Raw genomic sequence first — 72,089 nt, 5'->3', positions numbered from 1 at the left:
TACTCCTGACTCAATCAGCAACTTCAACAACCTAGCTGAGACGTTCGCCGTAGAGTTCGTCCACAACAGGAAGAAACAAGCTGACCTGGACTCTTTGTTTCAACTAAAGCAAGCACATGGCGAGACAATCCGCGAGTTCCTAGGATGTTTCAAGAAGGAGCTCCTCTCAATGGAGCTAGTCTTAAAGGATAGCTTTGCAACGTCTGCATTCACCAACGCTTTCCTAGATGACTCCGACCTAACAGGATCTCTGATATGCAACAAACCAGAATGCCTAGACGATCTGTATCACAGAATTGACAAGTACATCAAGTACAAAGAGTGGTGGGCCCAGCGCAAGGGCAAAGAAGTTCTCATAGTAAGCGATAAGCGAGAACCCAAAGAGAACAAGCACTACTCGGGTAACAACAACAATAACAACAACAACAAAAACAACAACAACAACAACAACAACAACAAGCCCACAAGCCCTCTTATACAAAAAGGGAATTCTCCAACTTCTCCAAGACGCCGAGCCAGATCCTGAAGAAGATCTATACAACACCATACTTCAAACCCAACATCAACAAGGTGATCGCCATACTAGAATGTCCATACTGCCATTTTCACAAACTTCACCACCATGACACCAATGAATGTTGGAGCCTCAAGCACTACCTCCAAGACTTAGTCGAGAAGGGCAAATTAAAAGAGTTCATGTTAGAAAGCGACCTCAGGCATAAGTTGGATGCCAAACGCCATAGAAGCAGGAGTCGTAGCCACGAACGTCCTACCAACAACAGAAGCAGGAGCAGCACGGTCTGACGATCTAGATCTCTAGGTCGGTCGAGAGACAACAGGAGACAACACTCCTCTGACAACGACGAAGAAAAGGTAATGAACATGATTACTAATACCTCCAACAACGAAACCTCAGGTCGGGAAAAGCGCAAAAGGGTAGGAGCGCTTCAGGAGATCTACCATCTCTCCCACAAAGCTGAGGTTATCACTCCTACCAGCTCTCAATCAATGACCTCCATAACATTCACGGAGGACAATCTAGACAAGGTGTGCCTACCCCACAATGATGCCCTGGTAGTGCAAGTCAAAATCAATGGGTGGACAGTCAAAAGAGTCCTCATCGATCTAGGCAGCTCGTGCGACATACTTTTCTATCAAACATACAAAGATATGCACCTGCCAGACTTGATGATGATAGAATCAAATGCACCGCTCTATGGTTTCAACAGAGATCGCACAGATACCATTGAAGACGTCATCCTACCAGTCTCCATTGGCAAAAAGGAGGACATGGTCAAAACTTCAACACGCTTCAGTGTGATCGATGTTAAGTTATCCTACACTGCCATCTAGGACGCCGATGGATTCACAAGATCCAAGCAATTCCATCAACCCTACACCAGGTCTTGTGATTCCCCAGACCCCGAGGCATCATGAAGCTTAGAAGCAACTAACTAGAAGCTCACCGATGCAATCACGTCAGCACAACAACCACACCAAAGCCTCAGGTCGTCGAAAGCTAGGATGTCCCAACGAAGCAAGATCCTCAAGCTTCCAGCCCTCCACCAGCAGCAACAGACAAGCTCAAAGGGAAACAAGCACAAATAGAACCTAGAGAAAAAGTCAATCTGGGCACAAATGATGACCCAAAGTTTGTCTATGTCAGGGCTAATTTAGACCCTAAGCTCAAGGAGCAACTTATCAAATTTTTATCTCTCAATAAAGATGTCTTTGCTTGGTCGTATATCGATATGCCTGGAATTGACCCACAGGTCGCTTGCCACAAATTAAATGTCAATCCAAATGTAAAGCCTATCAAACAATGACCTCGCAAACTGGCTCTCAAATTTTAGAAAGCCATCAATGAAGAGATAGAAAAGATAAAAAATGTGGGATTCATCAGAGAAATTGAGTACCCGACCTAGCTAGCTAACATCGTAGCCGTTCCCAAGAAGAACGGCCAGGTACAACTCTGCATAAACTTCACCAACGTCAACAAGCACTGCCCCAAGGACAGCTTCCCCTGCCAGGAATTGACATTCTGGTCGATCAAACATACGGTCACGAACTCCTTTCGTTCATGGACGCATATAGTGGATACAATCAAATACCACTGGCAGAGGAAGACTAGGAAAAGATGTCCTCATCACCGAACAGGGAACGTTCTACTACAATGTCCTACCATTCAATTTGAAGAATGCAGGCGCGACCTACCAAAGACTGGTCACAAAATTGTTCAAAGACTTGCTAGGCGACACTATGGAAGTTTACATAGACCATATGGTAGTCAAAAGCGAAAAAGTTAGAGATCACATTTCTCACCTACAAGAAGCCTTTGAAAGACTGCACCAAAACAAAATGAAGCTCAACCCAGCAAAATACGTATACGGGGTAGCTTCAAGGAAATTCCTAGGATACCTCGTCTCACAAAGGCGCATCAAAGCAAACCCAGAACAGATACGAGCTCTCCTCGAGATGCCAGAACCGACCTCCAAGCAACAAATCTACAAGTTATCTGGAATGGTCTCAACCATCAACAGATTCATCTCACGTGCATTTAACAAGTGCAGACCGTTCCTGCAAATACTGAAGAAGGGCGTAACATTCACATGGACAGACGAATTCCAAAAAGCTTTCAACGACCTGAAAACTTACCTATCAACTCCTCCCGTCCTATCCAAACCAATAGAAGGAGAGACATTGGGGCTTTACCTTGCGACTACCGACTTTGCTATCAGCTCGGTTCTCTTTTGCGAGCACAAAGGAATCGAAAAGCCAGTCTACTTCACAAGCAAGACATTGGCTGACTCAGAAAAACATTACTCCGCAATGGAGAGAACAATGTTAGCTTTGATGTACTCAGCTCGGAAGTTTCGACCTTACTTCCAAGCTCATAGCATCAAGGTCATCACAGATGTACCCATCAAACAGGTCTTGAGTTCTAGCAACAAAACAGCCTGCATGGCCAAATGGGCTAAAGAACTAGGATAACATCATATCGACTTCGTTCCCAGAACGTCTCGCAAAGGTCAGATTGTTGCTGATTTCTTGGCAGATTTCCCCGTCGAAGATGTCAACTGGGAACCCGAGCCAATTACTTCATTTCATCAACCATCCACCCCAGACACATGGCACCTCTATGTAGATGGAGCATGCAACAACAAATAGAAGGATGGGGTCGTGGTTAACTTCACTAGAAGGAACACAGCTACAAAAGTCAATCAAGATCGACTTCGCAACATCCAACAATGAAGCGGAGTACGAAGCATTAATCACAGCCCTCCACATGGCACAGCAACTATAAGTCCAGAAAATCAAAGCTCACAGTGACTCACATCTAATCGTCAAGCAGCTCACCAAAGAGTATGTAACAAACGGAGCAAACCTGACCAAATATGCCCAGGTCGTCAATGACATCATTAGCTCATTCAAAACATTCTCATTAGAACACATTCCTCGAGAGGACAACAGATATGCAGATAGCCTAGCTTTCCTATCCTCGAAGACCCAAGAGACATGTCTAACCACAGTCTACATTGACATCTTGGAGAGGCATGCATAGCAATAAAGTGTCAACAGCCTCACTGACTTTCAGCCCTCATCCGAAGAAGAGATCACTTAATCTTGGAAGGGCCCATTTCTGCAATTTATCATACATATGGAGCTCCCAGCATAAGCAAAGAACGCTTGTGCCATAAAATTCCAAGCTCCCAGATACACCGTAATCAACTGACGATTGTTCCGCAAATCCGCAGGTGGACCTCACTTAAGGTGCATAACTCCATGTAAAGGCCAACTCATCTTTGATGAGATTCACAAAGGCGAATGTAGCAACCATGCAGGAGTAAGATCTCTGGCTCACAAAGCAATCGCTCAAGGGTATTATTGGCCAGGCATGCACATCGAGGCAAAGACATACGTTCTCAAATGCCACCAATGTCAAACATTTGGATACAACCATCTGAGTCCAGCAAGAAAGTTGATCAACATAGCTAGCCCATGGCCCTTCCATATGTGGGGGCTAGACATCATGGGACCATTTATCCCATAAAAGAAAACATAACTCAAATACGTCCTAGTAGCCACAGATTACTTCACCAAATGGGTTGAAGCAATCCCACTAGTCTAAGTCAAAGAAATCCACGTCATTAACTTTATATTGACCAATATCATCAAAAGATTTGGGCTTTCCCACACCGTTGTCATGGACAACGGAACTCAATTTGCTGGCTTACAAGTCAAGACATTTCTGCAAAAATGGTGCATCATTCAAGCATTTTCTACACCTAGATATGCACAAAGCAATGGTCAAGCAGAGGCGACCAACAAAGCAATCAAGGAAAATCTCCAAAAAAGTTGGAGAGCAAGAAAAGCCAATGGCCAAAGCAACTCGAAAATATTCTATGGACTTACAGAACAACAACCAGAGCCAGTACCAATGAATCTCCTTTCACACTTTGCTTCGGAATAGAGTCGGTCATACCATCATAACTCACAATCACAATAACACGTTCTGACATCGTCTAAACAGGAGATAATGACACCATCTTAGCAAAAGAAGTCGATCTCCTAGAAGAGTGAAGGGAAACAACTGCAATATTCCTAACTCGGTACCACCAAACAATCCAACGATCTTACAACAAGAAGGTTGTCCTAAGATCTTTCCAAGCTAGTGACCTACTCCTCAAAAAGACTCTAGCTCCAGCCAAGCTTGACCCAACATGGGAAGGCCCCTACATCATTGACAAAGTCGTTGGAAATGGAGCATACTGGATCAAAACACAACTCGGTGATACGCTTCCCCGACCTTGGAATACAGCTCTCCTCAAGCGATTTTATAAATAATTTTTTTTTCTAGATGTATCAGTCAGCATGAATAAAATTTCATCAATATTTCAAGTACAAATGTCATCTTTTGCATTACATGAGTACCAGGCATCTCGCACTACCCAACCCGACGTAGGACATCACGATGTCAGGTCGTACATCAAAGATGGAGTCAAGAATGACTCAACTGTAGTTACCACGCAGTGGTAAATTATCAATTAATCCAACCCAAGGTCCCCCAAAAGGACCCTAAATCAACTTAACACCAACGCATGGCCAGGGTTAAGCATGATTCAAATATAAATTCCACGCAATTATCAGTCAAATTCAAACATATGAGACCCCCAAAAGGACCCACAGTCAACTTAAGGCCTTTGAACAGGGTTAAGCTTGGCTCAACTGTAACTACCAATCAAATGCTAGTTATCAGACAATCAGAGTTCCCCCAAAAAGAACGACCCAATCAAACGCACATAAGGCGACTCAGGTGACAACTACGATCATCTAACCAGGTCGTGCAAGATATTAGACGATCTAGCATAGTACAACAAGTTATCAGGACTACCACTATGCAGCACAAGTCTTCATACAACGAATCAAACAACAATAAAAGCAATCACATCTACGAAAAATTCAAAAACAACATCAAGGCAGAACAAGTAAGTAATTTAAAACTTTACTAGTTACAAAATTTGGTTGGATACTAAAGGCCCCCAGGTTATCCTGAGAAAATGACCTCAGCACCCCCATCATAAAAAATCAAAGTTATCAATATCAGTTATTAGTATCAACCAAAGCAAGTGAGAAAACATAGTCCATCATCATTCAAACAAATTTAATAGCAAAGAGAGAAAAGGCATAGTCAAAGGACACGGGGAAAATTCTCCAGATTTAAAGGCTCCAGTGGGCCACCCTCTTCACCAACAGGGCCCCCAGCTGAATCACCACTCACATTCACAACTTCTGTGGAGACCTCTTTAGTTGGCTGAACGTCTGGAGCATCAGCAAGGTCGGATGGTAGATCAGGTCGTCTACTAGCATCTACAACAGTACTTTCCACAACTACTGTTGTAGCCACACTTTTAACTGGCCTCTTTAGGGTTTTATACTTATGTTCCAGCTCCAAGAGGTCGTCCACCAGAACGTAAGTATCACCGCTCTCTACCAAGTCGACCAGGTCGTTATATTCCTTCTGAGCCCTTTCAGCAACAACCTGCGCATTCCTGCACTCACCAATCCAGTTCTTCACCTCCACCTTTGAAGCATCAAGAGACAGTTTCAGCAAGGCCACATTACCAACAAGATCTCCGACCTGCGAGCTCAGCCCAGACATTTCAGCTCGCTCCATCTCTTGAACGAGTAGCTTGTCATAAGCCTCCATGGCAACATCCAACTCCTTCTTGTATAGGTTGGAGATAAGAACCATCTCTTTCAGCTTCCTATACATAGCCAGAACCTGATAACAAACAAAGTAAATCACAAAGTAGTAAAAGTGAAAAACAAGACAATACCCAGGTCGAAGAGGCACTTGCAAAGCACAGGGAGCGATCCATATCTTTAATGTTCATCCCCAAGTCCTTCCCAGTCTCCAACTGATGCCTATCTCCATCCAGGGCAACGCTCTCCAGCAACCCTCCAGCAACTAAATAGTTCTTGAAACTACAGTCACCATTATTCACAAACTTACTCAACCCACTCGCGGGGTCGTCATAGGTGACAAGCCTATCCAGAACATTATCAACACTCTTGCCACGAGGGGCCATATTCCCCGACCCCTTCAAGTTTTGGGCAGCTGGCTCATTTTCACTAGCCTTCTTCTTACCCCGGGTATCAGCAACCCCCACATCAACAAGTTTTTTCAGATCCATCCTTTTCAATGGAGCTCGACCTGCAGAAGAGCGACCTCCACCAGTACTAGATTGTTCCTCAGACTCAGCTCGGGACTTCTTCGACCCCTCCGTCTCAACCACTTCAGAGCGCCTTTTCAAATTAGGCCTCCGAAACTGAGTGGGAGCATTACCACCACCAATAGCACTCCTACCACCATGACCAGAACGTTCACCATCACCTACTTCAGAGCGTTTGGATGCAAAATGTCACACCCCGAATTTCGACAGAATTCGAAAAAACATTATTTGTTTCCGACTCTTCGATCTCCGAGGTGCGACACACTCTCCATTCCCAAAAACCCATAAACAGTTTAAATATGCGGATAATTAAAACCAATAAAATTTTTAACTTAAACAACGGTCTATTCATTTTTAAAAATAATTTACAAATGAAAATGCAAATAACATTATCTCAACTGAAAATCTATATCACCTCAAAGGAAAACAAGACACATCCCGAGATGCAACGCTTAACGCAAAACCACAAGCCGCAACCAATCTTCTTCAACATTAAACACATGTCAAAACTTATCAACTATGTTCATTGAATGAACACCCGATAAGCAAACATGCAAATCGGTTGACATATAAACAATCTTTGGTGTGAGTAGCTCTAAAATATAACATATAATTATACATATATATACACAATCCCTACGGGCAGTTAGTTCCTCCACCGAGGCAACTTTCAACGACAAATACAACATCCTTAAGAATAATAATTAAAGGCGGTAGTTCCTCCACCGAGGCCTTTTAACTTCCCACTAACCACACAACAAACTATACACATAATAAATAAGGCATGTAGTTCCTCCATCGAGGCCTTTAGGTTCAACTAAACAAATAACCAACCAAACATATTATATACATTCATCTATTTAAAGATACATCATTAACCAAGATATTACCATAATTATATTATTTCGGGCTTTCTTTGCGTGTCCCTAAAATCATGTCGTATCTATGTCTTTACCTAGTTTCCTCGGCTACCACAATCGCAACCCACCCAAAACATGTACATCCACATGTCTCCCTTACATAATGAGCCACTCGTGCGTAACCACCGAAGCGAGATGCCGCACCAGGTAAATCCTCACACGGAAGCCAAATCTATGTAAGCATCGCCACTATTCGCATAAAATATTATGCATCATCGTTCTATTTTATGAACGGAATATATCAAGCCACTATTAGCTCACGATTGCCCAACACATGGGTCAATCACATCTTATATATACACCCAACACATGGGTCAATCATATCACATAAGCCCACACAAGGCAAATCTCATGAGTTGTGGTAGTCGTTTCTAGGATTTTCGTTCGTGTAATTTATTCGGTGTCATACGTTTATGACTCATAAGCATTTCTACTATACCACGTGCAGGTCAATTACCTTATTGAACTAAGCCACAATACATAGAAATATCTCAGTTACCTCATAACCATTTTCATTCTTTCACGTGCCAATATATTATTGCACAACGCCACACTCCCGTGGGCAAATATTCACCAGTGCTATACTAGCATCTCACATATAAAATAATGGAGTGTATATACATTTCTCCAAGATATTGCATCAATATATTATAACGTATTATATCATGTCATGTCACAATGCTTCCACGTATCGCATACATTATTTATTATAACGTATTATGAATATAATGTCTCCTAACATCTCAATATCGTCCGCGTGTCAAAAATACACAACATCATCAAAATCTTTCTTAAACAAAGGACTAACCAATTATCGCGGGGTTTCGTACCATTTTATTTTATGGCTTGTCCATACAATATACAACATAAAACGCGTAGCACAATTAGGCGGTCAAAAGTCTACAATCAAAGCCCAATATTTATATACTTTACACACTACTCACGTCAAATCTTAATTAGATAATGACCAACCAAGTTATACAATATCAACAATATTTTCTTACTATATATATCCATATGATCAAATATGTGAAAAACTGGAAAAGTCAACATTCACAGTCAACGGTCAAAGTCAACGGTCGACGGTCAAAGCCAAAGTCAACACATCATGGTCAAAGTCAAAGTCAACACATCATGGTCAAAATCAACACATCATGGTCAAAATCAAAGTCAACCCATCATGGTCAAAGTCAACACCTCATGGTCAAAGCCAAAGTCAACCCATCATGGTCAAAGTCAAAGTCAACACATCATGGTCAAAGTCAACACATCATGGTCAAAATCAAAGTCAACCCATCATGGTCAAAGTCAACACATCATGGTCAAAATCAAAGTCAACCCATCATGGTCAAAGTCAACACATCATGGTCAACATCAAAATCAACACGTCATGGTCGGAGTCAAACTGTCATTGTCAAAGTCAACGGTCGACGGTCAAAGCCAAAGTCAACACATCATGGTCAAAGTCAAAGTCAAACTGTCGTTTCCGTGTTCGACAAGTTCATAGTCATAACCATGGTTCATGGCTAAGGACAAAGGTGTATGGCTCATGGGCTCATGGCCAAGGTCATGGTTCGGACCCAACTGGCCAAGCCCAAACCTTAGAACCCGAAAGTCTAAACATTGAAGGATCCATTTAGATCTATTTTACGTCCTATGGACTGGCCCAACACTTTAATTTGGGTCTGCCCAAAGAAACAAAGGGAACTGGCCCAACAGAACTAATGTGGTCCGAAAATTAAACTGAAATTTCGGCCCAACTACCACTGAAATTTCGGCCTAGCCACTGAAATTTCGGCCTATCTAAAAATAGAAATGAATATGGCCCAACAACTTAAACATTTCGCCCGTAAGAACTAATCCAAATTGGTCCGCCCAAGCCCATGCGAATTAGAGTTAGACTATGTGAGGAGGGTGGGAACCTCGGATCCCTCTCACCGCCATCTTCCTCCGACCCAAAGAACCACCAAATCCGGCCACCACTCCTCCACACAACCACCCAATCCAACCTAGCGATTTTTATGTGGGTGAAAAACCCCACGACTTTAACTCACCAAGTAACCCCCGATTTCCAGTAAACAAATCACTTCCAAATTCTTAGATCTAAAATCGCACCACCATTAATGGCTTCTCTCCGAGCTCCAATCGACAAAATTTCAACCATCCCCACTACCACCATACATCAAACACCAACCCACAATACCACAAAACAGTTCAAACATAGAAAATAAATACACAAAAATCAAAGTCCTCAGTTTCACAGTAACGCCATGGTTGAACCGTGAAAGCTTCACAGTATATAACAAAAAACAGAGTTTAAACAAGACCATCAGGACGATTTGTCCCTGTGGCTTGGCGACGCCATTGACGTCTGTTGAGGTTCAACAGTTCCAAATACAAACTCTAAACATATCGACATAACTAAAAATTATATAAACACTGGTCGGAAACACTCAACAGTAAAAAAATACGTAAATACTAAACCGACGAAAATCATAGTTTTAGTAGTGGTGAGAGATAAAATCTACTCACCGGTATGAACAGCTCCTACGAATTTCTCCGAGTCCGAGCCGTCGCGCTCCACCCTCCAGAAATCCAGCTTTCATCTCTGCCTCCATTTTCATTCTTTTATTATTTCTCTGAACCCTATTTTCTAGAAAAATGTGTTTATATACTTGGGTCCGAAACCCAAGCCCAACCCAGACTCGGGCCCAAAAACCAGGCCCACGTATCCCGAGTCCAATCCGACGAATTTTGAAAATAAATAATTTAATTAATTAATTAAAATAGAAAAATACGTATTTAAAAATACGGGCGCTACACAAAACGTTCAACGTCACCCAATTCAGAGCGTTTGGATGCAAAACGTTCAACATCACCCACTTCAGAGCATTTGGATGCAGAACGGCTTTCTGCAGCTCCTCTATACGTCCTCACTGAAGCAGAACGGCTATTAGCAGCTCCTCCAATTGGTCTCACTCCAGAAATAGATCGTACTTTGTGGCTCTTTCTCTTTATCTCACCGTCCAAGCTAGAATCAGAGATGTCAAAAACGAGCTTACGAGCCCTCTTCTTTTGCTCCACCTTCTTCCGGTTGATCTTCTCCCCTCCACGCTTCTTAAAGTAGTGAGAAACCTCCCCCAAGATAGCTTGTTTCTCCTCCCAACTCAAACAAGCAAACTTCTCTACAACGTCAAGCTCAGGATGACCTCGAATGGAAATCTCTGCACAAAAGGAAACAAAAACATCATAACGTACAACATATCAAGTACAATACTTGCATACGACCTACAAAATAACTACCTACTAGCCCACTTTACAGAGTGGGTACTCAGCTCACACCCAGGGGGGGTGTAATTACCCACAACCAACAAAGGCCTACGCCCCCAGTCCTCCTTACTCACCCCCATAATTAAAGACGACTTCTCCCTTACGACCTGCAAACTAAAATTCAGTGCAACCGATCTTTTCACAGATAAATGCTCTAACACATCTCCTAAGCGGATATTATAACCCCGCTCATTCAACAATCTAACACATGGAAAACTCTCAAACTATTCCCTACGAACTGACATAGGGCTTTTCCACAATAGTTCAAAATCTCAACAGTAAGACGAGAAAATGGCAACCTCATCCCAGCCTTCAACTTCCCATAAAAAACCACCACTCTTCCATCCGGAGGAACATAGTCATCGTTATACAACCTCCCCTCTCCACCTAGGTCGTATATGACGAGGTCGGAATTCACCCAATCGAACTCTTCCTTCAGATCAGCATAAAGCGACCTAGGCCCCACCTCCTCAGCCCTCATCTCCACTGAAGAAGACAATGAAGCCCCATCTCCACTATGAACCCTAACTTCAACATCATCTCCACTTAAAGTTCTCTCTCTCCACTGATCAACCTAAACTTCCCCACTCAAACTATCACTGGTAATAGACATTACGAGTTTAAAAAATAAACAAAAGATCAAATTTTGCAAGATCAAAAGACGCACCTGATACCAAAGATTGGAAAAGTTTTTTTTTTTTTTCTTTCTTTCTTTCTTTCTTTCTTTCACTCTGCTTTTTCCTAGATTGAAGAAATGAGGAAGTGAAACACCTTAACACATCAAAACCCCTTAGCTGCTAAAACCTCAAGAGAATACAAAACATTTTGTGTTCCCACATAACACAATCATCACTCGCCTACAAATCAAAGTGATTTCGGACCAACGAATCCAGCCCAACAGTTCCTGCACATTTTTCAAAAGCTAATTAAACCTACCAGCTGTCTGACACGTGTTTTAAAAAGAAAACTTTATTTTACCCTTTCTTTTTACATTACAGCTGTCTAAAGAACGGATCAAATAAAGGGGGCTGTGTAAGTACCCTCCATTCTACACTACAGTACACGTGTCCATACACCAGGTCATTCTCCATCAGCTCGTACCACTCTATCAGAACGTACTAACAACCCGAACCCAGGTCGTCCCGAGCATCTGATACAGCCATATATGAAAGCAAATCATCTAGCACAATCCTGGAGCTCAGTCAACTCAACAATCAAGGAGTCATTTACTTTGTAACATCAGAGTAATGACGAATTATCAAGATAGCACACAAGGTGGATCTACACTTCATAACGACCTAGGGCAAATAAGGAAAATCCGCCCAAACATCTATAAGTAGAGAGAGATGAACTATGTAAGGCTTGATTCTAGTTTACTCTAAGAAACTAGATACGTAGGCAACTCTTATCCCAAGAAGAGTGTAGTCATTCCCTATCACACAAATCATCAGGTCGTTGTCCAGTAAACACCAAACCTCTACAAACCCTAAACTCAATATCATCTTTTCTCCTTCTTCACATCTTCGTTTTCGTAGTCTTGCATCACACACGCTGCCATTGTTGGAGAAAGTACCATCATACCATAATATTGAAGTAAATTGTAGCTCTAGTTTGATCAACCCTTGAAGGAGGTCCTCGACCTGGCAAGATATTGAATTGATCTAAGTAGTATATGTTGTCGATCACTTGAAGATTACAATTTGGAGATCGCAATTTTATTTAGAGATCGCAGTTAATAGCTAGCCTTGAATTGGCGTGACTATAGTTGATAGTTAGACTTTTGGGATGTTTTACTATGTTTGTATTTGATTTGTATATGCCAAATTGGTTGGCTGATATTAAGCCCCAGTTTTTTAGAGTTTAATTTACCTGCAAAAATGTGAGTGAATTGAACATGTGCAATTGACAATAGCTAGCTAGCCCTAGTTCGAAAAAGCTTGTACATAGCTGGCCCCAGTTTTAGAGCTGTATAGATATAGAAATTAGTAGTATAATTAAGGTTCATAGTTTAATCAAACACTTGCACATTTGGAGGTCGAAATGTGCACGACCTAGAAGAGGTTATTCTTTTTGACATTCTCAAGGCATCCTTGCATGGATACCACAACTCTCATAGCCCCAAATTTGGATTGTTATTTACCTGTAATAGATATTTAGTCGTTCTTGACTCCATTCAAGGCCAAAATTTCCAAGTTTCGACTTTGTGAGAGTTTACGTTTCTACTAGTATTGATATAAATGCAAGTGTATGCCCAACAAGAAACTTAATTCCTTACTATTATAGTGACAGAGAAAAATAAAAAGTCAAGACTATAATAATAGTGTTCAGAAGTGTTTCCTTATGAACTGAAAATCCCGCTAAGGCTTGCTCCAATGCAATTCATTCATTTTGCAACTTGTGGACTTCAATGCCTCATGTAAAGTCTTGGAATGTCCAAGGTTTCATCGATTTATTTGGAGTCGTGTAAGCTCTTAAATCATTAGTTCTCAACGACTCAACATATGAGAAGTGTTGATTCAGAGACTTGAAACTTGAGTTGGTATACTGAAGTATATATATCTGCTGCAGTATTATATATGGTAGCACCAGTTCAGTATATATAGGCGACCTGCCAAGGAGGAAACTACACTAGAACAAGATACACAGATAGTTGCTAGCCCCAGTTCGAAGTGTAACCAACTTGTGATGGAGTATTTCAAACTTAGAAGCGCCAAATGAAAGCCCCAACAGGATTCTTCATGTGAACTGATTTCACCCTGTTGCCACCATCAACTTTAAACATTAGGTAAACAAGCTACAAGTGTGAAGTCGCAACCATTCTCACGTAGATAGGTCCAAAGTGAACTGAAAGCGAGCTTTAAGTTGATGTCCATGGGAATGATTTCCTCTGAATCTGATCACGTATCATGGGTTGAGCAAGTCGCATTCATTGGTAGTGTAGTACTCCAACGGATCAATTTCAGAGTGCGTTCAAACTTCTAAACTTAAGGCTCTCACTGTTATATCTGTTGGTGGATTTATGTCATGATGTCTGATCAAGGCTTTCATGGTTGTGCGTATTATGGTAATGGTTGTCCAATTCTTTTACATTCGATCTACAACATAAATTAGTAGATCGTGCTGAAATAAAATAATCTTGTAACTATGGTTAATTCATAAATATTTGCATAGTAGATGAGGTGAAACTCTGAAATTGAAGTCGAAGAATTGAATCGTAGATCGCCTTAATGATTTCATGATTATATTCTCGTGCTAGTTTACTCCGTCTGTTTGCAACAAAACGTTGAGTTATTTGCAAACAAAACATTAAGTGAATTATCGTCATACCAATTCTAGAATCGATTGAAACAAAGTCTCAACTAATGAATTCAAATTAACTCTAACAAAGGCTCAACTAAGGGTCACCAGGTCGAATACTATGCTCAGGTCGGCATGCAAAATAATCAAGTTTAAAATTAGTGGTGGGTCGTCTCTAGCACAAGGCATAGAGATGACTAACATGGCATCTTCAGTTGTTCATATCAAATGATCGATATTGGACGCAAGTAATTACTGCATGTACACAAGATTACACAAGATTAGCAAAGGCATCAAACTCCCTGTTAAGAGCTTGAACGTCTTGGAATGTTCTTTCCTCCATTAGATAGAAGGCGAGCGAGTAGCTTTAACATAATGTACGTCCTGCACAAGGAATGATTTGTAGCAAGGCAATTTTTTTGGTTCTTGAACCATTAATCATGTGAATGTAAACCAGTAGCAATCTGAGTGCTCTTAAATGAACTACTAATCGAATAAGATCAAACGTCATTATAATTAATTAAGTGGCTGCAAGCCAAGTTTAATCAATGAGTAATATTGCTTATGATTAGGTCGCACAAAACAAGAAATGCAACAAAATAAGTTGTAAAATTTGCAGCAGTCATCTAATTGTGTGTGGACTAAGAGTGGCGACAACAAATATATTTAGTGTGTCTTGCCTACTGTAAGAGGGAGTAATACTCTCATTGAGGAATATTAAGCACGCGTTAAGCATAAGCTGAGATCGTAGCGAACTCATATCATCGACCTCCGAGATCGATTCGTGAGCAACTCGCTCTATGTAGGTGGTACACTTCAGCTCGCACCAGAATACATCGAATCGGATGGACGACCTCAAGCAGAACGCTTCGAGTGATGACAACATCCCTTATCCAAGTGCAATCATCACCATAGCCTTACATGTACTTCCAATCACCATGATATATGAACTACTGCACCCACTACCAATCATCACACAATTCCTACCAAAACCAATCTAACACTCATACTCAATCTCCACCCTACATATGTACATGTCAGTACACGTGTCTTGGAGATCTAGACCTTCCAATGCCTATAAATACCACCTATATGAACTACGTGAGACCTGATTCTTCTCGCCCCCCAGAATCAAGAGAATATATGTAGGCAGTTCGCTTAATAACGAACTCGGTCTAAACCCTTTCCCACATCCAATTCCAATTCCATTCTCCTTCCTCCCTTGTATGTGAAGGAAACTAAAACGCTCTTTTACATTGGCACTGTCTGTGGTCTCGATTACTTGAGAAACCACTTTCACACAAATCAAAAACCAAAAACCAAAAATCTCAAGCCCACGAAGCATGACAAGCCTCGAAGCTCAAGTTCAAAGCCTCGCAAACCAACTAGGTTTAACGAATGAGAGCATTTCCTTGCTCAGGTAGGAAAATGCTGCTCTACGTGCTACAAGTAGACGCACAACAACAACCAGTTGGGAACGTCGCTGAGAATGGCATCAACGAAGTCAATCAGCAGATTAACGAACTGTCGCAAAGGATCGGCTAGAGTTCAGTAAGAAAAGACGCAACCTAGATCGTTCAGAAAATGCTCAAGACGTACCGCGCATCCCCGTTCACCACTGAGGTACTCAGTAAACCCTCTCCTCAAGATTTCGTTCAACCACGTTTTCCGATGTACGATGGCAGCACGTGCCCTAGTCAGCACGTGGCTCGCTACATTCAAAGCCTTGCACTTTACAGTTCACCAGAGTTCGATCACCTCCACTGTCGTTTGTTTTCCGCCAGTCTCAAAGATGGTGCACTCGATTGATTTTTCTCACTCGAGCCAGACTCGATAAAAACCTTCGAGCAGCTCACCAATTCATTTTCTAGTCAGTACATCCATAACAGGCGTAAAAAAACTGATCTTGATTCGCTGTTCCAACTCTCCCTTGGCGAAGACGAAACACTTCGTGAATTTCTAGGTCGGTTCAAAGCCGAACTACTGTGCATGGAAACAGGTCTGAAAGAGTCCTTCGCCACCCTGGCATTCTCCAACGCCTGCCGTGTGCGCAACACGGCACTCGCTAGATCATTGATGAAGGAATTCCCTGAGACCTTATCTGAGCTATATGCTCGAGTCGACAAGTACATTAAACTACAGGAAGGTTAGAAACGCCAAGGCCTACCAGAAGAAGAAAAGGTCGCAGCAATATCTGACGACCCCCCAGCCTCTAAAAAGCGACCACGACAGCAAGAGCGGAAGTCGGGAAACAGAATGAACAATGACCGTGAGTTCGCTGTTCTCACACGATCTCCCAGTTACATACTGGAGAAGATCAAGAAAGCTACCTATTACCAACCTATTGTATGACAACCAGAAGATTGATCAGGCAGGCCTTATTGTGCCTTTCACCGAGCCAAATGTCACGAGACCGATGTGTGTTGGGGGCTAAAGCATTACCTTTAGGACCTCATTGAAGCAGGACATATCAAGCACTACACCAACATTGCTGATGGCAATTTGCGCCATAAGCTCATGGCTCACAGAGTGCGCAGTCGATCTCCACCTAGCCATGAACGTCACAATGTCCAAGCTTGCTTTCGTAGCAGAGGACGACCAAGAGATCGCTCCTGCCACGAGCATTGTCAGCATTCGTCAGACCGAGACAACAACAGAACCATTCACATGATAACATTTCCAGATGATTCAGTAACATCGTCCAGGGAGAAAAGACGGCGTGTTGGCGCCCTTCAAGAAGTTTACCATTTTTCTTCCCAGGCTGCACCTGCCCCACGTAGTTTCGGTTGTAGTTCAGGTGATATCACTTTTACGGAGGCCGACCTCAACAAGGTTTGCCTCCCACACAATGATGCACTTGTAGTCCACATCAAAATCAGTGACTGGACAGTCAAGCGTGTCTTGATAGATCCGATAGTTCATGTGACATTCTGTTCTACCATACTATTCAAGGGATGAATCTGCCCAAGTCGGTCTTCATAGACCCCATCGCTCCTCTCTACAGGTTCAACGGTTCCAGAGCCGACCCAATCGGTGACATCATACTCCCAGTTTCGGTGGGATCTAGAGAAGACAAAGTCAGCTTCAATACGCGCTTCAGCGTCCTAGACATCAAGTCGTCCTACAATGCTATTCTAGGACGACGTTGGATTCATCAAATGCAAGCTATACCATCAACGTTGCACCAAGTTCTCTGCTTCCCAGGCCCAAGGGGCATGATGGAGCTTCGAAGCAATCAGCTTGAAGCTTATCATTGTAATCAAATCCTCTCAGCGAATAAGACCGCCGACCTACCTTCCCACACAGGAAATGAGCCCACCAGCTACACAATGGCCAAAGACTTAGTCGCCGAGGTCAAAGTCAAAGCACCAAAACAGAACACTGGGGGCTCCAGCAAGAAGGTCTATTCATCCGTCCAGATCCCATAAGTCACTCAAGCCGTTGTTGCTTGATAACACGAAAAAACAGTAAAATCCTACCGTTCTTACGTTTAAATCAATTCTTCTTACTCTCAAAACATAATCATGCAATATAATGAGTAAGGAATTCGTTCCACTCTTAATTCTCAAGACTTAAACAAATTCAATTGATCCAACACAAGGAACAATGGTGAGAGTGATGTGTTTGGTGTATAAACTAAAACTAATTATAAATTTAAGACAACTAAATCTAAAGATTCTAACTTTATGAAATTTAACAAATAATAATTAAAATCTAACATCAATAACTACGAAATGACTAACAACCAAGAAATGAAATTAGATCTAAGCAATAGATAAATGATAAAATCGAATTTGATCAATAATAAACTACTTGATTTATCTAATGAAGCAATAACAATATTTTAATACTTTAAATTAAAACAAGGGAAATGAAAACTAATTAAAATGAATATTTAATTCTAGATCTAACTTTTTCTAACCCTAAACTCCATTAACATTAGCTTCCTAACCTAACTACCATTAACAAAGAGTCAAGCTTTTGTTTTTATACTTCTAGATCCAAAAATCGTGCATGGGCTTGGAGCCATGTTTTGGGCCGGAAAATCGGGCCCAAAACCCAATTTCTTTAGTCCAAAATGGGCTCTTCAGCTGCAGTTGGCTTCGACAGATGTTTCGTCCACTTCTGCTCCTCTAATTGGGCCAAGGCTTGGATCATTGCAAAGATCTTTCCGAGCCGGTCGTTTTGACGTAAGGTAGGCCTAATTCCGAGGTCTGAGTCCAAAGATATGGCACTCGGAAGTTCTGCTGACTTTTGCTCCTTTATCTCGTTAAAAGTGGCACATTTACGCATTATAATGGACTTTGAAGCCCGAAATGTATAAAAACACGTAATCGGTATTAACTCTTACTTATTATTCACATAATTGGTCTAACAAGATGATTGTTAAGGGTTAAAACTACAGTTTTGGGCTCTTATCAAACCACCCCCAAAACAAACATTTTGCTTGTCCTCAAGCAAAGATGAGAAATTAGAATAAGTGACCAAAAATGGAGTTCTATCTACTCTCTTTTCTTTGAGTCGCGATTGCATTGACCATATGCAACAAGGCCTTAAACCACTAGGAATTCCCTAGTGGACGAGTTATAGCCTCGTGAGAGTTTTCTAGTGAAGGTACTCACAAACTTCATCTATACTACAACGACTAAGAAATAAAACTATTGTTTCCTCATTCATGTCTCCACTATCTATACATCTCACTAGCAATTGAATACAGAATAATCATGTCGAAACCTAAGCTAATATATGCATAATAATCAATCATCTACGAATAAACATATAACAATGAGTAATACTATGAAATGTAATAGCAGGTCCGTTTCTGAAAACTCGGAATAGCGTCCTTAAGTAGGTCCTCACATAAATGTCAAGACAAAAACCACTCTGATTTTTCCACTCAAGTTTCGCTACTCCAGTGTGCAGTGGGCACACTTTACCTTACAATCTCAATGACACACAAGGAAGCCGGAGTTGATCAAACACATCTGCCACTTACTATCACACTAACCTATTCCTAATTGAGCTAGAGGTCTTTATTAGGTGTTTGCAAGGGATTAGGAGATGGTTTAAGAAGGAAGGAAATGGATATACAAAAGGACAAGTCTGAGATAATAGAGTCTTTCATATTATATAACTTAGAAAACCTTGTTATTTTCTTTTGCTTCTATACTTTGTTTCCATCATTAGCCATATTTTTCTTTTTCTTTTCTTTGGCTTTTGACTCCCTTTTATTCTATTTTTGGAGTTTTTATTTATTTCTATTTTTCTTTTTCTTTTCTTTTCTTTGGATGGAAACTTCTTTTCTTTTCCTGAAGCAACTAACTAATTTTTGTTTACACAGGTTTTTCTCTGCTTCTTTCTTCACTCATTCTATTCTCAGACTTATTCTAGGTTGGGTAAGTTGATTTTTTTTTATTTTGTTTTGTTTTTGTAACAGGGTAAAGGAATTGTGGTTTATGGAAGGCTAAAGAAAGGCTCAGAGGGGCGACTAGCGGAAAATAATTCATAGGTTTGAATTTTTGGCTATATCGATCCAAAGAGGGCCTAAATTCTCGCTTAGGATATGGCATAGTGATCAAGCAAGTGGACGTGTGATTTCTCTATCCGGATTTTATTTCTCCCTTGTGTCATTTCTCAAATATTTCGCTCATATAAGGCTTTAGGCTATATTCTCACAGGATTTGTAGAATAAGTATTCTAGCCTAGATTTCAGAAACTTACTACTAACAATCATAGATACTCATGTAATATATTTATAGATAGATGCAAAGATTATTACCTACATATTAACCTAAGTTTCTAACAATTATTCTGATGCAAAAGCTACGTGAGACTTCTAGATTGTTAAGAGCATAGAGAAAGAAAACAACACCAATATTCCTAAGTGTATAGCATAAACTTATTTATTTATATTTTTGAAATTTTTAACTTGAAAACAAATGCATATTATACATATCTATATCCTAACAGATGTCTTAATTACACGTGTTTCTATGCCCCCAAACAAGAAGCATGCTTTGTCCTCAAAGCATTTAAATAAAGAGGGTAGGAAAAATACCATTGAAGCGTGTGAAATTCGGAACATCCGCAAAACAAGGTTAAAACATACAAATATAGTAATATAAAAAAAGCGACGCGAACTCTATAAAGAGTTCCACCCATTATGGGGTTAACAGAATTAAATTGCTTGGGACATAAGCGCACAATTAACTGAAACTAAAAACTTACCTCCACTCCAAATAAGCGTTTACTCGTCATCCTCCTCTTCTATAAAGAAGTGAGGTTCCTTTGCATCCTGCCATGCCATGATAATTTGCCATGCTTCACGCCATTTATCATCTATGATTGCTAACCTATTAAGCGCCACTTGGTCGGATGGGGTGTAAGGTGCAACCTAATGAGGTTGTATCCTCCATCCTTGCCAAGTCATTGCACGAAAAGATCTGATAATATAATTGGTGGGTCTCACAAATGTCGACCCCAACCCAATCCGTGAAACGGGCACAAAAAATAGGAAAGAAACATAGCATAATACGGGAAACTAATATAGGCATAAGAAGATACTTATGCCTCATGCTATGGGCTCGTGCTAAACTAGACATTAAGGTCTTAGGAAGGTCATATAGCGGGCGTTCCTCGCCTAAAGCAAGGAAAACATCGCAAGTGGCATCATTCGCGCAGAAGAAAAATGCCACTCCCCTAATATGTTTAGCATGATAAAGAACATTACCGTATCACATTAAGGGACAAGCTACCAAGGGCTACGTTATATGTCCCTTGGTCCTCTACACGGAAAATGCCGGACCCATAAGCCTCATGCAAAAGTCATAAGTGTAGACATGCATATTATCTACCCAATAGCATCATGGGTCTTGTATTTCAGCCGGGGCATGGCAAGTCCAAGAACAAATGCTAGCAAGAACCATAAGCGGTTCCCGGCTACGTGTGTGATCACTCTGAAAACCAAGCACTATAAGTAGTGCTTTGAAACAAATCTTTGAAAGACTGTTCGGTATTATTATAGGAGATGTCATCTCGAACTACGCTCTGAACAATTGCGAATGAACCGGGAACAACCCGCGGAAAACTGGAATTTTTGTGGTCGGTGGAAGTCGTTGGCGCCGAAAGGCTCAACTAGGCGCGCTGAAGTCGCGCGTATTTGAATTACAGTGTTTGGCGCGAAGTCGCGCTCTGCTTGGGCGCTGGCGAGAGATTTTCGATTTTACAGAGTGTATTTTTCGCTTCCAAGATGTTGTAGGTCGAGGTCCGATGGTATGGTCGCGCTCGGATATGAGGGCGGTCGCGCTCGACAAAATTCTTCAAAAAAAAAGTAAAAGCAGCGCCGCTTTTGACAAAGCCTTGCGCAGCGCTTCGTAAAAAAACCGGAGTTTAGAGCAAAAAGAAGGTAAAACTTGGAGTGGAAAACGCGTTTTTTTTTTTTTAAGGGAGCGAGGTGGGGGTAAGAATAGGAAGTTTAGTGATCAAGCATGGAAAAAACAAACACCCCACCCCCAAACAAATTTTTGAAAACAGGTTTGTAAAATTTGTTTTAAAACGGGTTTTTAAAGTCGATTCCCTAGACTTAAAGTGATATATATGTATTTACATGCAGGTTTCCATATATCAATAATCTAAAAAGTTGTGGGTCTTTCCACAAATAATTAACATGGAATGCACCATCAAACATAATTAAGCACCAAGATTTCCTATGATGTAGCTTAGTGGAATGAGAGTAAAGCCTTATAGATCTAAAACCTAATCGAAAGCATACAGTTTTCTTCTTTGTCCTCCTGGGGGGATGCCAAGGAAATGAACGTGAGAAAATTGATGGTTGTGGAAGATAATGGGATCCGGATAATTTTGAAAAGGAAAAATGGAAAAATGGAAAATTGTCAGGTGGCTTGTCCTTGGGTGTTACTTCTTCACCAATTGGTTTTAGATAGTTATGAAGCATAGGAGAAACACCAAGGTCAAGTACAAACTCAATGGTTCTTTGAAAAGGTAGAGGGCGAGGAACATTCGTGATGGAAGGTGAATGAGTGACATGAGGATGTGAGGTGGGTGAATGGTGTTCAACTAGTGTTCTTAGGTCTATATCATCAGAGGCCTTGAGATATGCAAGACATTCCTCAATAGGTGGGTAAGAAGAATCACTGGGATAAAGGGCGAAAAATTCTTCTTCCGTCATGGCGTCAAGAGATGAATGGATGTCAATAGGAGAGAACTCAAGGAGTCGAAGGAAATCTTCCTCGATGTTATCTACGCCTAGGGGAGTAGAAATTGTGATCCTTGTCTTCTTCCATAAGAGGGTATCTACTAGTGTGGGGACTAAAGTGTCACCGCGACTAATGTGAGGTACAAAACTCTCAATGGACTTCACTTCTCCTTCTATAGGCAAACCTAGTTGTCCCTGTTTTTGTCTAAACATGTTAACTTCTACGTAAAAGATTTCCAAAAGAAAGAGTCATTGAGCCATCCCGACAATTGATTTGGGCATTGGCGGTTGCCAAGAAAGGACGCCCTAAGATGATGGGAATGGAATCATGAGCAACTTCTGTGTCGAGAATAACAAAGTCGGCAGGATAGTAAAAATCCTGAACTTTAACAAGAATATTTTCAACTACACCCTTGGGATACTTAATAGAACGATCGGCTAACTGCAAAGTCATTTTGGTTGGTTGAAGTTTTGTTAGACCTAATTGTTGATATAAATAAAAAGGGAGTAAGTTAACACTCGCCCCCAGGTCTAATAAAGCAGTTGTTATGAAGGTATCACCTAAGGTGCATTGTACAAGATAGGGCGACCGAGTGGTCCTTGTACTTAACAATTCCGTTATGTTCGATAAAGAGGATATTGTTCGATTAAGAATGCTTCGTGGGGTATGTTGGTTTTCCTCTTCTTGGTGCACAACTCTTTTAGAAACTTAGCGTGTCCAGGTAGACTTTTTATAGCTTCTAGAAAAGGTAGGTTTATAGTCAAATTTTTAAACACTTCCCTAATCTCATCAAAATTCTTGTCATTTTTAAACACAACTAGTCTTTGGGGATATGGTGCTTTATCGCTATTTTTAGTAGAAGGGATAAAAGTTTTATTAGTCTTTGCTTTATCTCTAGCCGTTTTCCAACTAGGTGTCCATATTGGAACCTTTACAGGTGTAGGGTCTTCACTTTCTATTATTGGGTCTTGTAATGTTTTCCCTTTTGGTTGTGGTTTAACTGGTACTTCTACAGTTGTAGGGTCTTCAATTTCTATTATAGTATTTGGTATGGTATCATTTTTAGTTTGCGGGTAATCTTTAGGCATAGTCACTTGGTTATCAACTACTCACTGAACGAACGGGTAGTGACTGCCCCGTAGTCCCCTTTGGTTTATATTACCATTACCGTAAATACCGCTTTATTTCAAAGGCGGTGTTTGTTGACTTAGGATTAGGCATCGCTTGACTTGGAAACACTGCCGGTTTGGTTATTATTTTGGTTAGAAGACATGTCAATAACCTTTTGGCACAAAGATCGCATCATTTGCATTGTTTGTTTCATCATATTAGAGTTTTGATCATCTTGATCTTTCATTAAGTTGGAGTTTTGTTGCATAATTTGATTTTGTTTCTCCAACAAGGTCACTACTACTTTGTCCGTAGATGGTTGTATTGGAATTAAAGCTTGTTGGCGTTCATGTCTTGATGTTGATAGTTCCGGGTTATGGGTACAAAAGCTCTATTATGGTCACCTAAGTTCCCTTGTCCTTGATGTTGAGTTAACCGGTTGAAGTGTGATGGTTGTGGTGGTGTTTGTGCATAGACAAGAGGACAATAGAAGTCGGAATGCTCAAGACTACAAATGACATTACAACGAAAGTAGAGTTAATGTTCATGACTGGACCGGGTTGTTGTTGTTGAACGTAGATGGCATCTACCTTTTTAGTGAGGGCATCGATAAGAGTTTTAAGCTTCGGGATCATGTTTAACCTCACGAGAAGAAGGAGAGGAGCGGAGGAATCGTTACCTCCCAATTGTTGTTCCTCTTAGATTGATCTTCTAAGAATGTATAAGCCTCTAAGGCTCCTTTACTAAGAAAAAACTACCCCCTACCATGATATCTAGAACCTCCTTATGACGATGTAAAGCCCCCTTGAAGAAGGCGAACAAAAGCGTGTCTTTTCGCAAGATTATGATGTGGGCATTCAATGAGAAGATCGCTGAAACGATTCCGTGCCTCGAAAAGGATTCATGAGGATTCCGGAGGAAGAAATGAATCTTTTGAAGCATTTCATCCGTCTTTAGTGGTGGGTAAAATTGTTCCATGAACAATTGAACAAGTTGATCCCATGAGTCCACAGAGTTTGGCGTTTGGGCAGCTTAACCAAGACGCCGCTTTGTCGGCTAGGGTGAAAGGAAACACCCTAAGTTTAACTTGATCCGGACTTACGCCAGGATGATGGAATGTAGTGAGAACTTGGTCTATCCTACGACGTGTCTTTGGTAAGGCTTCTCGTGGTCTAAACCATGAAAACCGGTAACAAGTTAAATATATTAGGGGATTTGAAAATCCCCACTAGGTCCGCAAGAACGATGCACCCACTTAGGGCCATCGTTTAGGGCTTTATAAAAATCGAGAGAGAGAGAGTCTCTTGTTCTTTAGCCATTGATGCAGTGTAGTTTGTGAAATTCTAGATAGGCGTGTTATATTTATTTCTACGAAAAACAAGCCCGATTATACTAGAATTAAAACTCCTCCTCGGCAGTAAGAGGCGAGGAAAGTGGAAGAAGGAGTACCGAATGCCTCCATGCTACGCTAGCGTTTGAATAAGCGTCTTGTATCGCTGCGATTTCAAAGTATTTAACAAGTTAGAAACACTCAATAACTTTAAGGAATAAAAATTTGCATTTTTCTGTGAAAATTGGGCTGTTCACACTGAATTTTCCCTTGAGGGCGCGAGTGGGCGCGAGTTGGGCGCGAGTGCCCTCCGCTTTGTCGAATGTCCGTTTTTGGGCGCGGTCGTCGCGCTCGGTTTGGGCGCGGGTCGCGCTCCAGGGTTTTCAAGTTTTAGGCCTTTTATCGTACTCCAAAAAATCTGAAATTTTTACAGTAATTTGCTAAGACGTCTATCAAGTAGCCTGTAAAATTTCAGATCGATCGGAGCTGTGAAAGTCCCTGTACAGCCCTCCAAAGTTTGCGAAACCGTTTTCGGACACAATACAAACAACCGAATGGTTAACCCATCAAAACAAATCCAAAAATTTCCAAATTTTTACTGGAGAATCCTAACAGATCCTAGTTGTTCCTGTAAAAAATTTAGAGCAATTGGAGTTCTAAAACCTCTCCTTATTGGCTGGTGTTTCAGATATTAAGTGTTTGCAACACTGCAGAAACACACTGGAAACACTCTACTATTTAGGTGGTCAAAACAAATCAAAAACTCATCAAATTTTTACTACAAACTTCTGGATTAGGATATATACTCCTGTAAAAATTATAGAATTTTTAGAACTCCCTAAGTAACCTTATTCGTCTGTTTTTCAAGAACATACGGTGTGAAAACTGAAATGCAGCACTATAAAGATCGTATTTTTTTCACAAGGTAAACCAACTTTGAAAAATCTGAAAATATTCTAGTAAATCAACAACACATTAAATAATATGTATGAATATTTTCAGAATTTTCGAAAATTTAGAAATACCTTCACCGCAGTGTTTTTCTCTCTGTGAATCCGCAGCCCCTATGCCCTAAAAAAATGAAACAGTTCCGAAAATTCAAGAAACAAGAATGAAAAATTAAAAGGGTGGGTGGGTAGAGAATGGGGGATTGCCCCTTGGATTCAAGCAATTGAATTCTTGTCTTGAACGAGATTAAGATGGCAGCGGCGCCATTTGATAACCGTAAAAACAATAGAATCCTAAATATTAATGCTACAAGAACACTAATACGTAATCCTCGGCAGCGGCGCCATTTGATAAACGATAAAAATGTTTAGTCTACCTACGAAATGAGTGATGAGATCACAACGTAAGTAAACTAACAACTAGACTTGTGAGCCTTTGTTTATCAAAGATATTTTCTACTTTCAATCCTATGAGATATAGTGGAGTAGAGTGATTCGTTCCACTCTTAGTCCTTCCGTATGCTTGTTTTCTAGTCTCAATACTCTACTTAAAGTCAATGAGAGTTTTACGAAGGGAATTATACTACGATGCAACTACCCACGAAATGCACTAAGTGGATTATCAGAATACTAAGGGAATGCTACGTTGATTCGATGATAAGGAGTTAGAGGGGGATTGATTCCACCTTAACTCAACTTAATCCACTAGCGACGAGTCGTCGTAATCCGAATTGAACTGCTACACAGAACAATCGGTTCTTCCTAATCCCTAATTACACATGGCATTTCTACCAATTTATAACTAGCATGTGAACAATTAAACCCATTCTCATGGTGAACTAATTATTTCTGGCGTGGAATAGAAATTACGACGACTCTACGTTAAACATAATCAAGCTTTCATCAAGGCTTCTCAACCCCCTCTAATGGAGGTTTAGCCTTGAATCATTCCGCAATCATTTCCATTTAAATTTAAACTAAACATAATATAAAGCATTAAAATTTACTTAATTAAACAATAATGGAATCTAATTAATAACTAAGAATTGAATGGTAACAAGAATTGAATTTAGATCTAATAAATTGTAAATGACAAAAACGAAATTGATAAAGGACACTACTTTATTGATCTAATCAAATGAAGAACAAGATCCAAAGGTTTAATCTAATAAAGGATTTGAAACTAATTAAATAAAACAATTAAATCTAGATCTAGAAGCTATTTTAATGGCTACTTTCTATTCTAAGCTATCTACCTAACCTAACTGCCATTAACACTGAGTTAAGCTTTTGTTCTTATACATTCAGATCCAAAAATCGTGCATGGGCTTGGAGCCATGTTTTGGGCAAGAGAATCAGGCCCAAAACCCAATTCTTTCAGTCCAAAAAGGCCTCTTCAGCTGCAGTTGGCTTCCACAGACTTTTCGTCCACTTCTGCTCCTCTGATTGGGTCAAGGCTTGGACCATTGCAAAGCTCTTTCCGAGCCGGTCGTTTTGACATAAGGTAGGCCTCATTCCGAGGTTTGAGTCCAAAGATATGGCATTCGAAGTTCTCTGTTGACTTTGCTCCTTTATCTCGCTAAAGTGGCACATTTCGCATAATGGACTTTGAAGCCCGAAATGAATAAAAACGCCAGAATCGGTATTAACTCTTACTTATTATTCACATAATTGGTCTAACAAGTATGATTATTAAGGGGTTAAAACTACAGTTTTGGGCTCTTATCAAACCACCCCCAACAAAGATTTTGCTTGTCCTCAAGCAAAGATGAGAAATTAGAATAAGTGACCAAAAATGTTGTTCTAACTACTCGTTTTCTGAGTGCGATTGCATTGACCATATGCAACAAGGCCTTTAAACCACTAGGAATTCCCTAGTGGACGAAGTTATAGCCTCGTGAGAGTTTTCCATGAAGGTACTCACAAACTTCATCTATACTACAACGACTAAGAAAAATAAAACTATTGTTTCCTTTATTCATGCTCAACTATCTATACATCTCTCTAGCAATTACATAAGAATAACCAACCAAAACCCTAAGTTAATATATACATAATAATCAATCATCTACAATAAACATATATACAATGAGTAGTACTATCAAATGTTTAGCGGGTTTGTTTCGAGAACTTCGGAATAAGCGTCCTTAAGTAGGTTCTCACAATAATAGTCAAGAAACAACACTGATTTTTCCACTCAAGTTTAAGCTTACTCCAAGCAGTACAAGTGGGCACACTTTAACTTACAATCTCAATGACAACAAGGAAGCCGGGTCGATCAAACACATCTGCCACTTACTATCACACTAACCTATTCCTAATTGAGCTAGAGGTCTTTATTAGGTGTTACGGGGATTAGGAGATGGTTTAAGAAGGAAGGAAATGGATATTCAAAAAGGACAAGTCTGAGATAATAGAGTCTTCATATTATGTAACTAGAGAAAACCTTGTTATTTACTTTTTGCTTCTACACTTTGTTTCCATCCTTAGCCATATATATATATATATATATATATATATATATATATATATATATATATATATATTTTTTTTTTTTTTTTTTTTTTTTTCTTTGGCTTTTGACTCCCTTTTATTCTATTTTTGGAGTTTTTATTTATTTCTATTTTTTTTTCTTTTTCCTTGGATGGAAACTTTTTTTTTTTTTTTTTCCAAGCAACTAACTAATTTTTGTTTACACGTTTTTTCTTCTTCTTTTCTTCACTCATTCTATTCTCGGACTTATCTTCATTGGGTAGGTTGATTTATTATATATATATATATATATATATATATATATATATATTTTTTTTTTATTTTGTTTTTTGTTTTTGTAACAGGGTAAAGGAATTGTGGTTTATGGAAGGGCTAATGAAAGGCTCGAAAGTGGCGACTAGCGGAAAATAAGTCATAGGTTTGAATTTCTGGCTATATCGATCCAAAGAGCGGCCTAAATTCTCACTTAGGATATGGTTTAGTGATCAAGCAAGTGGACGTGTGATTTCTCTATCCGGATTTTATTTCTCCCTTGTGTCATTTCTCAAATGTTTTTAGCTCATATAAGGCTTTAGGCTATATTCTCACAGATTTGTAGAATAAGTACTCTAGCCTAGATTTCAAAACTTATCGCTAACAATCATAGATACTCATGGAATATATTTATTGATAGATGCAAAGATTATTACCTACGTATTAACCTAAGTTTCTAACAATTATTCTGATGCAAAAGCTATGTGAGACTTCTAGATTGTTAAGAGCATGGAGAAAGAAACAATACCAATATTCCTAAATGTATAGCATGACTTATTTATTTATATTTTTAAATTTTTGAAATTTTAACTAGAAAAACTAATGCATATTATATATTTATATCCTAGCGGATGTCTTAATTACACGTGTTTCTATGCCCCCCAACAAAAGCATGCTTTGTCCTCAAAGCATTGTAAATAAAGAGGGTAGGAAAAATACCATTGAAGCGCGTGAAATTCAGTAAACATCTACAAAACAAGGTTAGAACGCACTAATATAGGAAATAAAACTCGACACAACTCTATACGAAGTTCTACCCATTATGGGGTTAACAGAATTAAATTGCTTGGGACATATAAGCGCACACTAAACGTAACTAAAACTTACCTCCACTCCGTTGTTATTCGTCATCTTCGTCATCCTCTACTTCTATAAAGAAGTGAGGTTCCTTCAGCCCCTGCCATGCTATGATAATTTGCCGGCTTCACGCCATTTATCATCTATGGTTGCTAACCTATTAAGTGCCACTTGGTCTGATGGGGTGTAGGGTGCAACCTCGGTGAGGTTGTATCCGCCACCCATGCCAAGTCATTGCACGGAAAGATCGAATAATACTATTGGTGGGTCGACCGTGTCTACCTTAAATCCAATCCGTGAAACGTGTACAAAAAATGTGGGAAAGAAACATAGCATAATACGCGAAATTAGAACAGGCATAAGAAGGTACTTATGCCTCATGGTATGGGCTCGTGCTAAACTAGACATCAAAGTTCGGGAAGGTCATAGAACCGGGCGCCCATTGGCTAAAGCAAGGAAAACGCCGCAAGTGGCGCCATTCATCAAGAAAAACGCCATTCCCCTAAAATGTTTAGCATAATCCAAAACATAACAGCTTCCTATGTTCATGGACAAAGCTACCTAGTGGTAACGCGTTATAGTCCCTTTGGTCCTCAATACGGAAAAATGCCTCGCCCCATAAGCCTCGTGCAAAAAGACTCATAAGTGAAGACATGCATATTATCGAATCTAATAGCACCATGGGTCTTGTATCTCAAATGGCATAGCAAGTCCAAGAACAAATGCTAGCAAGAACACGGTAATTTCCATTGGTTCATCATCAATGGTGATGGAGAACACTTGTTCTCCATCCGGTCTCTCAAAGAAAATGCAGTTATTATAAAAATAAGATGCAAGTCTTTGGAGAATAAAGTTCACCGGTCTTACCATAAGAGGTTCCCACCAACGATGTGATCACCTCACAAACCAAGCACCGTAAGTAGTGCTTTGGAACAAATCTTCGAAAGACTGTTCGGTATTATTATGGGAGATGTCATCTCAAAACTACGCTCGAATAGTTGCAAAACGACCGGCATAACGCTTTAAAACCGGAATTTTTCTGGTCCAGAGAAGTCCGCCAAGCGCTGGCGCTAAATAGGCTGCGCTGGCGCTTTTGTATTTTAGAATTCCAGTAACTTAGCTGGTCGCGCTTTTGACTTAAAAAACGGCGCCACGAGCAAATTTTTCTCGACAGAAGTGTAGCTGAAAAGGCCTTCAACTAGAAGCGCTGCACGCCCGAAGTTGCGCTTTGTGAAAATGGAGACGAAACGGGGGAATCGCGGGTGTGAAGGGTGAGTGATGGGGTTTAGGCGTGTGTGAGTTGTGAGGGTAGATTGTATCAAGTTTATATAGGTTTAAAGTTGCTAGAATGGATCGGAAGTTGTCAAAACTAATTACGCAGTTTCCTCGAAATCCTAAAATTTCCAAACTCGAAAACGGAAACAACTCATATCCCGGATTCTCGATTCAAACCCAAGATATCTTTATTTGGATTTTATGATTGAATGTACCTATTTAATCTAGATTTCATCCTACAATGATTCTCAATCATAGATAGGCCTAAACTCCATATTTTCACCTTACTCCGCAGTAAAATTCTAACACTAGGGTTTTATAAAAATACAGCTTTGAAATGATAAAACCACCCCCAAACAAGTTGGGAAGGTGGGATCAATATGAAACAAGCACACATACTGAAAATAACCCCTTATATTATAATTTTCATTCGAGGTCCTTTCACTTACAAAATTCAAATTACGAGAATAAAAATTACATTACAATAAAACAACAAAAAAAAATAAAACAACAACTTATAAAACAAAAATAACTATCACTCCTCATCCTCTCTAAACACCTCGCCGATGGTGGCCGAGGGCACAGATCTCTAGTGGTGGCTCACGGGCTCCGGAAGGTCCAAAGAAGAGCCGCCCTTCGTCGACGACGCCATGTCTCGTGAGTTGTGTCCTCAAAGGCAGAGTCTCAGATGAGGTGGGAAGCGTGCTAGCATATCCACTCTAAACCGGGCTTTCCATCTCAGCCCCTCTCGCCGCTCCCATCTCTCATCCTCCCTCCGGGTGCGGATCTCGGTTGTGATGAATAGTCGCCATTTAAGTCCGGAGGTCTCAGGCAGATAGTGTTTAGTGAACGATGCCCCTATGAAGCATAGCCATGCGCTTACGATCGAACCAACACCTCCTGGAAGGCATCTGCATCAAAGCAGTCACGCCCTCCTCATCCCTCTGAGGCATCCTCATCCTCCTCCTCTTCATTCCCAGCCCCACCATCCTCTTCTTCTTCCTCTCTATCCTCCGCCCTCCTTCCACCCTTTCAAAGGAATCTCGAGTTTGCACTCGATCCTTTTGTTTCTCCCCGTGCTTCATAATTTTTTTTAAATCTTCCTAGCAAAATGATACTTCCGGAAGGACAACCTATTTGACACCTTCATTTTCAGAATGGAGATAAATCCTACACACACAATGAATGAGTTCGGTGCTAAAACCACATCCTCATTGTGTACAAGCTGTCTTTCTACAATTTATCCATATCCACCATATTCTCCACACCCATTCACTTTTCCACACTTATTTACTAGAACACCCACTCATTCAAAAATTAAAAAGAAGGTGCATGATAGGTTACACAATAGGGTAATCCGACTTCCCTTTCATATCACTAGGTTGAGTCATAGGGAAAATTGGTGTTTGATTGTGTTTGGATATGTTTTCTGTGATATTTATTTATGGAATGATCCACAACTATTTCGGTTGTTGATATATGATCAATTGCATGTTCATACATATGTTTTAGATAAAGTCTCGAGTATCTGACTATAAACGACTCAATTCCTGTGTTTGGTGCACTTCCTTACACTTTAATATATTGGTGAGTGCACCATTAAGGTAACCGGGCCCTCCCTATGGAGTGTTTGGCTGTAAGTACCGGATCCTAAGTCCACGGTTCACATAGTTCACGTTTTCCACTTTTGCATGTTTTTCTCGGATTTTTGAGTCATGTTTCTCTATGGTGTGAATTATGTCTTTATTGCTTACTGTTTTTCCTTCTAAAAATAAATAAAAAATAAAAAATAAAAATAAACATAGTAATCTAGGAAGTCTCGAATCGACTTTAAAAAGACCTATCGCTAAAACAAATTTTCTAAGCCGTTGTAAAAATTTGTTTGGGGGTGGGGTGTTAAATGTTTCCGTAATAAATGTTTTATGTCCCATTAGAGTTGCTTTAGGCCGTTTTATTGTATTACAATTTGGATTGACATAATCTATTAATTTAGAGTTCATTCGTCGCGATAGCTTTACGCCATGCACGCACTTCGAGACGTTTTCCACTATCTTGTATGTCATCTGAAGTCGGAATAGAGTGTTTTATGGATCATTGGATAGGAAATTCTCTCCTGATCATTTCCATATCTCATTCGCATAAATCAGACCGGTAACGAAGCGGGAATTTTGATTTGAAATTCGCGAAAAAATCGAAAAAATCAAAAATTTCGATTTTGGGTTTGGGCCCAACCCGCGACCCCAACCCGCGCCCACCCGCGCCCATGGAGAGCGCGCTCGCGCTCTTACATTCTCACGAACAGTTCATCGTTTTTTCCACTCCATTCCTCCATTAACAAAGCTCAAAACCCTAACAAAAATAAAAATTAAAAAGAAATACCATAAACTCACGCCAACCATCAAATTTCCAAGCTAAATCTCTTCTAAAACTAAAACCAAACCACCTCCACCAATTTAACCCAACAAAAACCACCAAAAATTCAAAAATTTGGTGCTGCGCCGCCACCACGCCACCACCACCACTGCTGTAGATGGTTGTATTGGAATTAAAGCTTGTTGAGCGTTCATGTCTTGATGTTGATAGTTCTGGGTTATGGGTACTAAACCTCTATTCTGGTCACCTAAGTTGGAAAACGGCTAGAGATAAAGCAAAGACTAATAAAACTTTTATCCCTTCTACTAAAAATAGCGATAAAGCACCATATCCCCAAAGACTAGTTGTGTTTAAAAATGACGAGAATTTTGATGAGATTAGGGAAGTGTTTAAAAATTTGACTATAAACCTACCTTTTCTAGAAGCTATAAAAAGTCTACCTGGACACGCTAAGTTTCTAAAAGAGTTGTGCACCAAGAAGAGGAAAACCAACATACCCCACGGCAAGCATTCTTAACTCCAACAATATCCCTCTTTATCCTAAACATAACGGAATTGTTAAGTACAAGGACCCCGGTCGCCCTATCAGATAATGCACCTTAGGTGATACCTTCATAACAACCGCTTTATTAGACACGGGGGCTAGTGTTAACTTACTCCCTTTTTATTTATATAAACAATTAGGTCTAACAAAACTTCAACCAACCAAAATGACTTTGCAGTTAACCGATCGTTCTATTAAGTATCCCAAGGGTGTAGTTGAAAATATTCTTGTTAAAGTTCGGGATTTTTACTATCCTGGCCGACTTTGTTATTCTCGACACGTAAGTTGCTCATGATTCCATTCCCATCATCTTAGTAGGCCCTTTCTTGGCAACAACCGCCAATGCCCAAATCAATTGTCGGGATGGCTCAATGACTCTTTCTTTTGGAAATCTTTACGTAGAAGTTAACATGTTTAGACAAAAACGAGGGACAACTAGGTTTGCCTATAGAAGGAGAAGTGAAGTCCATTGAGAGTTTTGTACCTCACATTAGTCGGCCTGACACTTTAGTCCCCACACTAGTAGATACCCCTCTTATGGAAGAAGACAAGGATCACAATTTCTACTCCCTAGACGTAGATAACATCGAGGAAGATTTCCTTCGACTCCTTGAGTTCTCTCCTATTCACATCCATTCATCTCTTGACGCCATGACGGAAGAAGAATTTTTCGCCCTCTATCCCAGTGATTCTTCTTACCCACCTATTGAGGATTGTCTTGCATATCTCAAAGCCTCTGATGATATAGACCTAAGAACACTAGTTGAACACCATTCACCCACCTCACATCCTCATGTCACTCATTCACCTTCCATCACGAATGTTCCTCGCCTTCTACCTTTTCAAAGAACCATTGAGTTTGTACTTGACCTTGGTGTTTCTCCTATGCTTCATAACTATCTAAAACCAATTGGTGAAGAAGTAACACCCAAGGACAAGCCACCTGACAATTTTCCATTTTTTCCATTTTTTCCTTCTCAAAATTATCCAGATCCCACGTATCTTCCATAAACCACAATTCCTTTACCCTGTTACAAAAACAAAACAAAATAAATAAAAATAAATAAATATAAAATATAATATATATATATATATATATATATATATATATATATATATATATCAAACTACCCAATTTAGATAAGTCTGAGAATAGAATGAGGAAGAAAGAAGAAGAGAAAAACCTGTGTAACCAAAAGTTAGTTAATTGCTTCAGAAATAAAGAAAAGAAGTTTCCATCCAAAGAAAAGAAAAAAAGAAATAATAATAAAAAAAAAATGATAAAATATATATATATATATATATATATATATATATAAAAAAAAAAAATAAAAAAAAAAAAAAAAATAAAAAAAAAAAAAAATAATAATAAAAAAAATAAAAAAAAAATTAAAAAAAAAAAAAAATATATAAAAATAATAAAAAAAATAGATAAAAAGTAAAAAGAAATAAAAAAAAATAATAAAAAAAAAAAAGAAAATAATAGAAAAAAAAAAATAAAAAAAAAAAAATTATTATTAAAAAATGATAAGAAAAATAAAATAAAATATAAAGTATAAAAAAAAATGATAATAAAAAAAAAAATAAAAAAAAAATAATAAAAAAAATATATAAGAAAGAAAATAAAAATTATAAAAAAATAAAAAAAAAAGAAAAAAAATTAAAAAAATGAAAGCAGGTTTCGAAAATTCAAGAAATAAGAATGAAAAATTAAAAGGGTGGGTGGGTAGAGAATGGGGGATTGCCCCTTGGATTCAAGCAATTGAATTCTTGTCATGAACGAGATTAAGATGGCAGCGGCGCCATTTGATAACACGAAAAAACAGTAAAATCCTACCGTTCTTACGTTTAAATCAATTCTTCTTACTCTCAAAACATAATTATGCAATATAATGAGTAAGGAATTCGTTCCACTCTTAATTCTCAAGACTTAAACAAATTCAATTGATCCAACACAAGGAACAATGGTGAGAGTGATGTGTTTGGTGTATAAACTAAAACTAATTATAAATTTAAGACAACTAAATCTAAAGATTCTAACTTTATGAAATTTAACAAATAATAATTAAAATCTAACATCAATAACTACGAAATGACTAACAACCAAGAAATGAAATTAGATCTAAGCAATAGATAAATGATAAAATCGAATTTGATCAATAATAAACTACTTGATTTATCTAATGAAGCAATAACAATATTTTAATACTTTAAATTAAAACAAGGGAAATGAAAACTAATTAAAATGAAGATTTAATTCTAGATCTAACTTTTTCTAACCTTAAACTCCATTAACATTAGCTTCCTAACCTAACTGCCATTAACAAAGAGTCAAGCTTTTGTTTTTATACTTCTAGATCCAAAAATCGTGCATGGGCTTGGAGCCATGTTTTGGGCCGGAAAATCGGGCCCAAAACCCAATTTCTTTAGTCCAAAATGGGCTCTTCAGCTGCAGTTGGCTTTGACAGATGTTTCGTCCACTTCTGCTCCTCTGATTGGGCTAAGGCTTGGACCATTGCAAAGCTCTTTCCGAGTCGGTCGTTTTGACGTAAGGTAGGCCTAATTCGGGTCCGAGTCCAAAGATATGGCACTCGGGAAGTTCTGTAACTTCGCCCTTTATCTCGCTAAAGTGGCACATTTACGCACATAATGGACTTTGAAGCCCGAAATGTATAAAAACACGTAATCAGTATTAACTCTTACTTATTATTCACATAATTGGTCTAACAGTATGATTGTTAAGGGGTTAAAACTACAGTTTTGGGCTCTTATCATTGCTCCACCAGTCAGGACCCCAAAGGTCATTCCCGTAGTTGTCGCTCCACCAGCCATGACCCCAGAAGTCGTTCCGTCATTTGTTGCTCCACTCATCGAAATTCCAGAGGTCGCACCATCATGGGTCACACAGCCAAAACTAATTCTAGAGATCACTCCAGCCCCTATTGTCATGACCACAGAGGCCACATCAGCCCCTGTTGTCGTCGCCACAGAGGTCGCTCCTGCTGCCAATTCCACTCCCCCTCATATCGACAAAGCATCTCCAGAGATCAGCCCACTTGAGGATGCATCAGCGTCAAAAGCAACATCTCAACCTGCAGACAAAGAGCGAGTGAACCTAGGAACAGAAGATGACCCTAAGTTCGTATATATAGGGGCTAATTTAGACCCTACACTCAAGGCTCAACTTGTAAACTTTTTAGCAATGAATAAAGATATTTTCGCTTGGTCGTACATCGATGTACCGGGTATAGATCCTAACGTTGCATGTCATAGACTAAACGTAAATCCTAATGCTAGGCCAGTTCGTCAGCGACCTAGAAGGTTATCTCTGCGGTTTCAAAAAGCAATCAATGATGAAGTCGACAAACTCAAGCAAGTCGGTTTCATCAGAAAAGTCGATTATCCAGACTGGATCGCTAACATAGTCACCGTTCCAAAAAAGAATGGCACAATTCGTCTTTGCGTTGACTTCACCAATGTTAACTAAGAAACACCTAAATATAGCTTCCCTTTGCCTAGAATTGACCGACTTGTAGACCAGACCTGTGGCCACGAGCTCCTGTCCTTTATAGATGCATATAGTGGGTACAATCAAATCCCACTCACTAAAGAAGAGAAGGAGAAAACATCATTCATAACCGAACAAGAAATTTACTGCTACAATGTCCTCCCGTTCGGCCTCAAGAACGCTAGAGCGACTTATCAACAGCTGGTCACTGACATGTTCTAGGACATGTTAGGGGATACCATGGAAGTCTATATCGATGACATGGTCATCAAGAGCAAGAAAGCAGGTGACCACCTCTCTCATCTTGAGAAAGCGTTCTCCAGGTTACGCCAGACTCGAATGAAGCTGAATCCCGAAAAGTGCCTTTTTGGAGCGTCCTTAGGGAAGTTTCTAGGGTACCAAGTATCATAAAGAAGTATCGAAGCTAACCCATACCAAATCAGAGCGTTCTTGGACATGCTCGATCCACAGATAAAGAAGCAAATACAGAAGCTATCAGGAATGGTTGCAGCACTAAACCGATTCATATCTAGGGCGTTCGACAAATGCCAACCGTTTTTGCAACTTCTGAAAAAAGGTGAGCAGTTCTCGTGGAACGACCAGTGCCACCAAGCATTCTCCACCCTCAAAGAGTACCTAACTACTCCTCTCGTTCTAGCAAAACCAACAGATGGTGAAACACTGGGGCTGTATCTAGCAATATCAGACTTTGTCATCAGTTCGATTCTCTTCAAAGAGGAAAACAACTCAGAGAAGCCGATGTATTTTATAAGTAAGATGCTCACTCCAGTTGAAAAAAATTACTCTTATATTGAAAAAGCAGTACTAGCATTGTTATATTCTGCACGAAAGTTTAGACCTTACTTTCAAGCGCATCTAATCAAAGTACTCACCGACCTCCCGTTGAAGAAAATTTTTCACAAGGAGAACAAAACAACTCGCATGGCAGTATGGGCCGAAGAGCTCGGGGAACACCACATTGAATCCCTCCAAGGACAAGTCGTTGAGTTTTCATCCCACCTAAATTGGGAGCGAGAACTTATATTCCATCCACAAAGATCTAGTCTTTTTGTAGATGGATCTAGCAATCCTAAGGAAGTGGAATTGGAGTTGTCCTAGTATCGCCAGATGGAACAATGTTGGAAAAATCAGTTTGCATCGACTTAGCGACCTCCAACAGCGAAGCGGAGTACGAGGCGTTAATCATGGGGCTCCGCATGGCGTTGCAGCTTGGTGTCCAAGAGCTCCAAGTCTTTAGTGACTCGCAACTGGTCGTTCGCCAAGTTGCTAAAGAGTACACTACCCACGAAGGTAACCTTTCTAAGTACCTTAAAGTTGTTTATCAGTTACTTCTGACTTTCAAGAGAGCCGCCATACATCACTTTTTGCTTGATGAGAACCGTCACGCAGACAATTTAACTTACTTGGCTACTCAAACACCGAACTGCGCCCCTAGACAATTACTCATTGAGGTAGTTGACTGACCTGCTTACCAAGTGGAACACGTCTTAGAAATCAGCGACCTGTGCCCACTCTCTGATAATCAGATGAGTCAAACATGGATGCAGCCCATCATAGAGTACATCCAACAAGGCACGCTCCCAGAAGAGCGTACCAAAGCCAAGCAAATCCCATATCAGGCGCACCGTTATTGCTTAGTCAATAACAAGTTGTTTAGAAAATCTGTTGGCGGCCCTCACTTGAGGTGCATAAGCCCAAAACAAGGTCAATTGATGTTTGCTGAGATTCATGAAGGAGAATGTGGAAACCATGCTGGAGGCCGCTCTCTGGCTCACAAAGCGATCTCCCAAGGATACTTTTGGCCTCGAATGCAGATCGACGCCAAAACATATGTCCTCAAGTGCATTAGATGTCAGACTTTTGGCCACAACATCATACAACTAGCTCGCTAATTAATTAACATTGCGTGCCCTTGGCCATTTCACATGTGGGGCATGGACATCATGGGACCATTCATCCCATAAAAGAGTATCGGTTTTCACTTTGTCTTAGTCGTAACTGATTACTTCACTAAGTGGATCAAGGCAATTCCTTTAGCTCATGTCAAGGAATCACACGTCAAAAACTTCATCTGGACTCATACCATTACCAGATTCGGCTTGCCACACACATTGGTGATGGACAATGGTTCTCAATTCAAGAGAAAAACAGTCAAGGAGTTTTTGGCCATGTGGAAGATTGTTCATGCATTCTCCACTCCTCAATATGCTCAAAGCAATGGCTAAGCAGAGTCTAGCAACAAAGCAATCTTAGAAAATCTGAAGAAAAAGATTGAAAAGAACAAAAGTCAATGGCCAAATCAATTAAAAAACATATTGTGGGCTTATCGCACCACAGCTCGCTCCAGCACAGGCGAGTCACCATTTTCCCTATGCTATGACACAGAAGTCGTTATCCCTACCGAGCTGATCGTCACTATGACTCGATCAGAACTTGTCGAGTCTGGACACAATGACTCCGTCCTAGCACAAGAGGTCGATTTGCTTGAAGAACGGCGCGACCTAGCCGCCATCAGAGTAGCATCTTATCAACAAACTCTAAAGAGGCCCTACAACAAGCGAGTACACCCTCGATATTTTCAACCTGGTGATCTAGTTCTGAAAAAGACTCAAAATGACTCCAAACTAGCACCAACATGGGAATGACCGTACATAGTGGAACGAGTTGTCAGCAATGGGGCATACTGGATCAAGACCCAAGAAGGGAAATTATTGCCAAGACCTTGGAACACTTATTTGTTAAAGAAGTTTTATCAATAAAATTACATTGTTGTATATTCCATGTTTTCATTTACTGTAAATTCAAGTTTAGTTTACTTATGTTTGTTATTATAATCTACTCCATCGCCAAGTCACGCAATCCACACCGCTAGCACCACCAGTACACATGCACTGTCGACACTTTCTGAAGTCTCAACATTCTCAGGGAGCAGTACACTTTCATAAGCTAACACGCTCTCCATGAGCCGCGCCGCACGCTCTCATAAGCTAACAGGCTCTCGAGGCTTTCCAATTCTCACTAGTTGAGGACCTATATTTCTAGGATCAACTCGGTGAGAACGCTCTCAGTGAGCAGTATGCTTTCATAAGCTAACACGCTCTCCGTGAGCCGCATGCTCTCATGAGCTAATAGGCTCCCGATCCTCTCCAATTCTCACTAGTTGAGGACCTATACTTCTAGGATCAACTCGGTGAGAATGCTCTCAGTGAGTAGTACGCTTTCATAAGCTAACACGCTCTCTGTGAGCCGCACGCTATCATGAGCTAATAGGCTCCCGAGCCTCTCTAATTCTCACTAGTTGAGGACCTATACTTCTAGGATCAACTCGGTGAGAACGCTCTCAGTGAACAATACGCTTTCATAAGCTAACACGCTCTCTGTGAGCCGAATGCTCTCATGAGCTACCAGGCTCTCGAGCCTCTCCAATTCTCACTAGTTGAGGACCTATAATCCTAGGATCCACTCAACGAGAACGCTATCAGCAAGCCTTATGAAATAGTAAGCTAGCACGCTCACATAAACTACCAAGGTTCACAGCCTATACAGTTCTTGCGCACGGGTAAATTACATATCAAAACTTTAGCTACATGCAATCGAAAATCAAGCAAAAACATACATTCCATACACATTCATTAATAGAACTGCCCGGCCAACGTCAGGAAACCAGTTCACGAATCTACCGATTTGCTGGGTCTACCCAGGAAATCCATATCGGTATTCGTACAAGTTAGCAGCATATCGAACTACCACTTTCATGGAAACCAGTCCACTGTGTATTGGTACCAAAAAGGTGAACTGATCAGGCAAGCCTGAGAACTCAGCTCTATTGTTTAACTCTCATATAGAAAGGAGAACAGACAAAATACTTACAAATTTTCAACAACTAACAAAGACAAGAATGAAAATTACCATCAAGGAGCAACAACAACATGTTTATCCTTCGGGGCAGCACTGGTCGAGGGGGTGTGCTGATAATGGTAAAAAGATAGTCTTACTCACAAATAGAGCGATGAACTCTAAACGAAAGTAAACTATAAACTGTGGCTTATACTTAACTTATCAAAGATATTTGTTTTCTACTCTCGATCCTATTGACGTAGAGTTGGAATAGAAGATTCGTTCCACTTCTAGTTCTTTAGCATTCAAGTTTTCTATAATTGATGGTCTATCCAAGGTCAATGAGAGATTTACGAAGGGAATTTTTACTACGATGTGAATTCAAATAACAAGATACAAATAACGGAATGACAGAATTCTAAGAGTTGAATCTAGATAAAGAATTAGGGGAATTTGATTCCACCTTTAATCAAACTTAATAAACTAGCATAGATTTGTTGTAAACCAATTCTTACGTTCTTACGGTAAGAATTGGTTGTTCTAATCCCTAATTATACATGATATTTCTACTAATTCATAACTAGCATGTGAGGTCGTCCACCCATTCTCATGGCGAATCAACGACCTTCTAGAGTGGAATAGATTCTTACAACGATTCTATGCTACACAATCAAGTTTTCATCAAGGCTTCATCAGACCCCTCTAATGGAGGTTTACCCTTGATTCATCAAACTATCATTTCCAATTTAATTAAAATTGGACATAATATAAAGATTTAAACTTTACTAATTTAACTACTCAAGAATTGAAATCCAAATTAATAACTAGGAAATGAATAACAAACACTAATTGAAATTAGATCTAAACAAATTTAAATGACAAAATCGAAATTAACAAGAACTACTATTTTATTTATCTAATGAATGAAGAACAATGATTCAAATAATTAATCTAAAACAAGGAATGAAACTAATTAATTACTCATTGAAATTCAAAAACTAGATCTACAAGCTATTATAATGGCTATTTTCTATTCTAAGCTATCTAACTATATCTTTCTTAAGAGCTGATAAGTGCTCAAAAAGTGCTATTTAACCCTCGATTATGCCTCTTGTTTAGCCATCTTAGTGGACTAATAGTGTTTGTAAGTTATGTTTTATGATTCTACAGGTCAAAGAGAGAGTTTTGTGGAATATTAGAGAAAAAGGGATAAAACAGAGCAATTCGGAGCATTAAGGATCACATGGGAAGCCCGTGGACAATCATGGAGAAGGCCAAGGAATTGGAGCTATTAAAGATGCGATTTGGATCTATTTTAAAGCCTATTTGGAAGCCCAAGGCCAAAGGATTCGTTGCTTAGACCAAAGCCCACAAAAGAGGATAGAATGATAGAGCAGAAGAGACAAAATCGGCTAACGCGTCTTGGACGCATGGATCGAGCGTCCCGACGCATTGATCGCATCTGAGATGTATGAATAGTGCATCCAGACACATGGATCGACACTGCAGCCAATTTTTTCTCAGTTTTGGAGACGAAGTTGGACTCTGAAAGAAGTCTATTTGTATTAGGAAACAAATGACGGTTTGGAATGCTTCTAGAGCTCATTGTAACCTCTATAAATAGAGGACCTAAGTGCCTCATGTAATTTGCCAATTCACTTATACTCTTGTCTCCAGAACTTGAGGCAGAGAGAGATTAATAATAAAAGATCGGTTTTAACTAGCTGAGTCTTAATAAATTAGTCTTTCTAGTCTTATGTTCTTCGACTCTTCTTCTTCTTGTTTTTCGTGTTCTTCCTTCTTTATGGAAGGCTAATCTTCTCCTTCAAGGGAGGAGATGAAGCCAGTGCTTAAGGTTTAATGATTCTTCTGGTTCATGGTGTTCTTCAATCATGTTAGTTTTTTATGTTTTTAGTTATTAGTTCCATTGCCCACACCAGGAGATGGAAGTATAGAATATGGTTTATGTTTTGCAATATTAATATTATGCTAATGTTCTTTACTTTTCTTCTAGTAGTATAGTTCTTTAGAGTTAGGGAAGTATTCTTTGTGTTGCCTTAGAAGGGGTAGCTCAGGGAGTGACTGCCTAGGGGAAGTATTCTTTGTGTTTGCCTTAAGTGGTGATTCATTGAATGGCCGCTCTATTAGGAAGTACTCCTTGATGTTGCTCTTGGTAATACATTGAATGGCTGCCCGAGCTTACATAAAAGGAAAGAAGATATTAATAGCATAAACATAGGAACAACCTTAAGTAGAGTTAATTATTAACGATGTTTTAGATCCAAGAGGGCATCGACACTTTCCGATTGCCTAATTGTAGTATACTTGTAAGAACAACCATGAAGCAGAAGGTCATAGATTAAAAGTATTGGTGGATTCTAATCTCTTGAATTCCCTCTCTTATAAATTCTCAATAGTTTAGTTAATTTAGTTTAGTTTAACATTAGAATCTAAAATCTCTACAATCATAGTTTTTAATCCCTTAAACCCCCTTTCCAGTCCTGTGCTTCACATAACATACACTTAAAAGTGGAACAATACCCTACTCATCCTTTACTTATTGAGGGATAATTAGGTTTTGATACGCTTCTGTTTTGTTCAACGACCATACACCATCTACATCCACAAAAAGAGGCTTGTCAAATGGCGCCGCTGTCGTTTTAAGTTGTTTATGTTTAACGTTTTCTTTCAAGATTAGAAGTTTGGATCTTGAGGTAATTTTAGACGCATCATCCATCTTTTTGAGAAAGAAAAAAGCTTGAAGGACATCTCGAAGACAAGATCTACCATCCAGGTTAGTCGAATCTTCATTCTTTTTATTTTTCTTAGTATAGTTGCATCGTAATTTAGTTTTATTGCTTTCTTAGTATAGTTGCATCATAGTTTAGTTTTATTGCTTTCGAGTATAATTGCATTTAGGACCTTTTCAACAATTGAAGTTGTAAGCTAACACAGCGACACATCAAACACTAGTGTTTCTTGTCTGAATCTTGACAAACGGACTATCGTTTGTGGGCAGTGGTACTTAAGCAATCCAAGTGATTCACCATAACCCTAGAAGATACAGCTTTAGACAACGGGCGAGATACTAGCTGCAAAGCCCAACACAGTTGAAGGAAAGTATTTTTACATTTTAGTATAACTTAGAATAATTGCATACTATTCAAGCATAGTAGGATAGTTTTTTGTTATTTTCGCATAGTATTTTATAGTGTATGCCCCGTCGTCCATATCATCGTCTAGTAAGAACACAACAGTGGACAAGCTTTAACAACCGACTCACAAGAATACTAGACCAGATTGATACAATGGCTGCACGCAATGATGGAGGTGTTTTGGACACCAATAATCCTGAAGCTATCCCACCCATGCAAGCACAACAGAGGAAGAAGCCGAGTGATTTCTATTCGCCAATCATTGGAGACCCACCCAGCAGTATTGTTTTTCTAGAGACAGAAGCTAACCAGTTTGAACTTAGAGCATTAGTAATCTCTGTGCTTCCAAAGTTTAATGGTTCAGACAATGTTCCGCCTTATGTTCACATGAACAAATTTCTATCGATCCTCGGAACTTTCAAGAACCAGAATATCGGGGGATGAGAGTATCAAGTTAATTCTTTTTCCACTCTCACTCCGAAGGTAAAAGCATCCGAATGGTTAACCTGCAAAGCCGATCAATTCAATCAACAACCGGAGAAGTTGAGAACAAAGTTTATGAACAAGTTCTACCCACCCCGTAGACATTTATGCCATGCAGCAAAGCCATCGGCAATTTCAAAGGGAAGGTGGTGAAGAATATTATCAAATCTGGGAGAAATTCAATAATCTGCTAGTCTCATGTCCACATCATGGTTATGATAAGAGCACAATCGGGCTTATTTTTTCTTTTCGAGGACTTTCTACTATGAACAAACAGGATGATGATCCAATGTATCAAGGTAAGTTTACATCATTGGATGGAGAGGAAGCCTACAACTTTCTCGAGAATTTAGTCAAGACACTTCAACAATGGAGTACTAGCAACGAGGACGTAGCTAGAGTGGAGGGGGTGCCGAAGCAATTTGGCAACCAAATTCAAGAAGACCCAAATCAAGCGATGATATCAATTATGGCAAGCCTATCAACAGGACTTGAAACTCTGAACAAGAAGTTTGATCAGTTCTCGATGAATCCTCCAAAAGCAAACAATTTCCAAGCTAAACCTCAGCCAACTAAGCTTTGTTATGCCATTTGTGAGCTATGTTCTGATGAAGGCCACACCACTGAAGAGTGTTCATACTATTTGGATACTAATGCAGGTATGTAGTATTAACTATTTAGGAAGAAATAACCAGTTCAATCAGGGACAGAATTATTGGAAGCCACAAAATACAAATCAGAGGAATTTTCCTCCAGGATTCCAAAATCAGTCAAATCAGTTCCAGAATAACCAGTATCATTTCCAAAACCGCCAGCAACCATACAGAAATCAACAGTCATACCAGAACCAACAATACCAAGCCAACACAAACAGAAAGTTAGTACCAGATCTTATGAGTGGATATATTGCCCCTACGCCTCAATCGAGCAAAGCAGTTATCCCACATCTGGAAGAAGCTATCACCACCATTGTCAATGAGCTGAAACAGACAAATCAAAGAACCCAGAAGTTGGAGAGTAACTTTTGTGTCATTCAAGGCCAGATAGGGAAAATCCCTGCCGCCATGACGGAAAGATTGAAAGGAGCATTACCAAGCCAGCCGGAGCCAAATCCGGAAGGAAGAGGTGTCCTGCAGGTGGATGATAAGAGCCCAAAACTGTAGTTTTAACTCCTTAATAATCATACTGTTAGACCAATTATGTGAATAATAAGTAAGAGTTAATACTGATTACGTGTTTTTATGCATTTCAGGCTTCAAAGTCCATTATGTGCAGAAATGTGCCACTTTAGCGAGATAAATGAGCAAAAGTCAGCAGAACTTCGAATGCCATATCTTTGGACTCAGACCTCGGATTGAGGCCTACCTTATGTCAAAACGACCGGCTCGGAAAGAGCTTCGCAATGGTCCAAGCCTTGACCAATCAGAGGAGCAAAAGTGGACGAAAAGTCTGTGGAAGCCAACTGCAGCTGAAGAGGCCTTTTGATTGAAGAGAATTGGGTTTTGGGCTGATTCTCTCGCCCAAAACATGGCTCCAAGCCCATGCACGATTTTGGATCTGAATGTATAAAACAAAAGCTTCACTCTTTGTTAATGGTAGCTAGTTAGACCTAAATTAATATATAGAATTCTAGATCTAGTTTTATTAAGAAATTAAGTTTTAGTTCTATTTCAATTCTTGTTTTAGATTAAATCTTTGAATGATTGTTCTTGATTGATTAGATAAATAAAATAGTTAGTTGTCCATTTCGAATTTTGTCTTTTCCATTCTAGATCTAAATTAAATTCTTGTTATTATTCCATTCCAGCCATTAAATTAGATTCATTATTGTTAACTAAGTAAATCTCAATTTCTTACATTATGTTTAGTTTAGATTCAATGGGAAATGTTGGGTTGATGACTCAAGGCTAAACCTCCATTAGAGGGTTGATGAAGCCTTGATGGAAACTTAGTTGTTAGTATAGAATTGGTTGTAGATTCTATTCCACTCTAGAAGGTTGTGTTTAAGCCATGAGAATGGGTGGGCGACCTCACATGCTAGTTAGTACTTGGTAGAAATGCCATGAACACTAGGGATTAGACTCGAAATACTTGCCATGAAAACGTAAGAATCGAGATACGACAATCTATACTAGGTTATTAAGTTGGATTCGAGGTGGATTCAATTCCCCTAATCTCTTTATCTAGATTCAAACAATCGCATTTCGTAGATTTCATAGATTAAGTTTAAGTTATATATTATCTTATTATTTATTATATCTTGTTATTTAAATTAACGCGCCTTGTTAGCATAACATTTAAGTAAAGCTCTCATTGACTTAGAGGTGATTTCTTAGACTTAGAAAACAATCCATGCTAGGGAATTAGGAGTGGAAACGAACTTCCTACTCCACTTAGTGCAATTCGCATCGAGAGTAGAAGCTTTGATAATAGACTCGTAAAAGTTTAGTTTTAGTTTACTTACGGATTGAATTCATCACTCAGTTTGTAGGTAGACTATTCATTTTAATATTATTAGTGGATAACCTGGAGATTACTCAATCGAATGCCCAAGTTAATTCTGTCACTACTCTGAGGTCAGGCAAAAAAGTTGATAATAAGATTGTCTATGCACTAGGAAATGATTCTGCGGAGCCTAAGATAACTTATGTCCCCACCATCCCACCCAGTTCTAACATTCCAGATATATCTAGTGTTGTGCCACCTGCTGAAGAAACTGTTGCAAAAGAAGTTGAAGGAAATACTGTGGACGTAAGTAAGAATAAGCCATCACGAGTAACTCCACCTGTCACTCCACTAACTATTACCAAACTAACCAAAGCCGAAAGAAGAGAACCGATATTGAAGAATCCGCCAGCACCGTTTCCTTCGAAACTAGTGAATACCAGAAAAGATGACCAGTACAAGGAGATTTGCGATGTATTTCAGTATTTACATATTAATATCCCATTTCTGACAGCCATCAAGCAAGTCCCCTCATATGCCAAGTTCCTGAAAGATCTAGTGAAGAAGAAGACCAACATTTTGAAAGAAGCTTTTCTCGCTCAAAGATGTTCATCGTACCTACAGAATCTATCGGTTGTGAAACTGAAGGATCCTGGAAGTCCAACTGTTACATGCAGAATTATAGATTCTTTAGAGGAGCAAGCTTTATTAGATTTGGGTGCCAGTGTGAATCTTCTACCATATTTTGTCTACGAGAAATTAGGCTTGAAGGTTTTTAAACCGACTGATGTTACTTTACAGTTGGTAGATAGATCAGTGAAGGTACCTAGAGGAATCATTGAAGACGTCATAGTCAAAATCGAAGATTTCTATTATCCAGTTGATTTCATAGTACTCGACACAGAATCTACATCTGGTAGGCAGATACCAATCATTCTAAGCAAACCATTCTTGGCTACTGCAAATGCACTCATCAACTGTCGAAACGGTAATATGACGTTATCCTTTGGTAATATAAAAGTTGAGACCAATGTTTTCCATATGTTACAGCAACCACAGGAGGTGTGTTCTGTGAATGAGGTATCCATGATTGAAGCGTTAACACAGCATTATCTGACTCATTCATATCCTACTGACGAGTTGTTGAAAGCTCAGACAGACTCAGACTATGAGGAACTTAGTGTCGAGGAAATCAATGCAATTTTGGATTCATCACCTATCATGGATGACAACAAGTTCAAAGAAAACTTTGAATTGCCTATGCCTGATGGACCATCTAAAGAGCTTAAGAAGGAGCCGCCTAAGCTAGAATTAAAGCCTTTGCCGTCTACACTCAAGTATGTTTTCTTGGGAGATTTGGGAACATACCCAGTAGTCATTGCATCAGATTTGACTGAGGAGCAGGAATCCAGGTTAGTAGCACTTTTAAAGGAACACAAGTCAGCTATAGGTTGGACAATTGATGATATCAAGGGGATCAGCCCTATGATAGTTGAACATAAGATTCATTTGGAAGAGGATTCCAAGACTTCTAAGCAAGAGGTCGTCAAACTCCTTGACGCCGACATTATCTACCATATTTCTGATAGTCAATGGATTAGTCCAATTCAAGTTGTGCCGAAGAAGTCTAGAACCACAGTAATCGAGAACGAGAACGATGAGTTAATTCCAACCAGGATTCAGACTGGATGGAGAGTTTGCATCGATTATAGGAAGTTGAATAGCGCATCGAGGAAAGATCATTTTCCATTGCCTTTCATCAATCAAATGTTAGAAAGATTAGCTGGACAAGCTTACTATTGCTTTCTTGATGGTTACTCAGGATATTTTCAGATCCATATTCACCCTGAGGACCAAGAGAAGACCATATTCACATGTCCTTTTGAGGATTGTTTGCACCATCTCTCCTTAGTCCTTAAACGTTGTTGCGATACTAAATTAGTTCTGAACTAGGAAAAGTGTCACTTCATGGTAAAGGAAGGGATAGTGCTGGGTCACTAAGTTTCAAAGGAAGGAATTCTAGTAGATCGAGCGAAAATGTCTATAGGAAGTAAGAATGTTGTCAAAAGATCAGTTTTGAAATGGAAACCTAAGTATTCACCACCTGTTAGTTTATGGGATTTACTCCCTGTTGACCTTCAACAGAAGATTATTTCTATGGCTCGTGTAGGGTTCGGTAAAAGTCCATTTGCACATAAGAGGAGAGTGCGTAAGCTAGGTTGCTATAAGAATTACCATTCTGAAACTTGTCCTGGGTTACAGCCATTAAGAGAAAATTGTTGGTACAAGGTATACTTTTGTCAATCACATGCTGAGAGAGATCAGAAGAATTCATACAAAGTGGAACCTAGTGGGTGGGAATACTGGTCTTGAGGATTTGACTATAAAGGACTTAAAAGTCTTGAGAATCTGACTTTATAAGACTCACATTACGTCTTGGGGATCTGATGTAAAAAGACCTAAAAATTTGTTTCTTGAACTAATTATGATATTCGGCATCAATGGTAATATCCTACCTTTTTCTCATCCATTTCATTTACTTCTTTATATAATGAGGTCAATGCATGCATAAGTAGTGGGAGGGTGTACTTGAGAAATGAATTTCGAAAATTAGTTTTCAAAAACAAAAATATTTTTGTTTCTATATCAGTAGCATGAGAAAAATGAATTTTAATGATGAGTCTGGGATATATATTCTATACTGCTTAGTGTTGAGTTTGATAGATAGTTGATATTATTGATTTCATTACCGCTTAGACTATTTATTATGCTCGAACATAGTTCTTGTTGATAGAATTCTTTATCAAGGCACCACCATAATACTTGGTCAGTTTTGTGTACTTTTGTTAGAAGAGAGATTTAAACCCCTAGTAAACTGGAAGTAGAATTGTTAGACTTAGCCCGTGAGACTTGAGCTTTATACCCATTCTTTGGAGAGTTCGTACGAAAAATCCAAGTCTTAGTGACTCAACATCTTTCAGTTCTTTATTGAGGGATAATTAGGTTTTGATACGCTTCTGTTTTGTTCAACGACCATACACCATCTACATACACAAAAAGAGGCTTGTCAAGAGCTAAGTCTTGTTTTATGTAAAGGAGGAGACCAGATCCCCAATTTCGTGCATGGGTTAAGGAGCCATGTTTTGGGCCGGAAAATTGAGCCCAAAGCCAAATTTCTTCAGTCCACAGTGCCCGTTTCAGCTGGTTTTGACTTCAGTAAACTTTCTATCCACTTTTGCTCCTCTGATTAGGTCAAGGCTTGGACCATTGAAAAGCTCTTTCCGAGCCAGTCTTTTTGACGTAAGGTAGGCCCAAATCCGAGACCTGAGTCCAAATATATGGTCTTCGGAAGTTCTGCTGACTTGTGCACTATTTTCGCCCGTGTTGACTTTTCAGCTTTTGACAGGGATTTATAAAGGCTTTGTCTCCTTGAATTGTGACTTTTATCACAGAACTTCTTAGCAACCAACCCTTTGCTCCTTTATATCGCCAAAGTGGCATATTTCTGCACATAATTGAGTTCCATGCCTGAAATACATAAAAGCACGTAATTAGCATTAAGCCTTATTTATTACTCGCATAATTGGTCTAAAAGTAGTATTATTAAGGGGTTAAAACTACAGTTTTGGGCTCTTATCAAACCACCCCCAAACAGCATTTTGCTTGTTCTCAAGCAAATATGAGAAATTAGCATAAGTGACCAAAAAATGGAGTTCTAACTAATCTCGTTTCGCCGAGTGCGATTGCATTGACCATATGCAACAAGGCCTTAAACCTCTAGGAATTCCCTAGTGGATGAGTTATAGCCTCGTGAGAGTTTTCCAGTGAAGGTACTCACAAACTTCATCTATACTACAACGACTCAGAAATAACTATTGTTTCCTTATCTATGTCTTAATTATTCATACATCTCACTAGCAATGAATACAGAATAATCAAGTCGAAACCTAAGCTAATATATGTATAATAATCTATCATCTACGAATAAACATATATACAATGAGTAATACTATGAGATGAACTAGCAGGTCCGTTTATGAAAACTCGGAATAGCGTCCTTAAGTAGGTCCTCACATAAATGTCAAGACAAAAACCACTCTGATTTTTCCACTCAAGTTTCGCTACTCCAGTGTGTAGTGGGCACACTTTACCTTACAATCTCTATGACACACAAGGAAGCCGGAGTCGATCAAACACATATGCCACTTACTATCACACTAACATATTCCTAATTGAGCTAGAGGTCTTTATTAGGTGTTGCGGGGATTAGGAGATGGTTTTAAGAAGGAAGGAAATGGATATTCAGAAAGGACAAGTCTGAGATAATAGAGGTTTCAAATTATGTAACTAGAGAAACCCTTGTTCTTTACTTTTGCTTCTACACTTTGTTTCCATCTTTAGCCATATTTTCTCTTTTTTCTTTGGCTTTTAACTCCTTTGATTCTATTTTTTTTTTTGAGTTCTAACTCTTTATTTTCTTTTATTTACTTATTATTTATTTTATTTTATTTTTACTTGGATGGAAACTTCCTTTTCTATCTGAAGCGACTAACGAATTCTTGATTTCAAAGGTTCTTCTCTTTTCTATTCTTCATCTCTATTCTCAGACTTATTCAAAGAATTAGGTAGGTTGATTTTTTTATTTTTTTTATTTATTTTGTTTTGTTTTGTAACAGAGTAAAGGATTTGTGGTTTATGAAAGGCTAAAAAAAGGCTCAGAGGGGCGACTAGCGGAAAATAAGTCATAGGTTTGAATTTCTGGCTATATCGATCCAAAGAGGGCCTAAATTTTCGCTTAGGATATGGTATAGTAATCAAGCAAGTGGACGTGTGATTTCTCTATTCGGATTTTACTTCTCCCTTGTGTCATTTCTCAAATGTTCACTCATATAAGGCTTTAGGCTATATTCTCACAGGATTTATAGAATAAGTACTCTAGCCTAGATTTCGGAAACTTAGTGCCAACAATCATAGATACTCATGTAACATATTTATAGATAGATGCAAGGATTATTACCTATATATTAGCCTAAGTTTCTAAAAACTATTTTAATGCAAAAGCTAAGTGAGACTTCTAGATTATTGAGAGCATAGAGAAAGAAAATAATACCAATATTCCTAAGTGTATAACATACTTTTTATTTATATTTTAAAATTTTTTGAATTTTTTTAACTAGAAAACAAGTGCATATTATACATATCTATATCCTAACAGATGCCTTAATTACACGTGTTTCTATGCTCCCCCCAAATAAGAAGCATACTTTGTCCTCAAAGTATTTTAAATAAAGAGGGTAGGAAAATATCATTGAAACGCGTGAAATTTCAGAACATCTGCGAAACAAGGTTATAACATACTAATATAGGAAAGAAAACTGACGCAACTCTATAAGAGTTCCACCCATAATGGGGTTAATGAGAAACAAATTTGCTTGGGACATAATTAAGCAGACACTAACTGAAACTAACACTTACCTGCACTCCCATTTAAACATTGTCCTCCTCATTTCCCTCTTCAAAGAGATGAGGTTCCTTCGCATCCTGCCATGCCATGATAACTTGCCAAGCCTGCCGCCATGTGTCGTCAACTTGTGCTAACCTGTCTAGTGTTACTATGTCTGATGGGGTGTAAGGAGCAACCAAATGAGGTTGCACCTGCCATCCCGGCCAAGTCATTACTCGAAATGAGCAAACCACCCAATTGGTGGGTCTCATGACTTCTACCCTTTTCCAATCCGTGAACTGGGTACATAATTTTGGTAGACAATTGAGCATGATGCGACAAACCAAAATAGGCATAAGAAGATATTTATGTTGCATGCTTTGGGCTCTCTTAAGACTAGCCACTAATACTCGGGGAATGTCATATCGGTGACGTCCATCAGCCAAAGCAAGAAAAATGTCACCAGCGGTACTATTTGCAGAAGTAAACTGCCACTCCCCAAGAATATTCATCAGGATGAATAACATGGTGGTTCCTACATTTAGGGACAGGCTACCAAGGGCTATGTTGTAACGCCCTTGGTCCATTATACGAAATACCCCTCATCTATAATACTAATGGAAATATGTATAGTCATAGAGGTATGAATTATCGGTCATATATCCCCACGTGTGAATAGGATCAGGTATTGGTATTCCCGAAACTAATACTACCACATACTTATTGAATTCTAGGGGTGTGTCATCAACCGTGACGGAGAATTCTTGTTCTCCATCCTGGTTACAATAGAACTTAACATTATTGTAGAAAAATTCAGTAAGCTTAGGTGAATACAAGTCGTCTTTACTTACCGAAGATGCCTCCATCCGAATCGCGTGATCTCTCGAAACCAATGTCCATAAGACTCGCTCCCCAACAAGTGTTCGAAAGACTGCTCCGGTATTACTATAGGAGAAGTCATCACAAAACTGCTCTCTAGAACAGCTGCAACTATCCTGGAACAACCCTCGGAAAACTGGAAATTTTTGGTGCCCACAGGGGTCAGGGCGCAGGGTACGCTCAAGGTATGCCTGGGATGGGCGCGGGTTGCGCTCTATTGGATTTCGAGTTCCAAGCACTTGGGCACAGGGGGCGCTCACTTTTAGCCTTGGATGGGCGCGGGTTGCGCTACGGATGAAAATTGGAATTCCAGTGTTTTGGGCGCAGGTGGCGCTCAGGTTTAGGCTGGAGAGGGCGCAGGTCGTGCTCTGGGTAGAATTTCTCTAACAGTGCCTAGAGGCGGGTGCCCCATCAGCGCAGCTTGCATCGGGAGGAGCTGTTAGGCGTAAGTCTGAAGGAAGGAAAAATAAGGTAAAGTGGGAATGAAACATGAGAGATGAATGTGAGATGTAGTTGGGGTTGTGAGTGTAGAATGAATGCAGTTTTTATAGGTTTTAAATTGCTAAACCGAATCGGGAATTTGCCAAAAAGCTTTAAGGCAATTTCTGAAAATAATAAAATTTCCAAAACCGAAAATGGAAAGAACTCATATTCTTGATTCTAAAACAACCCTAATATCTTTTAGGTTGAATTTAGGATAGAAACTGCCTAACTCATCGAGATTTCATCCTACCATAATATCTATTTATAGCGATGCCCATATCGGCAATATTCTCAACCCTCACTCCAAAACAACTTCTTAAAATAGATGATCATATAACGAATTATTCTAGGCTAAATAATACCACCCCCAAACAATTGGGGAAGGTAGGATTAATGATAAAAACAACGCATAATTCGAAATTAACCAACTTATATTAAAATTGAATTCAAATAACATACAACAACCAAATTCAAATTTAATTACTGAACTAATCTTTTTACATCCGTACTAAATAAAAACAAATACAATAAAACAAATCAACTCATTAGATCCCTAAACCACTCGCTGCTAGTAGTGGAATGCGCTCGAGAAGGAGATGGCTCTTGGGCTTCCGATGGGCCAGAGCCATTCGTCTTGCGGCGACGACGCTCGTGCCTCACAGACTGCTCCTCCGAAGAAGAACCCCCCTGTGGTGGTAAGCGTGCAAGTATGTCATCTCAGAACTGGCGCTGAGCTTCCATCTCGGCCCTCGTCTGTTCCCACTGCTCATCCTCGTGTCGGGCATGAGTCTCGAAGTTATGATGCATGGTAGCCTGCCGAGTTCGGAGGTCTTCACAAATAGTATTGAGAGAACGCATGCCACGGTGAATCACAGCCATGTGTTCTACATCCGACCTACATCTCTCCAAGGCATCGGCATCAAAACATGTCGTGTCATCCTCATCCTCCGAGTCAGTCTCCTCGACTACCCTCTCTTCAGGCAACCTCCAAACTCTCTGGATATACTCCGTATAAATATGATAATTTCGGTGCTCCTTCAAGCAAATCCTACCAGACCTCGGAGTTGCTCTCAAGGTTATCATGATCTTCGTTAGCAAAACAGGGAGAGGTGCAATACTCTTTCCAACTCCCCTAATCATGTTACGCAAAAACTCAAAAATACAGAACTCATACTTCTGCTCTTGGAGTATCCATAGAACGTGAAGGGAGTTCAGACCGATATCGCTGACTTTCTCCTTCCCTATGACATTCTTACCAATCCACTGAACTACAGCCAGCTGGTTGGTTCTGAGAGACGACTGGCGAACACAATGCGAGCTCGCATTGTAGTTCCCTTCCGCAACAGTCACGTTCATCAAAGGTTCTACAGCAGTAAACTGGGAATCCTGTAATGTGGCATCGAGATGGTGTCTAGGCGGAATGCCTAAAATCTCAGCCAACAACCCAATAGTAACCTCTCTCCTCCTCCCAACTACCTTAACAAAAATTCAATTCCCATCCAACTCCCTCGTCCTATAAAACTCTCGGTCCAAATCTTCATAGTAAAAATTGTCTGTCGAGTACCACAAACCACTCCAGTCTCTCCTAACCATCTCGTCACCGTAAAACGGCGCGAAGTGGTTGGCAGTAAAAGCGTGCTCCGGCAATATCCGACGTCTTTGAGCTATTGGAGTTTTATAAGATTTGTGGGTTTGAATAAGGTAGGGAGACTTGTTTTGAAACACCCTAACTAAAAATAATGGTAGGAGGCGCGGTGGTGGTGGTGGCAGTTCGAAATTCTTGAATTTTCGGTGGGTTTTGGTTGTTTAAATTGGTGAAGGTGGTGGTGGGTGTAGTTAGGAGAAGATTTGGGGTAGGTTTTAACTTTGGGCATGCGTGTATTTAGGTTTATTTTTTTTTTTTTTATTTTTTTATTATTTTTTATTTAGGTTAGGTTTTTAAGCATTGTTGTTTGTTAATGGCGGTTTGGAGAATGAAACGTGACTATTGGTGGAAGAAGGAGACGCACGTGCGCTGCATGTGCGCGCGAGGTTGGGACCAAGCCCACTTGATTTTCCGATTTTGTTTTTCGATATTTCGCGCAACTTCAAACTTAAATTGCTGCTTCGTTACCAGGCCGATTTTTGCGAATGAGGTATGGAAATGATCAGGAGATAATTTCCAATCCAATGATCCATAAAACGCTCTAGTCCGACCATTGGTGACATGTAAGAAGATGGAAAATGCCCCAAAGTGCGTGCATGACGTAAGTTATGCGAACGATTGAAATCTAATTTCATAGATAATGTCAACTCGGATCGGAATACAATTAAACGGCCTAAACAACACAAATGGACAGTTGAACAATCCAGGACGGAACCTGGACACCCTACCCCCAAACAAATTTTTGACAACAGAGTTTGAAAATTTGTTTTTTTTAAAGTGGGTCTTTTAAAGTCAGATCCCCAAGACTTCTTAAATTACTATGTTTGTGATTTTAACAATTTTTTATTTTTTTATGAATAAAATTTAATATAAGAAAAAAAAGAAGGCAATAATTCACACCATAGAGGAACATGACTCAAAAACCGAGAAAACATGCAAGAGTGGAAAAGGTGAATTATGTTAATCATGGACTTAGGATCCGGTACTTATAGCTAGACACTCCATAGGGAGGGCCTGGTTACCTGAGTGGTGCACTTACCAATATATGGAAATGAAAGGAAGTACACCAATGAAAAAGGTCAATCCTCATAGACAAGGTCCTGTAAAAGGACTTCCTCTACATCAGGGGACAATAGCTCATGAAAATGTTTCAACCGTTGGCCATTAACTTGAAAGGTACTATTATTTTTGGGATTTACCAAGGTGATTGCCCCGTAAGGGGTGACTTCAGTAACCAGAAAAGGACCAGACCAACATGTTTTTAATTTCCCTAGAAAAATATGTAGACGGGAATTGTACAGTAAGACCTTTTGACCTACCACAAACTCTTTGCGCAAGATTTGCTTATCATGAACATGTTTCATGTTAGCTTTATAATCCTTTGCGAGATCATAAGATTCGCTATGGATTTCTTCAAGCTCATTCAATTGCAACTTGCGCTTAACACCCGCCTCATCAAAATTGAAGTTAAGGCTTTTTATAGCCCACACAGCACGGTGCTCCAATTCAACGGGCAAATGACAAGGTTTCCCAAATACAAGTCTAAAAGGAGACATACCAATAGGAGTTTTGAAAGCAGTCCTATACGCCCACAAGGTATCAGATAGACGCTTCAACCAGTCTTTCCTATCAGGATTTATAGTTGTTTCTAAGATCGATCTTTTTGATTTCCCTATTAGAAACTTCTACTTGTCCGCTAGTTTGTGGATGATACGGAGTTGCTACCTTATGTGTAACTCCATACTTCTTTACTAGTGATGCAACAACTCTGTTGCAAAAATGTGTTCCTCCATCACTAATGATGGCCTTGGGAATGCCAAATTGATAGAAAATATACTCTTTTACGAAAAACACAAGTGTCTTATGGTCATTGCTACGGCAAGCCATGGCTTCTATCCATTTAGACACGTAGTCCATGGCAACTATAATATAAATGAAACCGTGGGAAATTAGAAAGGGACCCATGAAATCAATGCCCCATACGTCAAAAATTTCTACCACCATGATTGGATTCAATGGCATCATATTACGCTTCGTGTTTTGCCCAAGTTGTTGGCAACGGATGCACGCCTTGTAATGCACTTGGGCATCTTTAAAGAGAGTAGGCTAATAAAACCCACATTGTAGAATTTTAGCAGCTGTTTTCATACCACTGAAATGGCCACCACACTCTTTTTCATGGCAGAATGAGAGTACCTCATTATATTCCCACTGGGGAATACAACGACGAATAATCTGATCAGCACAATACTTAAAAAGGTAGGGCTCATCTCAGTAGTATAACTTAACTCTGGCCAAAAACTTCGTACGTTCATTTCTTGACCAGTCATAAGGAATAACATTAGATGCTAAATAATTCACAATGTCAGCATACCATGGTGAAGAAAATATAGCATACAAATGTTCATCCGGAAAAGAGTCCGATATGGAGTTAGAATCACTTTCATCGTCGTTTGTAAGTCTAGATAAGTGGTCGGCAACTACATTTTCGACCCCTCATTTGTCCTTTATTTATAATGTGAATTCTTGCAGGAGAAGAATCCATTGGATTAATCTCTGCTTAGCATCATTCTTAGCGAGAAGGTACCTAAAGGCTGCATGGTCCGTGTAAACTAGAGTTTTAGAACCAACCAACTAAGAACGAAACTTATCTAAAGCATAAACGACAGCTAAGAATTCTTTTTCAGTAGTTATATAATTCCTTTGAGCATCGTTTAGAGTTTTACTAGCATAATAAATAACAATAGATTTATTATCTAGTTTCTGTCCCAAGACAGCACCAACTGCATAATCACTAGTATCACACATGAGTTCGAAAGGTTTAGACCAATCGGGATGCTTTATAATGGGTGCGGAAGTTAAGGCATCTTTCAAAGTTTCAAAAGCTTGTTTACAGTTAAAATTAAAATCTTTTAAAAGCAGATTAGTTTAGGGTCTAGCTATTTTCGAAAAATCTTTGATAAAACGCCTATAGAAACCTGCATGGCCTAGAAAGGCTCTAATATCATAGACAGTCCGTGGTATAGGTAGAGTCGCTATCTTATCTAGTTTGGCCTTATCTACTTTGATGCCCTCACTAGATACGATGTGACCTAGTACTACGCATTTTTTTTTTTTTATCATGAAGTGACATTTTTCCCAATTTAAAACCAGACTCTTCTCTTCATATCGCGTTAAAACTTTAGACAGGTTAGACAGGCATTCAGTGAAAGAGTCTCTATAGATAGAAAAATCATCCATGAACACTTCCATGAAACGCTCTACCATGTCACTAAATATATGAAGCATACACATTTGAAGGTACGGGGAGCATTACAAAGGCCAAAAGGCATTCGTTTATAGGCGTATGTTCCAAAAGGACATGTGAATGTAGTCTTTTATTGGTCATCAATATTAATAATAATTTGGAAATAGCTAGAGTAGTCATCCAAAAAACAATAAAAAGCATGACCAGCTAAACGTTCAAGCATCTGATCTATAAAGGGTAAAGGAAAATGATCCTTTCGTATCATGGCATTTAACCGTCTGTAATCAATACAGATCCTCCATTTCATAGGACCATATGTGGCAACATATTCACCCTTTGCGTTATGTACCATGGTAATCCCTGATTTCTTTGGAACTATATGAATGGGACTTACCCATTCGCTATCAGAGATTGGGTATATGATACCCGCATCGAGTAACCGTAAGACTTCTTCCCTGACCACTTCTTTCATGGCAGGGTTTAAACGACACTGAGGTTCACGGGAAGTCTTTGCGTTATCCTCTAAATGGATACGATTAGTGTACACATTAGGGAAAATTCCCTTAATGTCGGCTACGGACTAACCAATCGCAGAACGATGTTCCCTAATCACCCTGATCATTCGTGTCTCTTCTTCCTTAGATAACAGAGAAGATATAATTACCGGATGACTACCATCCGGATCAAGTTGAATATATTTTAACTCAGGAGGAAGAGGTTTAAGCACCGGCATTGGAGGAATATCGATAAATGCTTCTGGAGGGTCCTCATCTTGAGTAATGAATACTTGCTTAGGCAGCAGGTCTTCAAACTCTGTATAAGTAGCAACCGAATGGTCTACAATTTGTGTAGACTTGAAGATGGTGTTGACTTCCTCTATGTAGGAGTCATCGACAAAATCTGAACTTCCAAAAGAAAGGAATTTATGCATATTATTTTCTGGAAATGTGTTATTAAAGTAATCTTGAGCTAAGCTCTCGATCATGCTAACCTCTCCATCTATAGACGAATATGGTAATTGTTTCATTAGTTTAAAAACATTTACCTCAATCGAAAGATGGCCAAAAGATAAGGACATCGACCCATCGCGGTAATTTATACGCGCGTTGGCAGTCACCAAGAAGGGATGCCCTAAAATGATCAGAACAGAGTCGTTAGCGACTTCTGTATTGAGGATAACAAAATCAGCAGGATAGTAGAAATCCTAGACCTTAACAAGCATATTTTCAACCACACTCTTAGGGTACTTAATTGATCGATCCGCTAATTGCAACGTCATTTTAGTAGGTTGCATCTCTTGTAGACTTATTTGTTTGTATAGATAATACGGGAGTAAGATAACACTCGCCCCCAGGTCTAGTAAAGCGGTCGTCGTGTGTGAATCTCCTAAGGTGCATTGTACAGTAGGACGACCAGGGTCCTTGTACTTAACAATTCCATTGTGTTCCGTTAAAGTTGGAAATTGTTCAGTTAAAAAGGCGTCTTTAGGAATATTTGTCTTATGCCTTTTAGTGCACAACTCTTTGAGAAACTTAGCATGGTGAGGTAATTTTTTAATTGCGTCCAAAAAAGTTAAGTTTATCGTTAAATTTTTAAAAACTTCCCTAACCTCGTTGAAGTTTGTATCCCTGTTTAACATAGCTAATTTTTGGAGAAACGGTGGTTTCTCTCTATATTTAGAGTATGGATCAACTGGATGCCTAACCTGTGCTTTCTGTTTCTTAGGTTGTGGTTTAACTGGTACCTCTACAGGGGTAGGCTCTTCAGTTTCTATTACGGTAGTTAGTACAATCTCCGGTGTGGGGACAACTGGTGGGGTAACTATAGGCATAGTTACTTTGTTATCAACCACTCTCCCAGAATGGAGAGTGGAGATGGCATTTAGCTCACCTACATTTCCATTTTCCGTACTAGTATTACTATTTACCTCAAAGGCTGTGTTTGTTGTTTTAGGATTAGCTATCGCTTGTCTTGGAAACACCCCTTTGTGTTGCACTTTCTCTTGAGCTAACTGCTATAAGGAAAGTTGGATGGCTTGTAAAATCTGTTGTTGAGATTGCATAAAGGCATTGAAACGATCCGGTTGTGGAAGAGTGTTAGCTATAGGTTGTGTGACAGGAACTATGGCACGTTGATTATTAATGGGTGGATTTTGATAGTTATTATTTACCGGAACGATACCTCTATTAGCATTATAATTATTATTGTTATAATTATTATAATTACCCTGACCTTGTGCTTGACCTTGTCATGGTTGTGCTTGGTTGTTATAATTATAATTACCCTGACCTTGTCCTTGTCGTGGTTGAGCTTGGTTATAATTGTTTGCTTGCCTAACATTTTGATTATTAAACCCTGGAGGTGTTACTTGTTGATTATTTCTCCAACTGAAGTTGGGATGTTGTCTCCAAGGGGCGTTAGGAATAGGAAAACTATTAATCGAGCAAACATTATCTTGTTGTGACTGTTGTTGTTCATAGGTGAGAGGACAATAGGAGTTGGGATGCTCTGGACTCAAACATAAATTACATGGATTGGTGTTGACATTCATGACGGGGATCGGTGTTTGTTTAACAGAAATAGCCTCTACCTTTTTAGTTAGAGATTCGATTAAAATTTTCAGTTCCGGATCGGGTTTAATCTCAAACATACCGGCGGCTTTAACTATTGTAGAAGACCTAGTGGAACGGGAGAAATCATCACTACCCCCCCCCAGTTATTATTACGCTTAGTTTGATCTTCTAAAAATTTATAAACCTCCGAGGCTCCTTTACTTAAGAAACTACCCCCATTCATTATGTCAATGACTTCTTTATGGTGGTGTAGAAGTCCCTTGAAAAAGGCACGAACTAACGTGTCTTTCGCGAGGTTATGATGTGGACACTCTATAGGTAGATCGGTGAAACGATTCCAAGCCTCTGAAAATGATTCATGAGGATTCTGTCAAAAGAAATGAATCTTGGAAAGCATTTCATCGGTCTTCAGTGGTGGGTAAAAATGTTCCATGAATAGTCCACAGAAATAGGCGTTTGGACAGTTAACCAAGACGCGGCCTTATCGGCTAAGGTGAAAGGAAATACCCTCAGTTTAATTTGTTCAGCACCAACTGTAGGATAGTGGAATGTAGTAAGGACTTGGTCAATCCTACGCATGTGCTGATAGGGCTTTTCATGGTCTAACACATGAAAAACGGGTAACAAATTAAATATATTTGGGGAAATTCGGAAATCCCCCACTAGGTCTGATAGAACGATGCAAGATTTAGGGCTATCGTTCAAGGCTTTGTAAAAAGTCGAGAGGAGAGACTCTCTTTCTTCAGCCATTGCTTCAGGTGGTGTGTGTGGTATATTAGTTAGAGGTGCAGTCGATGGTATACTAGAAAGGCGTGTTTGTTGACGTTGCGGGTTGATTATGTTAGGCGTTTTTCTTCGGCCTGACCTTAATCTCATGCAAGGCTAAGACCAATCTTAATGAAACACAACAACACTCCAAACAATCCTGATATGCTAGTATGAACCTTTAACAGTAGATGTGAGGTGTGGAAGAAAAGAGTACCTGAAAGCCTCCTTGCTTCGCTTATGAATAGAGTCTTGTTTACGCGTGCTCAGTGTATATAACAAGTTAGAACACTGAAAATCTTGAAGAAATGGAAGTTTGAATCAAACCTGTAGAAATCGGGAAGTTTTAGCAGAGGGCGGTCAAAAGAACCGAATAGGCCTAGGCTAGGCGCAGTCTCGGCGAGTAAAGCCGGAGTTCCAGCGCAGGGCGCAGGTCGCGCTCCAAGTTAGCCTTGGGGTTCTCCACCATATCTTTATGGCGAAGCGCAGGTAAATTTTTAGGCAAAAAGTGGAATACTAGGCGTGGGGTGCGCTCGTGTTTTGCCTTGGAAGGGCACAGGTCGCGCTTAGCCAAAAGATGGAATTCCAGTGTGCTGGTGTCGCTCCAAGTTGGCTTGCCTGTATGCTGGTTAAGCTTTGAGTAATTTTTTCGAGGAAAATTTCAGTGCTGAAATAGACAACCACAGTGAGAATCAAACAAGGGTGGGTGGGTTATGGGACTTTGAAAAACTATTAATTCTAAAGAAAACAATACTAAAGAGTACTAAGATGACAGCGACGCCATTTAATAATGGTAAAAAGATAGTCTTACTCACAAATAGAGCGATGAACTCTAAACGAAAGTAAAACTATAAACTATAGCTTATACTTAACTTATCAAAGATATTTGTTTTCTACTCTCGATCCTATTGATGTAGAGTTGGAATAGAAGATTCGTTCCACTCCTAGTTCTTTAGCATTCAAGTTTTCTATAATTGATGGTCTATCCAAGGTCAATGAGAGATTTACGAAGGGAATTTATACTACGATGTAATTTCAAATAACAAGATACAAATAACGGAATGACAGAATGCTAAGAGTTGAATCTAGATAAAGAATTAGGGGAATTTGATTCTACCTTGAATCCAACTTAATAAACTAGCATAGATATGTTGTAAACCAATTTTTACGTTCTTACGGTAAGAATTGGTCGTTCTAATCCCTAATTATAAATGACATTTCTACCAATTCATAATTAGCATGTGAGGTCGTCCACCCATTCTCATGGAGAATCAACGACCTTCTAGAGTGGAATAGATTCTTACAACGATTCTACACTACACAATCAAGTTTTCATCAAGGCTTCATCAAACCCCTCTAATGGAGGTTTAGCCTTGATTCATCAAACTATCATTTCCAATTTAATTAAAACTAGGCATAATATAAAGATTTGAACTTTACTAATTTAACTACTCAAGAATTGAAATCCAAATTAATAACTAGGAAATGAATAACAAACACTAATTGAAATTAGATCTAAACAAATTTAAATGACAAAATCGAAATTAACAAGAACTACTATTTTATTTATCTAATGAATGAAGAACAATTATTCAAATAATTAATCTAAAACAAGGAATGAAACTAATTAATTACTCATTGAAATTCAAAAACTAGATCTACAAGTTATTTTAATGGCTACTTTCTATTCTAAGCTATCTAACTATATCTTTCTTAAGAGCTAAGTCTTGTTTTATGTAAAGGAGGAGACCAGATCCACAATTTCGTGCATGGGCTGAGGAGCCATATTTTGGGCAGGAAAATCGAGCCCAAAGTCCAATTTCTTCAGTCCACAGAGCTCGTTTCAGCTGGCTTTGACTTTAATATACTTTTCGTCTACTTCTGCTCCTCTGATTAGGTCAAGGCTTGGACCATTGGAAATCTCTTTCCGAGCCTGTCGATTTGACGTAAGGTAGGCCTAAATCCGAGGCTTGAGTCCAAAGATATGGTCTTCGGAAGTTCTGCTGTCTTGTGCACTGTTTCTGCCCGTGTTGACTTTTCAGCTTTTGACCGGGCTTTATAAAGGCTTTGTCTCCTTGAATCTTGGCTTTTATCACAGAACTTCATAGCAACCAACCTGTTGCTCCTTTATATCGCCAAAGTGGCACATTTTTACACATAGTTGAGTTCCATACCTGAAATACATAAAAGCACGTAATTAGCATTAACTCTTATTTATTACTCGCATAATTGGTCTAAAAGTAGTATTATTAAGGTTTTGGGCTCTTATCATGTGCCTTGTAGCTCTCAGTACCACGCACATACCCATACCCTGATCCCCACCATCACACGCCTTTTTTAACTGGAAATACTTCTCATCCAGTTCGGCATATTGGATACAAAGCCATGCCAGACGATTTTACGCTTTACAGCGTAACCCCCATTTGCTTGGGCCTATTCCGTAACTTCAGCCAGCTTCCCTTGCAGATCCTTCATCGCATTAACTAACACAGCATTCTCATCAGCAGCATCCTGGTACTTTTTAGTCATGACGTCCAGTTTCTTCTTGTCAACTCCCCATGCAGCTCGCATACACCCCAGCTCGCCTTGAGTGTTGACATCAGTACCAGCATGTTGCACATCGTTCTTCAGCTTGTCGTACCCTGCAAGAAACTGCAAGTTTTACACCAAGATTAGAGTCACCTGACAAATAAAAGAAAAACAGAGCAGATGAAAAGCTCACCAAACAAGAAGCCATGTCCATGGTACCCAACAATGTCTCCATATCTTCGTCTTCCACCTCAGCCTTGTCACCATCCAGTACGATCCCTTTCAGAAGGTAGGTCGCTATGGGTGTTGAGTGGAAACTGCAGTCAGAACGCTTCACAGCACGTTTCTTCCCCGTCTTCCTCACATAGAAGAATTCGCTCCCCACGTCCCCGAGACGCTAGGGCGAACTCTCATCAGCGGCGTGGTGGCCTTGACCCTGCTCGCTACGTTCTTCAGCAGCTAGATCGGTCTCGTCCCTCTGACAAGGAGACCTGAACACAATGCCACCAGCCGGGCGACCTGAAATCCTGGGTCGCTTCTTGCCCTTAACTTTTGAATCAACAACTTTCCTTTTGCCACGATCACCATGCTGATGAGGTTGGAACTCCATCAATCTCTTCCATTACAAGGGGGGAGGTCTCCCTCAAACTCCCCTCACCCTTAGTATATTTATGACACCTGGCCATAGCGAAGCCTACAAACGAAACCAACATCAAGCGAGTTAGCACTTAACACACAAGTTTTTTCTGTTTAAAAGAATTAGCCAAATGCAGAAGCAAACATACCTAAGTAAGCAGCAGAGAAAATGGCGCCCATAAGTCTGGAGAAGAGTGGATGTAGTAAGAAGAAGAACAAATGCCTTTGGTCTTCTAGGAACAGTTCTACTTATTCTCAAATAACGTATCTTCCCTAGGCACGCCATAATTACATCAAGACGCAAAATGGTAGGCCACCTGGCAGCCATCATTACATATTTCTAGTCGTTCATATCCTTACACATGTCACGTATGTGCAGAAATACTTCTGCTCTCCACAATAAAGAGCACGCCATACGTCCTACTATTTACGCAGGTCGTACACTAATTCTCCACAATGACGAGTCAATAATGCTCGTCAAACATGACCTACAACGCTAAGAGCAGATTAAAGACCGGACGCTCACTCGAAGCCACAGGATACTTAAAGTCACCTACTTTTACAAGGAGTCGTCTATGCAACCACACAGATATAGCAATATCACTACCCATACATTCAACCATGCAAGAGATAAACAAAACAGAGAAGCAAACAACAAACATAGCATATAAGCAAAAGATGAACCGTCGGGCAAACCTGCACCACGGTTAAGCATCTTAGCCGAGAAATTTTTGGAGAAGTCTACTCAGAAATCCAAATTTCGGCTAACCACCATTCATCATCATATTGGCACCCCAGACCGATACGGGGCACCAGGTCGTTCAGTATGTTAACAAACAAGAACAAGAAAAAGCGAACTGCCCAGGTTACCCAGAGAAACCAGCTCTATTGTATCACAGCCTACAAAAATCAACATCAATAATATACTTTTACGACTCGCCAGCCCCAGGTAGAACAACCAAATTGGCAGCCGCCATCGAGTCATCAACTTCGGCATCCCTCCCCTCAATCACAACTGACACACCATCCACATCTAAGTTCACAAACACATCTGACATAACAGCTTTAGTTTGAGGCTCAGCAACCTCTTGTGCAACGACTGCAGGAGTAAGAGCATCACTCGTATCTCCCTGTACCTGTACCACGGTGGTAGGGAGAGCCCCGCATTCATGCTCCTCTTTCAAAGCCTTATAATCGGCTTCCAGTTCAACAAAGTCGGCATCTAGAATGTCATAAGCTTTGGTAGCGTCCTGAGCAACTCCTTTTCATTGTAGGGCATACTCATTCAACCGACCAATTTCTACAGTAGCAGTGTTAACGTTCTTTTCTGCAGCCTGTAGTTTCAGCTTCAATTCGTCCACCTCAGTGTCCCTCAGCAGCTTCGCCAACTTAAGCTCTTGGTACTCCTTCTTCACCACTTCAAGCTCACGGTGATCTATGCCATACGCATCCTGAACATCCTTCAGCTCGTCTTTCAACTTCACCACAACCTCTCTATCTGATTCAGCAAACTGGGCAATTTCTTTCAGCTTCTGAAATCCACTCACAAGCTGTACTCGCACACATAAAATAACAATCAGTTCGCAGCAGTTCTCATAAACGAACAAACAAACTAAATCGGGACAGTTTCACTTAACAGGCACTGCGCTATCTTCATTCGCTTTAGGTTATCAGCTAGCCCCTTGGCATCCAACTCTTTATGGTTACCATCCAGAGCTATATGTTCATGCAAGCAAGCCGATACCTTACTCGACCTGAAGCTGCAATCAGTTTGCCTCACAGTCCGTTGCATCCCTGGTCGTCCAAGTACACCATTGCCAACTCCAAGTCCTCAGCAGTCACAGGCGACTTCCCACCAGCCTTACTTGGACCCTTCGCCTTTGCCAGCAGGGTGGGCTCTCGCAACACAGGGGACGAGCTCGGTCTAGCTCCAAAAGTAGCCAGGTCTATAACCTGTTCCGGTCTTGACCGAGTACTGCGAGTGGTTTTACCATCAACTCGACCACTACCAGAACCGACCCCCGTACTGGAACTCTCCCCAAGTGCATGCTTCGCAGCTTTGACAGCCTTTGCAGTATCTTGATCTGACGCATCTGCTTTCCTCTTCACCGAACTGCTCCGTACGCTAGGGTTGAAGACCACTTTCTCCAGCTCTACAGGCGCATCAATCGACCCCCCCTTCAGGTCGCCAGCCTTGACCCACCTGCCCCCGAGGCACCATCACTTCCGGAGGGTCATCTAGATCTACCACGACCTCGGTTCCTATCTTCCCTAGTTACCAAGTCGCTTGCTCATCTCTCCATCACCCCTTTCCTAGCTTGACCTCGAGCCCTGTCCTTCTGAACTCTTCTTTTCTCCCTGATTGCTAGACCTCCTTTTTCTACAAATAAATGAGCTACTTCTGGGAGTTTCGCTTGTTTCTGGGCTTGAGTTAACCGTGCGAACCTCTCTATCTCTTGCCGATCAATTCGTGTTTTTACAGCGAACTCTGCAAGCAGAACAAAAACACAGGTCAGTTAATATAACAATAACTCACCCATCGAAACGACATGAGCAAGACACTCCCACCCACCGGAGATATTGCAAATCCTAGTTTGCAACCTCCATCTGCTAGCATAGTAGTTGCTAACTAGCAGCAATGGCCTCTTTGTCCAAGCCTCATTGCTTACACCGTCAATCACACTGGAACGCGTCGTCATAGTTTGCAAGCTAAAATTGAAATTACCAGATCGCCTTAAAACAAAGTGTTCAGTAATATATATAGTTTCTCTACATTCATCTCACTTTTCATAACTTTTTAAGTATAAATCATCAATAAGGAATCTCTACTGGGGTTTGAGACTATGTGCTCTACTTTGTTACATAAGACACTCCATTTCTACAATTTTTCTGGAACGAGCAAATAAATATAAAAAAGTACACAACCCCAGTATCAGTTCAACTTCTTATTGTATTATACAACTGAAGAAGTTAATATGAGCTGCATAACGAAGTCAAATTACATCCATTTGATCCTATTCATGCCAGCTTTTGTGTCTTTTTGTTGTGAACATTATGTATAGATCAATTATGAACTGTTTATTGTTTCTAAAAATTTCTCTTCCGATGATCTAATCTTTTTGAAGTTTCACTAGAGCCTCTGTAGTAAATGACTTCATAAGCTTGTACGTGTATTTGTACGGGACCGAAAGCCACTACATGAGTTGATGTTCGCTATTAGTTTTCTCTGTTACTCTTACACTATGACTTAGCAGTAAGGAAATAATCAACATATGCATATTATCATTTTGTAGGAACGTGAAGTAAAAGCAAAGCATCAGCAACTTATCAGTGGGGTACGTTTATGGTTTGTGAATATTTATTTTGAGTGTGTGTAATTGGTATATTGTTATTGTTAACTAAAATGGTACCTTTTTATAGGTATATGTACTGTCATATTGGACTTCCACATACATCTGGGACTTCATCAGCTTCTTATTTCCTTCATTTCTAGCAATTATTCTCTTTTACATTTTTGGTACGTTAGAAGACTATTATGATAGATTTACAGTATTTTTTTGCTTATGCATTGTTGTGCAACCAATTTAATTCACTTTTACCTTTGTAGGCCTGGATCAGTTTGTAGGAAGAGAGTCTCTACTGCCAATGTTTTCCTTGTTTATAGTCTATGGATTAGCAATCGCAACGCATCAACATTTTGCCTCACTTTCTTCTTTTCGGAACATTCCATGGCACAGGTTTCAGTCCTCTTTGTTTTTGGAATATGCCACCTCATACTTTGTATCTATAAAAATCAGCCTGTTCCTTTTTCTGCAGAATGTGCTCTTGTTAGTTCATTTCTTTACTGGGCTCATTCTTATGGTGATATCATTTATTATGGGGCTGTGATAGGTTATTGGTTTAAATTGATTGCATCAAGCCAGGCTATGATAGGTTCTTGGTTGGGTGATTGTGGTTCTCTTTGGCTCATTTCGGTACTGCAGATTAGATTTTGTTAGTATATGTTGGCTCGTTACAATTTTTTGTATATAGTGTAATATTTGTAATTGGAGATAATATTTGTGCGATGAATGTGATTTTAAGATACATTTCATCTTTATTTGATGATAAATGACCAGGAAAATGGTATTATATTGGGATGATATTGGCAATTTTTTTTTATTTATTATTTTTTTTTTGATAAATAAGACATCACTTTTAAAGTGATTTATAGAATTATTTCACATCACTTTACAAGTAATTTGGAATCTGAATGAAATGTCACTTCCTAAGTGATGTTAATCGGCCTTATTGATTTCACTTAAAAAGTGATATTAAACGTTATAACATCACTTGTGGACATCGATTAAAAAGTGATGCAAAGTTATAACACCACTTGTGGACATCAATTAAAAAGTGTTGTGAAGTAACATCACTTGTGGACATCCTTTAAAAAGTGATGTGGAAAACCCTGACTTTTCACGTCGCCACCATTCACATCACTCTCAAAAGTGATGTCTTATACTTTTGACATCACCTTTTAAGTGATGGGAAATGCCATTTATGTTGTTGTGGATGTAATAACAAGCTTGTAAAAACCTAAGCAATGAAGACTACATTAATGGAGTTTCTCCTCACATGAGCTTCATTAACCCTTCACAAGGGAGGGTTTTAGCTCATGATCCTTGGATGTATGAACTAAAAATAAGAAGAATAAGGAAGAAGAAAAACAGGTTAAGAAGAAAAAGAAGAAGTTTTTATTTCTACAACTATGGGGAGGACTCCATTAAAGACTTACAAGCTTTCTCTCTAAAAACTAAAATTAAAACATGGAATGAATCTACGTATGGACTGAATTCCATTTTATTTACTTTCTTTCTAGTGGAATGTATAAGTGCCAAGCATAATTGCCCTCATCCATTCATTTTAAAAATCAAACTAGTGCTCCACTTATACATTTAATACAATTTAGTGCATTACTTGATTTTGACATCAATTAGTGCTCAAATAATGGAGCACCCACTAAGTGATGGACCCACGTGCTTTGACCAGTGGTGGGTCCATGTGGGCCATGCAGATTTTTACAACTTCATGTCTTTGCGTAGAGCTTGCCGCATTGGTCATTTTGACAATTCCCGTGCCGAATTCGGAGTCTAGAATCAGGAGATATGATCTTCGGAAGTTCCACGGCTTTTCTGCACCGTTGTCTTGATTTGAACCGGAAATGGTCGGTGTTGAATCCACGGGTTTTAGTCTAGCCTTTTTGAGCTTTAAATGGGCAAAAAAAGAAGACTTCATGTTCAAGCACTATTCATATTAAAATGCAAGTTTGGCTAAAACCTGTGAAATCACGAAAATATAATTAATTTATATTTATTAAACACATAATCAACCAATATATAGTGTCTCTGCGGGGGTTATAATACAATTTTGGGTGCTTATCAACCACCCCCAAACAACACTTTACTTGTCCTCAAGCAAAGAAGAGACATTAAATCAGAGAAGTGGCAAAAAATATGTAGTTCTAACTAATTCTCGTTTCGCAAAGTGCGATTGCGTTGACCGTATGCAATAAGGCCTTAAACCACTAGGAATTCTCTAGTGGATTAGTTATAGTCTCATGAGAGTTTTTCAGAGAAGATACTCACAAACTTCATTTCTACTATAACAACTCAGTAGCAAAGACTTGTTCCCTTAGTTATTCTCAGATATCTATACATCTCATTAGCGAGGAACAAGAACTAATTCCTATGAAACTTAAGTTAATAAATTCACAATAATTAAAACATCTACATATACATATAATCATGCATGCAGTAAAGTTTTACAATGAACTGTACAAGCAGGGCCGTTTCTGGATCCTTTAGAAAGTGTCCTTAAGTGAGTTCTCACATGTATGTGTCCAAACACAATTTCTCTCTTAATTTTCACTCAAGATTTGCTTACTCCTATGTGCAGTGGGCACACGTTTCTTCACATACTCAATGACAGTCAGAAGAGCTGAGGTCGATAGATCATAACTACTACTTAATATCACACCACGCCCTACTCCTAGTTGAGCTAGATGTCTTTATTAGGTATTATGGGGCTTAGATGGTAGTGTAGAAGAAAATGGAATGGAAACTCAAAAATATGCATGATAAGTATGAGAAAATAAAGTCTTCAAAATTTAACACTAGAGAAATCCTTTAGTCTTTCTGCTTCTAACTTATGTTTCTATACTCAGCCTTTTTTTGGTTTTGTGATTCATTTTGATTTGACTTTGAGAGTTATAACTTTCTTTTCTTTTCTTTTTGGAAACTTATTTCTAATTTTCTTTTCTTTTCCTTTCTGAAGGAAGTAATTGATTTTTGTTTAGACAAGTCTTTCTCTTCACTTTTCTACTTTCATCCTATTTCTCATACGCATCAAATAGGTGGGTTTATTATATTTTGGGGTTAATAGATGGGTAAAGAAATGTTGGTGAAAAATGAAAAGTTTAATGGGGCAACTAGCAGTAAATTTTTTACAGGTATGAATTTATGGCTATATTGATCCAAAGAAAGCCTAAATTATCTTCTAGGATTTGGATGGTGATCAAGTAGACGTGTGATTTCTCTACTTGGAATAACTACTCTTCTGTGTCATTACTCATAAATCACTCATGTCGAGGCTTTTAGGTTAGATTCTCACTAGATAAGGAAATTAAGTTGTCTAATCGTGGGTCCCAGAAAGTTACTGCTAAGTGCAGTCAATGATACTCACTGCATGCATGTTCATGAACAGATGTAAAAACTATTGCC

Source organism: Coptis chinensis, chromosome 5, assembly GCF_015680905.1.
Source record: "Coptis chinensis isolate HL-2020 chromosome 5, ASM1568090v1, whole genome shotgun sequence".
NCBI classification, from domain to species: Eukaryota; Viridiplantae; Streptophyta; class Magnoliopsida; order Ranunculales; family Ranunculaceae; genus Coptis; species Coptis chinensis.
Note: the sequence above shows the minus strand (reverse complement) of the source record.